Source organism: Triticum urartu, chromosome 2A (assembly GCF_056163025.1).
Source record: "Triticum urartu cultivar PI428250 chromosome 2A, HENAU_Tu73, whole genome shotgun sequence".
NCBI lineage: Eukaryota > Viridiplantae > Streptophyta > Magnoliopsida > Poales > Poaceae > Triticum > Triticum urartu.
Genome location: NC_141874.1, coordinates 36,909,699 through 36,977,561, shown reverse-complemented (window position 1 = coordinate 36,977,561; position 67,863 = coordinate 36,909,699). Strand labels below are relative to the sequence as shown.

At 44.7% G+C, this 67,863-nt stretch overlaps 2 protein-coding genes and 3 pseudogenes across 2 annotated transcripts; 3 read left to right on the top strand and 2 right to left on the bottom strand.

The window, feature by feature from the left end:
- The first annotated feature begins 13,347 nt into the window (after positions 1-13,347).
- Positions 13,348-15,866, top strand: LOC147983355 (scarecrow-like protein 3; annotated as a pseudogene).
- A 464-nt stretch (positions 15,867-16,330) lies between these two features.
- LOC147983354 (GRAS family protein TF80-like) lies at positions 16,331-18,198 on the top strand (annotated as a pseudogene).
- Positions 18,199-28,629: 10,431 nt separating this feature from the next.
- On the top strand, positions 28,630-52,978 carry LOC147983353 (scarecrow-like protein 3; annotated as a pseudogene).
- A 984-nt stretch (positions 52,979-53,962) lies between these two features.
- Positions 53,963-54,820, bottom strand: LOC147983352 (uncharacterized). Its single transcript, XM_087540702.1, has 3 exons — positions 54,721-54,820; positions 54,138-54,601; positions 53,963-54,025 (listed from the first exon to the last, which is right to left on the bottom strand). Exons 1-3 carry the CDS (start codon positions 54,818-54,820, stop codon positions 53,963-53,965), a joined length of 627 nt encoding a protein of 208 aa, XP_087396828.1.
- A 3,011-nt stretch (positions 54,821-57,831) lies between these two features.
- On the bottom strand, positions 57,832-62,975 carry LOC147983351 (F-box/FBD/LRR-repeat protein At1g13570-like). Its single transcript, XM_087540701.1, has 3 exons — positions 62,025-62,975; positions 58,314-58,457; positions 57,832-58,212 (listed from the first exon to the last, which is right to left on the bottom strand). The coding sequence occupies exons 1-3, from the start codon at positions 62,973-62,975 to the stop codon at positions 57,832-57,834; spliced, it is 1,476 nt and encodes a 491-aa protein (XP_087396827.1).
- Positions 62,976-67,863: the final 4,888 nt, after the last annotated feature.

Below are 67,863 nucleotides of genomic sequence, written 5' to 3'. Positions count from 1 at the left end.
TATAGGCTAACACACGGGAAAACCGGATTTTCCTGTAGTTCATGTGTGATTTAGTGCATTTCCTGATAAGGAAAATAATAAAAAATTGGACAATAAACAAGTAGGGTGCAAGAAGGCATATAGTAGCATCGACAGAATTATAAACAATCCATTTGAAATTTGAGAATAAGTACCATGATTAGTTCGTCCCCAATCTGGAGCACATGCAATGTGGGGTTGAGGTAGCCAACAGCCCGAAGCAGCAGAGCATTTCCAATCTTGATCTTGGCAGGGGTAATGTTGTATGCGTCCGCCTCCCAGAGTATGATGCAATCAAGCCTTGACGCTTCCACCATGGCGAGTTGATGTGACGGAACGGCATGCTAGAACAGCATGCATCTCAGGGAGGTGCACCGCATGATCTTTTCAGGAAGACTGATGAAGACGAGGGACCAGCGGTTCACGAAGACGAGTTCCTGCACGCCCTTCCTAACGAACGCCTTGATCCACTCCCTGAGCTTAGACATCTGGTTGTTGAGGTGGACGGATCGGAAAGGGCCCTCGTGGTAGCCGATGACTTGAGACGTGGCTCACCACCTTGTCGGGGTCATCAGGTCCGTTGCCGCTGCCATGGGGGATCAAGTTGTTGGCTTCGAGGTCGAGCGGGCTGGGGCACCAGATGTATCTCCAGCTTGAGGACAGGACGGTGGTGCTACTGGCCTCCTTCATGGGGATCTTGGACACGAACTGGCGTTCGATGTCTTCGGGGAGGGCGTTGATGTTGACGCGCTGTCCGCTGGAGTAGGAGGCTGACTCGATATCTGCAGAGGGAGAGGGTGGACTGTGTGGTGGTGATTGGCCCAGGTGGAGCAGGGAGGCAGTGCAAGATGTGGTCGATGATGATGTCCATGGCGTGGCAGGAGAGGTCACAGAGGCGGCCGACGACGTGAGTGTGAGGAGAGGTCAGAGCGGCGGCCGGGGAAAGTGAGACGGGAATGGAATGGGGATTGGCTGCATGACCTCGATCCAAATTTGGATACCCTGGTAGTACTCCACCAGTGATTTTACACACTCTCTCAGACCTAGGGCTCCGTTCCAACATTTGAGCCGGTTGGTCGGGAGTCGGGACAGGGCGCCGCAGGAGTACGATATTCATGGGCCTTTTGTGACCTTCATATTTTGCTCTGGATTATTAACTCTTCGTCAGCCCTTTTTACGTCCTTCCGTTGACAAGTCTGGGAGATGCAATGTAGTCGGCACTCAATCACATATTATTGTCTACAGATTGGAGGAGTACAATATTCGTGGACACCCTTTTTAACATGTGAACATTTAAAAAATGGCATTAGCACTTTGAGAAATGTATGAAGATTATATTAAGCGTAATGAACATTTATTGAGGATGTGCGAAAAGTTAATAAATTTCATGAACATTTTTCTGAGTGCCTGGACCACTTTTGAAAATTACCTGAACAGTTTGTGAAATATGTGCAAACGTAATATGAGTGTATTTTATCCAAAATACACTCATATAAACAAAGGGAAAAATATTCCTAGAAAGGGTGCTGGAGTACCTACCTCCCGGGGCTCGTCGAGGGCAAGAGTGCCCTTCAAGCCATTTGTTCGGTGGTGGCATGCCATGTAGGCCTCTCTGGGGCTCTCCAAGCCATCTGAACCCAGACGGCCCACACCCAGGTGTCTCAGGTTGGCGGTCCATGATGGGTCATCCGCGCGTTCGGGGACACCGTTATTGGGCGGTGTTGGGAATGCCTGCAAGCAGGCCCCGTGTGCAATGGCATCTCCGAACCCGCCTGTCAGCACCCTCGGCCTCGTGCGGCCTAGTACGCCCACGCCATCCTGGGCCGCGTCGCACCCGCCTTCCACGTTACCCTCGCCCGGTTAGAGAGCTCCCTACGTTATCCTGGTCCGTGCGCGTGGTGTGTTTTGCTTCGTGTGCCAGGCATGTTAGGTACGCCCGCCCGACGACTGCCTCTAGCCCCATGCGCCAACCGAGTAGGGTATTTCCGTCCGGCCAGGCATTGCGGCGGCAAGTGGCTGGCATGCGCACACTCGACGGTGCAGGGTTGCTTCCTTGACACTAGCCGGGCACTGCTCGTGGTTGCCCCTACCGGATTTCTTTACTGTCGTCAGCCGGGCACTGGCGCTCGCAATATCTCTTACTTTGTTCCGGGTTGTTTCACTTGGTCGTCTTCAACTACCTTAAGATGGATGGTCAGTTCCTCGTCCTGATAAGTTTGTCTTTTCCTTAAGGAGGTTCCAATTTCCTATAAGTTTGTTGTTTTGCGCCGCACATCGGGCGCTGTTTATGCTAGGCTGCCTTTCACTTCATTTCACTCCTGCTGGTAGAAGCGAGCATGTCTTTGATGTAGGCATTCTCTATTGTGACGGGCGGCAGACACATGTCCATCAGTGGGTGCCTGAGGACATTGGGAAGTGAAAGGATTTTGGTAGGAAGAGAAGATCGACGGAGATCTAGATATATAGTGAAGGGGAGAGAAGAGAGGAAGAAGAAAAGCTAAGGAGAGAGAGGGAGAATAGACAAAGGAGAGTGAAAGGAGAAAGAAGAGGAAGTGGAGAAAGAATTGAAGGGAGAGAGGAGGAAGAAGGAGGCTGCCCAAAGCTGAATTGTTGGCCCACGGTGTGTCGTCCAACTAACACACCAATTGTATCTAGGTCACTAGTCGCGTTGAAGCAAAGAACACACCACTAATAATTAACCTGTTACTAGTGGCGTGGAAGTTTAGAGCCCTCGCTAGTACTAGTGACGATACTAGTGGTGTGCCCTTAGGGTCCACACCACTGATAGTTTATGCGGGATCACCACTAGATCCCATACACTATTGTCTAGTGTAGTGAGACCTAATAGTTTATGCGGGGTACGTGACATGACCTCTAACTGGAGAAATATATAGGCTTAATTGGATAAATACCACTCGAATTCTGGCGATGCCACTGCAATTTCCAAACTTTGAAAAATGTCATTTCCGTTTTTGAAAGTTTCCATAAATGGAAATGCCATTTTTCAAAGTTTGGAAATTGTAGTGGCATTTCTCGTAATTGCCAGAATTTGAGTGGCAATTATCTAGTTAACCCAAATTTATATGTGCTTGTAGAACCCATGAATTGTCAATTTGTATATTTAAAGTTAGGATTATTCAGTAAAGATCAGTATGTTATGCAATGCATTTCTTTAATTGAGCAAACCAAATTATGTCTTACTTTAACATACGTCTGGCCCTGCATCATACAGTTTGTAAAGGTGTAACAATCAATCACTTAACTCATATATTGCCGATTTTTAACTCGGTGCATATTTCTCTCTTCCTGATGTGTACATTCGAAAGCACTTGAAAAAACTGATATAAAAATATGTAACCAGTCCAATAATATACCTTGCCAGGGGTCAACTATATCTTACGTAAGCCTGCATGAAACAGTTAAAGTATATTATCCACAAATCACGACAGCATGATCAATATTATAATCAAAATAGAACCATTTTTTTCTGAGACGCACAACCAGATTGTTGTTAACTCGCAGGTGATTCTTTCATACATGTAGAACGCTCACACAGTTGTGGCTAGCCACATGAAAATACCTCATAAAATACACAGTTACTATGTCGTTTAGCCACCAACATCCACGGAATTCATGTATCATATGAAGAGTTTATCTTGAAGTGTCACAGATAAAATTGGGCAAAGGCAAATGGGTATGCAGTGTACGCATCATTTAAGGTACAAATATTTATTCAAGAAATCAGCCACATGATGGCTAGTAAATTAAGTAGAAAATAATGGTGATGCAAGGGTACTTGAAATTGGAGAGCTGCCGGCAACCTGACAACTGAAAGTACAATATTGCCTAAAAGAAGCTATATTGCCTTCAGGGACTTGACTATCAGTTTAGTAGCCCTTTGCAGAATAACTAGTAGGAAGAAGTGCCAGGCCTGTTCAAGTTAGGCAATCAAAAGGGTCACTAAGTAAGAGATCAGATGCTGTCTTGTAGTTTATGCACCCTGAAGATTTGCACAGTCTCATTAGCTAATTCAACCGAAGCGGCAGCCCTTTTCCATTTTTCTTCTATATCAGTTTCCAAGCCGGCAGAAAATACATCATCCGAAAAGTCAATGCAAATCTCCTTGAGCATGTTCACACTTTTCAAAATGAACTTAAAAAAATGATAGTTCGCTATCACCCCCACAGAAACCATGCAATACGAGCTTCTCAATGGTTGATTTCACACATTTGATGGGATCTATTTTCTTCTTCCATAATGTGCCATCACTGTCAACAGAGGTTTTGAATAGAGATCCGCCATTCTACAAAGAAAAGTGTTAGCTGGGCCATATATTGCATGTCAATTGTTGTGTGCAAATGATTTAGAATAAGGAAAAGTGGGAGAAATGGACGTCACATATACCTTGATATGCAATATCTGAATTCTTGGAAAGCATGTTAGAAATGATAGCGCCATCCTTTTTTCCTTTGGCGGCTCCAAACTGGAAATCAATGGCCAAGATATTGACACTCGGAACCTCGGCAGTTGGACTGGCATTTGACCCAGCCTACAGTTCATAACTCATTAAAATACACAGACATTCCTTGTTTTCTCAGTATCAAGAAACTACGCAATTGCTTATTCTGTTTGTGAATCAAGAGACAATAAAATATAAAAATAAACAACTGACAGTTAACACTTCACCTCAAGGGCAAGAAATACCGCCTTAAATGGTTTTATTATAATAATATGAATCAAGTAATAAAAAGACCGACACATTTGAAATAAAGAATATTAAACATACATTCTTCTACCATAAATCATGGAAAAAAGAAGGGTTATATTAATCTTTTGTCAAGGGCGCCATATTTTCGCACATTATAAGTATATTAGTATTTTATTATTCATTATAAATCAAGAGAAGAGGAGAATAACATTTGTGCCGCTTACATTTCATTTAGGTCAAGTTTTTGTGATCCACTTGGGTCAACATTCTGTCCAATGTCCCCACACAAAAAAGTGTAGTCAACAGATCGAAACAAATTGATCACACAAAATCATGAAAGAGAGCTTGAAACATATTCTCCCAAAACTGAGAAAGATCATGGCCTTAATTTGATGTGTTTTGGTGCTTAGAACACAGTTCGCGGGCATATATAGATATATTACTTAGCATAATTCTGGATAGGATCCTAGATAATATTATTTAATCCATGTTATATCTTATATTTACTAAATAGAAACACCACTGGAGGCACCAGGTTGATCCCAGAAAAATAATCAAAATTGCCCATTTGATATCTCTGTTAGTTATCTACAATCGTTGGATGAAGTATCTCAGGAAGTCATTGCCCTTTGTCCCACCTCAACACTTGTTCCTAACGGGACTTGTCTATAGGCTGTGATCTCTCAAAACTAAAGGACTAAAAGAAGCAAAAACAACCAGAGCCTTATGGATCTCTCTACAGGCTGCAATCTCTCAAAAAGGAAAAAGAAGTTGCAAAAAGGGATGAAAAAGCCACGCAGAACCTTGCGGATTCATGTATAGGCTGTGCTCTCTCAAAAAGAAAAATAATTTACAAAGAAGAAAAATGAGCAGCGATAATTTCCCACAGCCACCCCTTCATCTATTTCAAGTATCATCCCCTAATATCTCCATGGTGCTTGCGCCTAGAGGTCGTTGTTTTATCTTCCCCAAGCGTCCACTTTTGCCGACCGTCTAATCCAGCGGCAAGTTCTCTGCTTGCTGACACTTCCTTCCACTGATTTTTATTTTGCGAATGGGACCTCTCATTAGTTAAAAGGACTCATTACAATCTGCGGTGCACTGTGCTGATACCATCTGGACCAGTGGATAGCCAGACGGCAGTACGGGGAAGGTATCGCCCCACACTGTTTCTGGCGTACGGAAGATCACACAACACACTTGCGACCCAAGATTTGATCTCCAGTTTTTTTCGCACCATCGCCCGGCGTAAAACATCGAAAAAAACACCACTAGCAACGACCAGACAACTTCCAATAAATCTTTCTATTTTCTAGGTCCAGAACAGAATCTCTAATTCAGGTGATTAATTACAGTATATTTATAAGTTAAAAAATTGCAATCTGTATATTTAAAGCTATCAGGGTTATCTACCTTCTTAATAGTAGTAGGATTGCTGTGTGTGGTTTCCTTGCAGCTTTTAGTGTTTCTTGGTTGCCTGTAGGCACTGTTCACGAGGCGTCTGCTATATGTTGTAGTGGAAAAAGCAACTTCAACGTATGGATAATCTGTGCATGCACCATGAATTCCTTGATGTTGCACTGACGTTGTGAATTTTCAAGGGAGAGAATGATGTTCAATCATTAGTAAAAAGGCATCATCATTAGGTGTCAAGGAGAGCAAGAGTGCTGAATGCCAAAGTAAAATGTGATGATTATGAATGCTACTGCTCTTAATTCATGAGTTAAATGGAGAAAAATAAAACACTTCAGAAGGCCTTAGTTTTTATGTGGATCGACATTCCAGAGACTGATAATAAAAGGGTAACGATTATTGTAGTAATTTTCTTCTTCGCGTGTATAAGTTGGTGCCTTGCTGTTATTTCTGTTCACGTTCCTGGAGTTTTAAATATATACTACTGAGAATGAGTTCTCAAATTTAAAATAGCTATGACTACTCTCGCCATGGTTCTAAATTTACTTTGGCATTTAGATAGTACAACAAGTGCAAAATAAAATTAATATCCACAAAGATGCATGGGAGCTTTACTTAGGTATAAGCTTTCTACGTGTATAAATAATATTTATTTATTTGTGATAAAACAGTAGTATGGCATTACGATTAGTTTGACATGCGTTCATGTATAGGAGTATAGGACCAATATTTACAAATATAAAAAAATTACCTTCTAAAAGAAAAAAAGAATCAATAACTGTGACCACCTCTCTATATATTCCAACAATAGTAATTCTTCTTCATGGCTAAAATAAGTAGAGTAATTAGCCACAATAAAATTCAATTTAAATTCCAATGAGACTATATCAACTGATAACTATTGTGCTTTTATTCGATTTCACTAAAAGGAGAGACTATCAACTGTATATTTTCTAGGTGAATGAATAGAAAAATTAGTTCCTTTTTTATTTGTGAGAAAATAGTAGCTTGCCATTAGGATTACGGTTAAATGTGTTCATTTATAGGCTCAATATTATAATTGTGAAATTTCCCTTCTAAAAGGAAAAAAGAATCTGTAACTGTGAATTTATAGGCTCAATATTTATAGTTTTCTCCGTAGTGCTGCTCTGGAGGACATGTACAATAACCCTGGAATTTTATCCCAGTACATCAGCGAAGTGCTTATGGTAAATTTAATTTCATAAACTGTTTAGTGCGGTGAAATAACTAACCACAGTAAAAATAAGTTTGATCCTGCAGGTCTGACTTGACGCTCAATTTATATAGGCAAGAAAATGATCCCTCTCTCGATGGATCTTAGTTTATATTCCTATACCAGAGAAATATATGAATGTCACTGGGTCTAATATCAGTAAAGTATTTCTAATGCCATATGTGTATGATGTGTGTGTTGGTTCTTTTCAGAAGGTTGTCGGTAGCCTGCCAAGTTATTTACACATTAATTAGCCACATGTAAGTTGTTCCACGTAATGACCCTTTTGCTAAGCGGTTCACGCAATTATTTGCTTCACCTATTAATGGAGAACATTTTATCGACTACTGCACCCATGCTTAAGAAGGTGGGATTATTAAGTATTTTCAGTTGCTCACATTCTGATTACAAGTCCCACATCACTCATTCATGAGTGCAACTATGTTTTTTTTCTAGAATTGACATGCAAGTTGATTTTCCGATGAGCTAAGGTTTCTCAGTCCACCGCATTATTATTGGACTGAGTAACAGTTGTTTGTGATCGAGACATCATGTATATAAAGTATTGTACTTCAAAGGTTGGTATGGTTTTTCCGACATCCGATGTCATTCAACTCATATTCTTCTGTATCTTAGTCGACGTTACCCCCAGTGAATAACTTCTTTGAAAAAATATAGATATCCCTTCGTATGGATAAGTAGTAGAGGCATTCATATGTTTGTACAATAATATGTAGAAAGTGTTTCTTTCCCTATTCTTATTAATAAAAATTGTTAACACCAATGTTATTTACACTTTTTTAGAACATGCCATTTACACTTCAATTAGATGTATATATATGTTCCTTTTTTTTGCTAACCTGTCCGACCCATGGGTTGATGACTAGTATTTTTAAACTGGAGAAATATATGATTATCCTAAATCAGTTTATCGATCATTGCCTAATTTTAAGTAGATTTTTTTTCAAATCAAGAATTTATTACTAGCATCCATTAAACATAAACGGGCGCACTAGTGTATGTGTATCAGTGTGTGATTTTGTGCAAGAGAAAACTGGACAGTAAACAAGCACAGTGCAAGTAGTTAGGCATGGACAGAATTAAACAATCCGGGCGAGTTGAAATTTGAGAATACGTATACGTATACCATGATTAGTTGGTCCCCAATCAGGAGCACATGCAAATGTGGGGTTGAGGTAGCCAATAGCCCGAAGCACAGGAGCAAATCCAATCTTGATCGGGGAGGGGGCAAGGCTGTATGCGTGCTCCTCCCAGAGAATGACGCGCTCAAGGCACGGCGCATCGACCATGGCGAGCTCATGTGAGGGAAAGGCGTGCCAGAACAGCACGCATCTCAGCCTCGGCCTAACGAGGTCGATGCGGGTCAGCGCCACGCGGCCGCAGATGAACGTCAGCTTCTCCAGCTTGGGGATGCCGACGAGCAGCCGGTCGAAGTCTTCTTCGCATAAGCCCACAGAGCACAGGCCGAGCTTCAGCAGCTCGGGAAACTGGACGTCGTGCCTGCCGGTGTACTGTACGGCAGGTTGCACACGGCGACGTAGAGACGCACCAGGGAGGTGCACCGCAGGATCTCTTCCGGAAGGCTGATGAAGATGAGGGAGCAGCGGTTGACGAAGACGAGGTCCTGCACGCCCTTCCTGGCCAAGTCCTGGAACCAGTCCGTGAGCGTAGACGTCCGGTGTACGATGGCCTTGCTGTTGAGGTGGACGGATCGGAAAGGGCCCTCGTGGGAGCCGATGACCTGGGAGACGCGGCTCACCACGGCGTTTGGGTCATCAGATCCGTCGTCGCCGTGGGGGGTCAAGCTGTTGGCGTCGAGGTCCAGCGGGGTGGAGCGCCAGATGTATCTCCAGCTAGAGGACAGCACGGTGGTGCGGCCGGCCTCCTTCATGGGGAGCTCGGAGACGATCTGGCGTTGGATGTCCTCGGCGAGGGCGCTGATGTTGACGCGCCGGCCGCTGGAGTAGGCGGCGGACTCGAAAGCTGCAGGGAGAGGGAGGGCGCCGGTGGTGGTGGTGCTTTGCCCAGGTGGAGCAGGTAGGCAGCGCAAGATGCGGTCCATGAAGAGGTCAGTGGCGTGGATCGAGGGAGAGGTCAAGGGGGGGTCAGAGAGCCGGCCGACGGCGTGAGCGTCAGGAGAGGTCAAAGCGGCGGCCGACATCCCGATGTTCTCTGTCTCGACCTTGCATGCGGTATGACGAGGATCGCCAGATATTGTGACATGTGATATCTGCAGATTTCTCAATTCATTGCAATAATTTCATGCATTTGATGAATGTGCTTTAGTTGATTGCTAGAACTTTTTATGCCAGAAGCAGAAGTTGGAAAATGTTCAAGACATTTTTGTTATTTTTGTAACATTCAAGACGTTTTGGTTATCTTTGAAGCATTCGAGACATTTTGAGTTGTTCTTGTTATCATACTCCCAGTTGTTGTTTCATCTTATGCCACAAGCAGAAGTTGAAAGTACGAGGTACTAGTATGATAGCAAATAAATTACCACAGAACGTTTGACCACTCTCTCTTCCTCTCTCTCTCTCCCTCTCTCTCTCTCTCTACCCCCGTCTCCCTATCTCGCCCTCTCTCCCCTCTCTCTCTACTCCCGTCTCCCTCTCTCGCCCTCTCTCGCCCTCTCTCTCTCTTCTCTCTCTCTCTCGCTCATGCGAGAATAAATGTACACATGCGAGAAGAAATCATAACCTCTTACTATGGGACATTAGCACAACTACTTCCCGACTGTCTTCCAACTTAGTATGATAGAAGAATATAAAATTCCTTTTTGTGGCAGTATCCATCCCTTTGGTTTAGGGGAACAAAATGCAAGTAAATGGATAAAATTTCCTTTATCCCGCCAGTTTAGGACAAACAATGAAAGCTAAACTCCTCTGAGACCTCTTTTAGACCCTTCCTATTGATAAGTAGTAGAGCCAATCATATCTTTGTATAATAATATGTGGTAAGTGTTACTTTCTCTATTCTCTTAAGAAACATTAGTAACATCAATGTTATTTACACTTTTTTTGAACATGTCATTTACACTTTAATTAGATGTATATATTCCTTTTTTATTGCTAACCGGTCTGACCCATGGGTTGATGACTAGTATTTTCAAACCAAAGAAATATATAATTATCCTAAATCACCTTACCCCCCCCCCCCCATTGCCTAACTTTAAGTAAAATTTGTTTTGTCAAATCAAGAATTTAATCCTAGCATCCATTAAACGTCAAACGGGCACACTAGTGTATCCGTGAACACACCTCTATGGAAAGCATGGTCGGTGGATCTCGGAAACGGACTCAACGGGACACTCCTACACTCTGATAATCCCCAAGTGCAAGGAATCATCGTAGCAATTTCCAAGGGTGGAAGTGACAAGTACGGAGTGTCGAACTCACAAGGAGCTAAAGGTAGGATCAATATTCTCTCAAGTCCTATGTGCCACTGATATGACTATACGTACACCAAACGTTTGCTTCCATCTAGAAACGAGAAATAAAACTACGTATGGGTATGAAAGGGATAGCTTTGCATGATATCGGAGAACTAAAATATAAAAATAGGTGTTGTTCACATAAAGTTAGAATATATTACTATATATTATAAATAGCAAATGTGGAAAAATGATGGATCGGTGTGGAGAATTATCCTAGGCAATTGTTAACAAGATCGGTAATCATTATTGCAATTTTATATGAGGGAGAGGCATAAGATAACATACTTTCTCCATAGCATTAAAGTATCAAGTCCCCTTTATCCCATACGCAACAACCCCCTTACTCGGGTTTAAGCTTCTGTCACTCTAGCAATCCACTATAAGTGAATCATGAATGTATTGCAACACCCTACAGCGGGAATCCTTCATGTGTGCACAACACAAAAGGCACCATAGGACAGCACCAAAATAAAACATACAACTCAAGCCAATCTAGATCATCAATCAACCCAAAGACAAAAGAAATCTTCTCAAAACATCATAGGATGGCAACATACCATTGGATCATAATATGTGGCATAAAGCACCATGTTCAAGTAGGAGATTACAGCGGGTGCGGGAGGGTGGACCGCTTAAAAGAGATGAGGAAGGTGATGAAGATGGTGATGTTGATGAAGACGATCTCCGCGGCGATGGTTCCCTCGGCTGCACTCCGGCGCCACCGAGAGAGAGGGGGAGTGGTTCTTGCCCTTGTGCTTCCTCCTCCATGGCCTCACCCCTATATGGGAAAGAGGTTACCCCTCTGGTCCTTGGCCTCCATGGTGATGATGGCCCCTCCGGCTTCCTCCTCCATGGCCTCCGGTGATGATGGCCCCCTCCGGCTTCCTCCTCCATGGCCTCCGGTGATGATGGCCCCCTCCGGCAGGGTGCCAGAGAGGGCCTAGATTGGTTTTTCGTGGCTACAGAGGCTTGCGTCGGCGGAACTTCTTGTCTCGGGTTCTTTTTGGAGGTTTGGGGATTTATAACAATTTTTCGCATCGGTCTCACATCAAGGGGGTGCCCAAGGGGCCCACAAGCCGTAGGAGCGCGCCCTACCCCCGAGGGAGCGCCCTGGCGGCTTCTGGACACCTCGATCACTTCCTGGCCCAGCTCCGGTGCTTCGGGGGTCTCTTTTGGTCCATCAAAAATCACCGTAAATTTTCAGCCCATTCCGAGAACTTTTATTTCTGCACAAAAACCGACACCACGGTAGTTCTGCTAAAAACAGCGTTAGTCCAGGTTAGTTCTAATCAAATCATACCAAAACCATATAACATTGTTTTAAACATGGCACGAATACTTCAGAAATTATAGATACATTGGACACGTATCACACTCCAGCATCAATGGTAGTACGGCATTACTCGTACCGGAGGTGAGGTCAGCAGCGGCGCCTACTACAGCATCCCCGACGGCACCTACAACGCAGAATCAGTACGAGCAACACGTGAGAGACCTTATCACACTTCTATATTCCTGCGCCACCGCGTTTGCCAAAGGGGACAAGGAACTGATAAAGAAGGGGTTGGGGAGGATATACAACAGTCTCGCATCGGACGACGTCGGCGGGCCCCTGCACTGCCTCTTGTCTTTGTTCGCCGACACTCTAGTGCTGCGCGTAGTCCACCCATGCCAGGGCGTGTGTCGCGCCGTCCAGCTGCACAAGACTACCCCCACACCATCGGCCGGCGCGGTGCGCCGCCACTTCGCCGAGATGTGCCCGTTCCTCTGTCTCACCGGGACCACGACGAACTACGCCATCATCGATGCAGCTCGAACGGAGAGGAATGTCGTGCTCCACGTCGTCGATATTGACGGTGCTGACGCCGCCCAGTGACTTCTGCTCCCCCGCCTCTTTGCCAAGCGTCCGCGAGCAGGCGCACATGACCAAATCCTCCGTATGACCATTGTCAACGAGGAGGATGAGTTCTCCTCGCATGGGAAGTCGATAGCCTGCACATCATCTTCCAGTTCCACCTGATGAAACTCCACATCAATCAGCTGCTCGACATTGAGCCCCCGGTGTCAGGAGCGGCGAAGCACTGGTCATCGTCTCCACCCTACAGATCCACCTTCTGCTCGCCGATGAGTTTGTAGAAGTGGCTACTCGTCCTCACGACAGGAAAGGAAAAGCGCAAGCCCATGCTACCATGATGAGGGCCGATGCGCTCCTCCGCGACCTAGCGGAGCTATGACCGAAGCACATGGTCGTGACGGAGCAGGAGGCCGACCACAATGGCGAGTTCATGGGCCGGTTCGACAACACGCTCAACTACTACGGGGCCATGTATGATGCTCTAGAGGAGAGCGTACCTGCACACGGGGTCAGCAATGGAGCGGTCGGACATGGAATGGTGCCTGCTCCTGTATGAGATCAGGGATATCGTTGCATGTGATGGCGCGCAGCGCCGGGAGCGCCACGAGCGGATGGTGAAGTGAGCGGAGCGGATGACGGCTGCCGGATTCGCATCTACGGCGATGAGCGCAGATGCAGTGGCGCAAACGGTGATGCTGGGGCAGATGGTGACCGGCTGCAGCAGGGCATACATGGTTTCTAGTGAGAAGGATGTGTGCTTCTTCATCAACTGGCGCGACATCCTGATGTTCTCTGTCTCGACCTGTCGTGCGGTGTGACGAGGATCGCCATATATTGTGCCATGTGATATCTGCAGATTTCTCAATTCATTGCAACAATTTCATGCATTTGATGAATGTGCTTTAGTTTATTGCCAGAACTTCATGTTATCATTTTGAGTTGTTGTTGTTATCCTACTATGCGATAGGTGTTGTTTTATCTTATTCCAGAAGAAGAAGTTGGAAAATGTTCAAGACATTTGTGTTATTTTTGGAACCTTCAAAACATTTCGGTTATCTTTGAAACATTCAAGATGTGTTGGTTATCTTTGAAACATTAAAAACATACTAGTATGATAGCAAATCAATTACCACAGAACGTTTGACCTCTGTCTCTCCCTCCCTCTTTGTACGTCCCTCCCTCTCCCTCTCTCCCCTCTCTCTCTGCATTCTCGCAAGGACAAACATACACATGCGAGAAGAAATCATAACCTCTTCTAATGGGGCTTAGCACGATGACTACCCGACTGTCTCCCAACTTAGTATGATAGAAGAATATAAATATCCTTTTTGTGGCAGTATTCATCCCTTTAGTTTAGAGGAACAAAGTGCAAGTAAATGGATAAAATTTCCTTTATCCCAACCATTTAGGACAAACAAATGAAAGCTAAACTCCTCTGAGACCTGTTTTAGACCCTTCCCGTGGATAAGTAGTAGAGACAATCATATCTTTGTATAATAATATGTAGCAAGTGTTACTTTCTCTATTCTTATTAAGAAACATTAGTAACATCAATGTTATTTACACTTTTTTTGAACATGTCATTTACACTCTAATTAGATGTATATGTTCCTTTTTTTTATTTCTAACCGGTCCGACCCATGGGTTGATGACTAGTACTTTCAAACAGAAGAAATATTTGATTATCCTAAATCTCCTTATCCCCCATTGTCTAACTTTAAGTAAAATTTGTTTTGTCAAATCAAGAATTTATTCCTATCATCTGTTAAACGTCAAACGGGCACACTAGTGTATCAGTGAACTCACCTCTAAGGACAGCGTGGTCGGTGGATCTCGGAAACGGACTCAACGAGACATTCTTACACTCCAGCATCAATGGTAGTACGACATTACTCGTGCCGGAGGTGAGGTCGGCAGCGGCGCCTACTACAGCATCCCCGACGGCACCTCACCGCAGAATCAACATGAGCAGCACGCGATAGACCTGATCACACTTCTATATTCCTGCGCCACCGCGTTCGCCGAAGGGGACAAGGAGCTGATAAAGAAGGGGCTGGAGAGGATATGCAGAAGTCTCGCATCGGACAACATCGGCATGCCCCTGCACTGCCTCCTGTGTTCGTTAGACGACGCTATAGCACTACGCGTGGTCCACCCATTCCAGGGTGTGTGCCATGCCGTCCAACTGCACAAGATTACCCCCGCACCGTCGGTCGGCGCGGTGCACCGCCACTTTGCCGAGATGTGGTCGTTCCTCCACCTCGCCGGGACCATGACGAACTACACCATCATCGATGCTGCTCGGACGGAGAGGAATGTCGTACTCCACGTCGTCGATCTTGACGGCGCTGACGCAGCCCAATTACTCCTGCTCCTCCGCCTCTTTGCCAAGCGTCGGCGAGCGGGCGCACATGACCAAATCCTCCGTCTGACCATTGTCAACGAGGAGGTCGAGTTCCTGTCCGTTACCGGTGCACTCCTCGCCCGGGAAGCCGGGAGCCTGCACATCAGCTTCCAGTTCCACCCGCTGAAACTCCACATCAATCAGCTGCTCATCATTGAGCCCCTCGGTGTCAGGAGCGGCGAAGCACTGGTCATCGTTTCCACCCTACAGCTCCACTTTCTGCTCACCGACGAGTCTGTAGAAGTGGTTGCTCATCCTCACGACAGGAAAGGGAAAGCGCAGGCCCATGCTACCATGACGAGGGCCGACGCGCTCCTCCGCGACCTAGCGGAGCTATCGCCGAAGCACATGGTCGTGACGGAGCAGGAGGCCGACCATGACGGCGAGTTCATGGGCCGGTTCGACAACGTGCTCAACTACTACGAGGGCCTGTTTAATGCCCTAGAGGAGAGCGTACCTGCACGCGGGTCGGCAATGCAGTGGTCGGACATGGAATGGTGCCTGCTCCTATATGAGATCAGGGATGTCGTTGCATGTGACCGCGTGCAGCACCGAAAGCGCCACGAGCGGATGGCGAAGTGGGCGGAGCGGCTGACGGCCGCCGGGTTCATGTCTGCGGCGATGAGCGCAGACGCAGTGGCGCAAACGGTGATGCCGGGGCAAATGGTGACCGGCTGCAGCAGGGCGTACATGGTTTCCAGTGAGAAGGATAAGTGCTTCTTCATCCACTGGCGTGGCATCCTGATGTTCTCTGTCTTGACCTGTCATGCAGTGTGACAAGGATCACCAGATATGGTGACATGTGATATCTGCAGATTTCTCAATTCATTGCAATAATTTCATGCATTTGATGAATGTGCTTTAGTTGATTGCTAGAACTTCTTGTTATCATTTTGAGTTGTTGTTGTTATCCTACTTTGCGATGGCTGTTGTTTCATCTTATGCCACAAGCAAAAGTTGAAAATGTTCAAGACATTTTTGTTATTTTTGAAAAATTCAAGACGTTTTGGCTATCCTTGAAACATTTTCAAGACGTGTTGGTTATCTTTGAAACATTCAAGAAGTACTAATATGATAGCAAATAAATTACCACAGAACGTTTGACCTCTCACTCTCCCTCTCTCTTTGTACCTCCCTCCCTCTCCCTCTCTCCCCTCTCTCTCTCTCTTCCTGCATTCTCGCAAGGACAAACATACACATGCGAGAAGAAATCATAACCTCTTCTAATGGGACTTAGCACGATGACTTCCCGATTGTCTTCCAACTTAGTATGATAGAAGAATATAAATATCCTTTTTGTGGCAGTATCCATCCCTTTGGTTTAGAGGAGCAAAGTGCAAGTAAATGGATAAAATTTCCTTTATCCCAACCGTTTAGGACAAACAAATGAAAGCTAAACTCCTCTGAGACCTCTTTTAGACCCTTCCTGTGGATAATTAGTAGAGACAATCATATCTTTGTATAATAATATGTAGCAAGTGTTACTTTCTCTATTCTTATTAAGAAACATCAATAACACCAATGTTGTTTACACTTTTTTTGAACATGTCATTTACACTTTAATTAGATGTATATGTTCCTTTTTTATTGCTAACCGGTCCAACCCATGGGTTGATGACTAGTATTTTCAAACCGAAGAAATATACGATTATCCTAAATCACCTTATCCCCATTGTATAACTTTAAGTAAAATTTGTTTTGTCAAATCAAGAATTTATTCCTATCATCCGTTAAACGTCAAATGGGCACACTAGTGTATCACTGAACTCGCCTCTAAGGACAGCGTGGTCGGTGGATCTCGAAAGCGGACTCAACGGGACATTTGTACACTGCAGCATCAATGGTAGTACGACATTACTCGTACCGGAGGTGCGGTCGGCAGCGGCACCTACTACAGCATCCCCGACGGCACCTCACAGCAGAATCAGTATGAGCTGCACGCCATAGACCTTATTACACTTCTATATTCCTGCGCCACCGCGTTCGCCAAAGGGGACAAGGAGCTGATAAAGAAGAGGCTGGAGAGGATATGCAGGAGTCTCGCATCGGACGATGTCGGCAGGCCCCTGCATTGCCTCGCGTCTTCGTTTGCCGATGCTCTAGCACCACGCGTGGTCCACCCTTGTCAGGGCGTGTGCCGTCCCGTCCAGCTACACAAGATTACCCCCGCACCGTCGGCCGGCGCGGTGCACCACCACTTCGCCGAGACATGCCTGTTCCTCCACCTCGCCGGGACAACGCTGAACTACGCCATCTTCGATGCAGCTCGGGCGGAGAGGAATGATGTGCTCCACGTCGTCGGTCTCGACGGCGCTGACATGGCCCAGTGACTTCTGCTCCTTCGCCTCTTTGCCAAGGGTCCGCGAGCGGGCGCACATGACGAAATCCTCCGTCTGACCATTGTTAACGAGGAGGATGAGTTCCTGTGCATCACCGGTGTGCTCCTCGCCCGGGAAGCCTAGTTCCACCCGGTGAAAATCCACATCAATCAGCCACGCAACATCGAGCCCCTCGGTGTCAGGACTGGCGAAGCACTAGTCATGGTCTCCACCCTACAGCTCCACCGTTTGCTGGCCTACAAGTTTGTAGAAGTGGCTGCTCGTCCTCATGACAGGAAAGGAAAAGTGCAGGCCCATGCTACCATGACGAGGGCTGCCGTGCTCCGCCGCGACCTAGCGGAGCTATCGCCGAAGCACATGGTCGTGACGGAGCAGGAGGCCGACCACAACGGTGAGTTCATGGGCCAGTTCGACAACGCGTTCAACTACTACGGGGTCCTGTTTGATGCCCTGGAGGAGAGCGTACATGTACGCAGGTCAGCAATGGAGCGGTCCGACATGGAATGGTGCCTGCTCCTATATGCAATTAGGGATAACGTTGCCTGTGATGGCGCACAGCGTCGGGAGCGCCACGAGCGGATGATGGCCGCCGGGTTCGCGTCTGCGGTGATGAGCGCAGACGTAGTGGCGCAAACGGAGATGCTAGGGCAGATGGTGACCGGCTGCAGCAAGGGGCGTATAGGGTTTCCAGTGAGTAGGATGTGTGCTTCTTCATCCACTGGGGCGGCATACTGATATTCTCTGTCTCGACCTGCAGGCGTGCGGTGTGACGAGGATCGCCAGATATTGTGACATGTGATATCTGCAAATTTCTCAATTCATTGCAATAATTTCATGCATTTGATGAATGTGCTTTAGTTGATTGCCAGAACATCTTGTTATCATTTTGAGTTGTTGTTATCCTACTGTGTGATAGCTGTTGTTTCATCTTATGCCACAAGCAGATGTTGGAAAATGTTCAAGACATTTTTTTATTTTTGAAACATTCAAGACGTTTTGATTATCTTTGCAACATTCAAGACATTTTGGTTATCTTTGAAACATTCAAGACGTACTATTATGATAGCAAATCAATTAGCACAAAACGTTTGACCTCTTTCTCTCTCCCTCACTCTCTCTACCTCCCTCCCTCTCCCTCTCTCCCCCCCTCTCTCTCTCCACATTCTCGCAAGGACAAACATACACATGCGAGGAGAAATCGCAACCTCTTCCTATGGGGCCTTAGCACGACGACTTTCCGTTCTACTGTCTTCCAACTTAGTATGATACAAGAATATAAAATTCCTTTTTTGGCAGTATCCATCCCTTTGGTTTAGAGGAATAAAGTGCAAGTAAATGTATAAAATTTCCTTTATCCCAATTGTTTAAGATAAACAAATGAAAGCTAAACTCCTTTGAGCCCTCTTTTAGACCCTGTAAGGCAAGTGCCAGCTTTGGCCACACGGCTTATAAGCTGTTCCGTGACGGCGCCGGCAGCCGCCTAAGTTGTAGACACGTGGGAGATGTGTTTTTCCGAGTGTGTCCTGTAAGCCGGGTGCATTTTCCGGTTGATACCGTGTTATCCCTATAAGCCGAGACCTTTTTTTTTGCAACACTCGGCTTATAGATGGCCATAAGCCGAGTCCTTTAAATATGCATGGCTTATGGACATCATGGTTTTCTTTTCAAGACTCGGCTTAGAGGAACATAAGCCGAGTACAAGAAAAAAAGCACTCGGCTTATGGGCTAACACACGGGAAAACCGGATTTTCCTATAGTTCATGTGTGATTTAGTGCATTTCCTGATAAGGAAAATAATAAAAAATTGGACAATAAACAAGTAGGGTGCAAGAAGGCATATAGTAGCATCGACAGAATTATAAACAATCCATTTGAAATTTGAGAATAAGTACCATGATTAGTTCGTCCCCAATCTGGAGCACATGCAATGTGGGGTTGAGGTAGCCAACAGCCCGAAGCAGCAGAGCATTTCCAATCTTGATCTTGGCAGGGGTAATGTTGTATGCGTCCGCCTCCCAGAGTATGATGCAATCAAGCCTTGACGCTTCCACCATGGCGAGTTGATGTGACGGAACGGCATGCTAGAACAGCATGCATCTCAGGGAGGTGCACCGCATGATCTTTTCAGGAAGACTGATGAAGACGAGGGACCAGCGGTTCACGAAGACGAGTTCCTGCACGCCCTTCCTAACGAACGCCTTGATCCACTCCCTGAGCTTAGACATCTGGTTGTTGAGGTGGACGGATCGGAAAGGGCCCTCGTGGTAGCCGATGACTTGAGACGTGGCTCACCACCTTGTCGGGGTCATCAGGTCCGTTGCCGCTGCCATGGGGGATCAAGTTGTTGGCTTCGAGGTCGAGCGGGCTGGGGCACCAGATGTATCTCCAGCTTGAGGACAGGACGGTGGTGCTACTGGCCTCCTTCATGGGGATCTTGGACACGAACTGGCGTTCGATGTCTTCGGGGAGGGCGTTGATGTTGACGCGCTGTCCGCTGGAGTAGGAGGCTGACTCGATATCTGCAGAGGGAGAGGGTGGACTGTGTGGTGGTGATTGGCCCAGGTGGAGCAGGGAGGCAGTGCAAGATGTGGTCGATGATGATGTCCATGGCGTGGCAGGAGAGGTCACAGAGGCGGCCGACGATGTGAGTGTGAGGAGAGGTCAGAGCGGCGGCCGGGGAAAGTGAGACGGGAATGGAATGGGGATTGGCTGCGTGACCTCGATCCAAATTTGGATACCCTGGTAGTACTCCACCAGTGATTTTACACACTCTCTCAGACCTAGGGCTCCGTTCCAACATTTGAGCCGGTTGGTCGGGAGTCGGGACAGGGCGCCGCAGGAGTACGATATTCATGGGCCTTTTGTGACCTTCATATTTTGCTCTGGATTATTAACTCTTCGTCAGCCCTTTTTACGTCCTTCCGTTGACAAGTCTGGGAGATGCAATGTAGTCGGCACTCAATCACATATTATTGTCTACAGATTGGAGGAGTACAATATTCGTGGACACCCTTTTTAACATGTGAACATTTAAAAAATGGCATTAGCACTTTGAGAAATGTATGAAGATTATATTAAGCGTAATGAACATTTATTGAGGATGTGCGAAAAGTTAATAAATTTCATGAACATTTTTCTGAGTGCCTGGACCACTTTTGAAAATTACCTGAACAGTTTGTGAAATATGTGCAAACGTAATATGAGTGTATTTTATCCAAAATACACTCATATAAACAAAGAGAAAAATATTCCTAGAAAGGGTGCTGGAGTACCTACCTCCCGGGGCTCGTCGAGGGCAAGAGTGCCCTTCAAGCCATTTGTTCTGTGGTGGCATGCCATGTAGGCCTCTCCGGGGCTCTCCATGCCATCTGAACCCGGACAGCGCGCACCCAGGTGTCTCAGGTTGGCGGTCCATGATGGGTCATCCGCGCGTTCGGGGACACCGTTATTGGGCGGTGTTGGGAATGCCTGCAAGTAGGGCCCCGTGCGCAATGGCATCTCCGAACCCGCCTGTCAGCACCCTCGGCCTCGTGCGGCCTGGTCCGCCCACGCCATCCTGGGCCGCGTCGCACCTGCCTTCCACGTTACGCTCGCCCGGTTAGAGAGCTCCCTACGTTGTCCCGGTTCGTGCGCGTTGTGTGTTTTGCTTCGTGCGCCAGGCATGTTAGGTACGCCCACCCGACGACTGCCTCTAGCCCCATGCACCAACCGAGTAGGGTATTTCCGTCCGGCCAGGCATTGCGGCGGCAAGTGGCTGGCATGCGCACACTCGACGGTGCAGGGTTGCTTCCCTGACACTAGCCGGGCACTGCTCGTGGTTACCCCTACCGGGTTTCTTTACTGTCGTCAGCCGGGCACTGGTGCTCGCAATATCTCTTACTTTGTTCCGGATTGTTTCACTTGGTCGTCCTCAACTACCTTAAGATGGATGGTCAGTTGCTCGGCCTGATAAGTTTGTCTTCTCCTTAAGGAGGTTCCAATTTCCTATAAGTTTGTTGTCTTGCACCGCACGTCGGGCGCTGTTTATGCTAGGCTGCCTTTCACTTCATTTCGCTCCTGCTGGCAGAAGCGAGCACGTCTTCGATGTAGGCATTCTCTATTGTGACGGGCGGCAGACACATGTCCATCAGTGGGTTCCTGAGGACATTGGAAAGTGAAAGGGTTTTGGTAGGAAGAGAAGATCGACAGAGATCTAGATATATAGTGAAGGGGAGAGAAGAGAGGAAGAAGAAAAGCTAAGGAGAGAGAGGGAGAATAGACAAAGGAGAGTGCAAGGAGAAAGAAGAGAAAGTGGAGAAAGAATTGAAGGGAGAGAGGAGGAAGAAGGAGCAGGCTGCCCAAAGCTGAATTGTTGGCCCATGGCGTGTCGTCCAACTAACACACCAATTGTATCTAGGTCACTAGTCGCGTTGAAGCAAAGAACACACCACTAATAATTAACCTGTTACTAGTGGCGTGGAAGTTTAGAGCCCTCGCTAGTACTAGTGACGATACCAGTGGTGTGCCCTTAGGGTCCACACCACTAATAGTTTATGCGGGATCACCACTAGATCCCATACACTGTTGTCTAGTCTACTGAGACCTAATAGTTTATGCGGGGTACGTGACATGACCTCTAACTGGAGAAATATATAGGCTTAATTGGATCAATACCACTCGAATTCTGGCGATTCCGAGAAATGCCACTGCAATTTCCAAACTATGAAAAATGTCATTTCCGTTTTTGAAAGTTTCCAAAAATGGAAATGCCATTTTTCAAAGTTTGGAAATTGTAGTGGCATTTCTCGTAATCGCCAGAATTTGAGTGGCAATTATCTAGTTAACCCAAATTTATATGTGCTTGTAGAACCCATGAATTGTCAATTTGTATATTTAAAGTTAGGATTATTCAGTAAAGATCAGTATGTTATGCAATGAATTTCTTTAAATGAGCAAACCAAATTATGTCTTACTTTAACATATGTCTGGCCCTGCATCATACAGTTTGTAAAGGTGTAACAATCAATCACTTAACTCATTTATTGCCGATTTTAACTCGGTGCATATTTCTCTCTTCCTGATGTGTACATTCGAAAGCACTTGAAAAAACTGATATAAAAATATGTAACCAGTCCAATAATATACCTTGCCAGGGGTCAACTATATCTTACGTAAGCCTGCATGAAACAGTTAAAGTATATTATCCACGAATCACGACAGCATGATCAATATTATAATCAAAATAGAACCATTTTTTTCTGAGACGCACAACCAGATTGTTGTTAACTCGCAGGTGATTCTTTCATACATGTAGAACGCTCACACAGTTGTGGCTAGCCACATGAAAATACCTCATAAAATACACAGTTACTATGTCGTTTAGCCACCAACATCCACGGAATTCATGTATCATATGAAGAGTTTATCTTGAAGTGTCGCAGATAAAATTGGGCAAAGGCAAATGGGTATGCAGTGTAGGCATCATTTAAGGTACAAATATTTATTCAAGAAATCAGCCACATGATGGCTAGTAAATTAAGTAGAGAATAATGGTGATGCAAGGGTACTTGAAATTGGAGAGCTGCCGGCAACCTGACAACTGAAAGTATAATATTGCCTAAAAGAAGCTATATTGCCTTCAGGGACTTGACTATCAGTTTAGTAGCCCTTTGCAGAATAACTAGTAGGAAGAAGTGCCAGGCCTGTTCAAGTTAGGCAATCAAAAGGGTCACTAAGTAAGAGATCAGATGCTTTCTTGTAGTTCCACGTGTTGTGTTTATGCACCCTGAAGATTTGCACAGTCTCACTAGCTAATTCAACCGAAGCGGCAGCCCTTTTCCATTTTTCTTCTATATCAGTTTCCAAGCCGGCAGAAAATACATCATCTGAAAAGACAATGCAAATCTCCTTGAGCATGTTCGCACTTTTCAAAATGGACTTAAAAAAATGATAGTTCGCTACCACCCCCACAGAAACCATGCAATACGAGCTTCTCAATGGTTGATTTCACACATTTGATGGGATCTATTTTCTTCTTCCATAATGTGCCATCACTGTCAACAGAGGTTTTGAATAGAGATCCGCCATTCTACAAAGAAAAGTGTTAGCTGGGCCATATATTTCATGTCAATTGTTGTGTGCAAATGATTTAGAATAAGGAAAAGTGGGAGAAATGGACGTCACATATTCCTTGATATGCAATATCTGAATTCTTGGTAAGCATGTTAGAAATGATAGCGCCATCCTTTCTTCCTTTGGCAGCTCCAAACTGGAAATCAATGGCCAAGATATTGACACTCGGAACCTCAGCAGTTGGACTAGCATTTGTCCCGGCCTACAGTACATAACTCATTAAAATACACAGACATTCCTTGTTTTCTCGGTATCAAGAGACTATGCAATCGCTTATTCTGTTTGTGAATCAAGAGACAACAAAATATAAAAATAAACAACTGACAGTTAACACTTCACCTCAAGGGCAAGAAATACCGCATTAAACGGTTTTATTATAATAATATGAATCAAGTAATGAAAAGACCGACACATTTGAAACAAAGAATATTAAACATACATTCTTCTACCATTAATCATGGAAAAAAGAAGGGTTATATTAATCTTTTGTCAAGGGCGCCATATTTTCGCACATTACAAGTGTATTAGTATTTTATTATTCATTATAAATCAAGAGAAGAGGAGAATAACATTTGTGCCGCTTACATTTCATTTAGGTCAAGTTTTTGTGATCCACTTGAGTCAACATTGTGTCCAATGTCCCCACACAAAAAAGTGTAGTCAACAGATCGAAACAAATTGATCACACAAAATCATGAAAGAGAGCTTGAAACATATTCTCCCAAAACTGAGAAAGATCATGGCCTTAATTTGATGTGTTTTGGTGCTTAGAACACAGTTCGCGGGCATATATAGATATATTACTTAGCATAATTCTGGATAGGATCCTAGATAATATTATTTAATCCATGTTATATCTTATATTTACTAAATAGAAACACCACTGGAGGCACCAGGTTGATCCCAGAAAAATAATCAAAATTGCCCATTTGATTTCTCTGTTAGTTATCTACAATCGTTGGATGAAGTATCTCAGGAAGTCATTGCCCTTTGTCCCACCTCAACACTTGTTCCTAACGGGACTTGTCTATAGGCTGTGATCTCTCAAAACTAAAGGACTAAAAGAAGCAAAAACAACCAGAGCCTTATGGATTTCTCTACAGGCTGCAATCTCTCAAAAAGGAAAAAGAAGTTGCAAAAAGGGATGAAAAAGCCACGCAGAGCCTTGCGGATTCATGTATAGGCTGTGCTCTCTCAAAAAGAAAAATAATTTACAAAGAAGAAAAATGAGCAGCGATAATTTCCCACAGCCACCCCTTCATCTATTTCAAGTATCATCCCCTAATATCTCCATGGTGCTTGCGCCTAGAGGTCGTTGTTTTATCTTCCCCAAGCGTCCACTTTTGCCGACCGTCTAATCCAGCGGCAAGTTCTCTGCTTGCTGACACTTCCTTCCACTGATTTTTATTTTGCAAATGGGACCTCTCATTAATTAAAAGGACTCATTACAATCTGCGGTGCACTGTGCTGATACCATCTGGACCAGTGGATAGCCAGACGGCAGTACGGGGAAGGTATCGCCCCACACTGTTTCTGGCGTACGGAAGATCACACAACACACTTGCGACCCAAGATTTGATCTCCAGTTTTTTTCGCACCATCGCCCGGCGTAAAACATCGAAAAAAACACCACTAGCAACGACCAGACAACTTCCAATAAATCTTTCTATTTTCTAGGTCCAGAACAGAATCTCTAATTCAGGTGATTAATTACAATATATTTATAAGTTAAAAAATTGCAATCTATATTATTTAAAGCTATCAGGGTTATCTACCTTCTTAATAGTAGTAGGATTGCTGTGTGTGGTTTCCTTGCAGCTTTTAGTGTTTCTTGGTTGCCTGTAGGCACTGTTCACGAGGCGTCTGCTATATGTTGTAGTGGAAAAAGCAACTTCAACGTATGGATAATCTGTGCATGCACCATGAATTCCTTGATGTTGCACTGACGTTGTGAATTTTCAAGGGAGAGAATGATGTTCAATCATTAGTAAAAAGGCATCATCATTAGGTGTCAAGGAGAGCAAGAGTGCTGAATGCCAAAGTAAAATGTGATGATTATGAATGCTACTGCTCTTAATTCATGAGTTAAATGGAGAAAAATAAAACACTTCAGAAGGCCTTAGTTTTTATGTGGATCGACATTCCAGAGACTGATAATAAAAGGGTAACGATTATTGTAGTAATTTTCTTCTTCGTGTGTATAAGTTGGTGTCTTGCTGTTATTTCTGTTCACGTTCCTGGAGTTTTAAATATATACTACTGAGAATGAGTTCTCAAATTTAAAAAAGCTATGACTACTCTCGCCATGGTTCTAAATTTACTTTGGCATTTAGATAGTACAACAAGTGCAAAATAAAATTAATATCCACAAAGATGCATAGGAGCTTTGCTTAGGTATAAGCTTTCTACGTGTATAAATAATATTTATTTATTTGTGATAAAACAGTAGTATGGCATTACGATTAGTTTGACATGCGTTCATGTATAGGAGTATAGGACCAATATTTACAAATATAAAAAAATTACCTTCTAAAAGAAAAAAAGAATCAATAACTGTGACCACCTCTCTATATATTCCAACAATAGTAATTCTTCTTCATGGCTAAAATAAGTAGAGTAATTAGCCACAATAAAATTCAATTTAAATTCCAATGAGACTATATCAACTGATAACTATTGTGCTTTTATTTGATTTCACTAAAAGGAGAGACTATCAACTGTATATTTTCTAGGTGAATGAATAGAAAAATTAGTTCCTTTTTTATTTGTGAGAAAATAGTAGCTTGCCATTAGGATTACGGTTAAATGTGTTCATTTATAGGCTCAATATTATAATTGTGAAATTTCCCTTCTAAAAGGAAAAAAGAATCTGTAACTGTGAATTTATAGGCTCAATATTTATAGTTTTCTCCCTAGTGCTGCTCTGGAGGACATGTACAATAACCCTGGAATTTTATCCCAGTACATCAGCGAAGTGCTTATGGTAAATTTAATTTCATAAACTGTTTAGTGCGGTGAAATAACTAACCACAGTAAAAATAAGTTTGATCCTGCAGGTCTGACTTGACGCTCAATTTATATAGGCAAGAAAATGATCCCTCTCTCGATGGATCTTAGTTTATATTCCTATACCAGAGAAATATATGAATGTCACTGGGTCTAATATCAGTAAAGTATTTCTAATGCCATATGTGTATGATGTGTGTGTTGGTTCTTTTCAGAAGGTTGTCGGTAGCCTGCCAAGTTATTTACACATTAATTAGCCACATGTAAGTTGTTCCACGTAATGACCCTTTTGCTAAGCGGTTCACGCAATTATTTGCTTCACCTATTAATGGAGAACATTTTATCGACTACTGCACCCATGCTTAAGAAGGTGGGATTATTAAGTATTTTCAGTTGCTCACATTCTGATTACAAGTCCCACATCACTCATTCATGAGTGCAACTATGTTTTTTTTCTAGAATTGACATGCAAGTTGATTTTCCGATGAGCTAAGGTTTCTCAGTCCACCGCATTATTATTGGACTGAGTAACAGTTGTTTGTGATCGAGACATCATGTATATAAAGTATTGTACTTCAAAGGTTGGTATGGTTTTTCCGACATCCGATGTCATTCAACTCATATTCTTCTGTATCTTAGTCGACGTTACCCCCAGTGAATAACTTCTTTGAAAAAATATAGATATCCCTTCGTATGGATAAGTAGTAGAGGCATTCATATGTTTGTACAATAATATGTAGAAAGTGTTTCTTTCCCTATTCTTATTAATAAAAATTGGTAACACCAATGTTATTTACACTTTTTTAGAACATGCCATTTACACTTCAATTAGATGTATATATATGTTCCTTTTTTTTGCTAACCTGTCCGACCCATGGGTTGATGACTAGTATTTTTAAACTGGAGAAATATATGATTATCCTAAATCAGTTTATCGATCATTGCCTAATTTTAAGTAGATTTTTTTTCAAATCAAGAATTTATTACTAGCATCCATTAAACATAAACGGGCGCACTAGTGTATGTGTATCAGTGTGTGATTTTGTGCAAGAGAAAACTGGACAGTAAACAAGCACAGTGCAAGTAGTTAGGCATGGACAGAATTAAACAATCCGGGCGAGTTGAAATTTGAGAATACGTATACGTATACCATGATTAGTTGGTCCCCAATCAGGAGCACATGCAAATGTGGGGTTGAGGTAGCCAATAGCCCGAAGCACAGGAGCAAATCCAATCTTGATCGGGGAGGGGGCAAGGCTGTATGCGTGCTCCTCCCAGAGAATGACGCGCTCAAGGCACGGCGCATCGACCATGGCGAGCTCATGTGAGGGAAAGGCGTGCCAGAACAGCACGCATCTCAGCCTCGGCCTAACGAGGTCGATGCGGGTCAGCGCCACGCGGCCGCAGATGAACGTCAGCTTCTCCAGCTTGGGGATGCCGACGAGCAGCCAGTCGAAGTCTTCTTCGCATAAGCCCACGGAGCACAGGCCGAGCTTCAGCAGCTCGGGAAACTGGACGTCGTGCCTGCCGGTGTACTGTACGGCAGGTTGCACACGGCGACGTAGAGACGCACCAGGGAGGTGCACCGCAGGATCTCTTCCGGAAGGCTGATGAAGATGAGGGAGCAGCGGTTGACGAAGACGAGGTCCTGCACGCCCTTCCTGGCCAAGTCCTGGAACCAGTCCGTGAGCGTAGACGTCCGGTGTACGATGGCCTTGCTGTTGAGGTGGACGGATCGGAAAGGGCCCTCGTGGGAGCCGATGACCTGGGAGACGCGGCTCACCACGGCGTTTGGGTCATCAGATCCGTCGTCGCCGTGGGGGGTCAAGCTGTTGGCGTCGAGGTCCAGCGGGGTGGAGCGCCAGATGTATCTCCAGCTAGAGGACAGCACGGTGGTGCGGCCGGCCTCCTTCATGGGGAGCTCGGAGACGATCTGGCGTTGGATGTCCTCGGCGAGGGCGCTGATGTTGACGCGCCGGCCGCTGGAGTAGGCGGCGGACTCGAAAGCTGCAGGGAGAGGGAGGGCGCCGGTGGTGGTGGTGCTTTGCCCAGGTGGAGCAGGTAGGCAGCGCAAGATGCGGTCCATGAAGAGGTCAGTGGCGTGGATCGAGGGAGAGGTCAAGGGGGGGTCAGAGAGCCGGCCGACGGCGTGAGCGTCAGGAGAGGTCAAAGCGGCGGCCGGGGAAAGAGAGACGGGAATGGATTGGTAGTTGGCAGCGATCCAAATTTGGATACCCTAGTAGTCTTGCACCAGTAAATTTACACTCTCTGTCAGACCTAGGGCTCCATTCCGACATTTGGGCCGGTTTGGTCGGGAGCCGCATGAGTACAAGATACCTGGGCTTTTGACTTTTTATATTTTTTTCTTTAAATTCATAATGCTTTGTCGTTTTAGGCCTTTTTTACCTCCCGTTGACATGTCTTGGAGTTGCGACACTCGCTAGAGACATTGTCTACAGATTTTTTTTTTGGAATTCAAGAGCTTTATGATTTAAGCAGCGGGGTTACATTCCTTCATTACACAAGCCGTAAGAAAGGATGGAATATAGTTTATCCAAAGGCATGGTCTCCTAAAGGAACTACAGCGTCTACAGATTTGGGAGACTCAAATATGCAAATACAGATATTGTCTTATATTTTTTTAAAGGAGGATAGTGCGTGCAGCCTTTGCGTCCCTTGATGCACAAAATCACATGTGTTACGCACACAATCACATACTGTTAATGATTATTCTACTATACTAAACAAAGACAAGCTAGCGTTGATGTCAAGCGAACCGGCTTAAATAATAAATACTCTCGAAATAGACTTTTGTCCCGCTTTATCTATAAAGCAACGACCGAATAGAGTACACAGCTGAAAAATAAAAGGTAATGAGGTTGCTCCCTTACAAAGCCGATCCTAGGCTAAGCAACAACCGAATGGACTACGCTACCAAAAGATAACACAGGAAGATATGAGTACAAAGCCACGCAATGCCCTATTACACCTAAGCTCCACGATTTCGCTTGGTCGCTCCCCCGAGCCACCTCGAGGTCCCAAGAACAAGTGTGACGAGAACATATCTCCAGATCTGGGTCGAGGCATCGCCACTTACTGAAACAGAGAGCATGCCAGGGCCACCCTCCGCCCCAACTTCCGTCGTCCACATGACTAAGAGGGAAAGCCATCACCGCCACCATGGTGCCCGCCGGAGAGCCCACCACTCGGACCGCCACTCAGGACCGCCGCCCTAACATCCATGCCCGAGACACCACTAACCACCCACATCACGGTGCAACCACCATGGTAGTAGAAGTAAAAGGGATCTTCTTTCACTCATGGCCCAACATCATCCAAAGAGTCTGGGTCGACACCTACATCGTAGGAGGCGTCCACGCCCTCCTATAGACAAAGCCTTCAAGAGAAGGGATCATGGCACGTGCACAAATATTGACAAGTTCAAGAAAAGGTCAAACATGAGAGTTTCATTCCTGAAGCGAGCTTCGAGCCAACACCTTTAGCAAGGTCACAAAACGTGTGTGTCAACAATTCTTGATCTAGCCATAGAGGCAAGATCATCGGTTTTCACTGTCATCAACGTCTCTAATTGTTGATGATTGTCACTAAGCCAGTTTTTGGATGTTGAGAGCCCAAGGCCCACTGTCGGTGTCAAAACCGGCGGATCTCGGGTAGGGGGTCCCGAACTGTGCGTCTAAGGCGGATGGTAATAGGAGGCAGGGAACACGATGTTTTACCCAGGTTCGGGCCCTCTTGATGGAGGTAAAACCCTACGTCCTTCTTGATTTATTCTTGATGATATGGGTATTACAAGAGTTGATCTACCACGAGATCGGAGAGGCTAAACCTTAAAAGCTAGCCTATGGTATGATTGTATGTTGTCCTACGGACTAAAACCCTCCGGTTTATATAGACACCGGAGAGGGTTAGGGTTACACAAGGTCGGTTACAAAGGAGGAGATATACATATCCGTATTGCCTAGCTTGCCTTCCACGCCAAGTAGAGTCCCATCCGGACACGAGACGAAGTCTTCAATCTTATATCTTCATAGTCTAACAGTCCGGCCAAAGGATATAGTCCGGCTGTCCAGAGACCCCCTAATCCAGGACTCCCTCAGTAGCCCCTGAACCAGGCTTCAATGACGATGAGTCCGGCGCGCAGTGTTGTCTTCGGCATTGCAAGGCGGGTTCCTCCTCCGAATACATCACGGAAGAATTTGGATACAAGGATAGTGTCCGACCCTGCAAAATAATTTCCACATACCACTGTAGAGAGAATAATATTTCCACAAATCTAATCTGCCAACACGTTTTGGCAATATAACATTATGCCATAGTCTGGTGATTATTCGAACCGTTTCCTTTGACTAGCCCCGCTCATAACGCGAGGCAGTTTCTTGACACGTCTTGTCAAAGCAGAGATCGTGTTCCCCTAATTATGGGATTCTCATCAATACGGTCATGGGTAACCCAATCATGCCTAGGACTCCTAGATTTTAGGCAAGTCCCAAATGGCCACTAGGAGGACGCTTGATATTCACCCTCTTTATAAAGGGACAAGGCTTTTACTTTTTTTCCCTCCCGTGCTCAATCGAATCCTTCCCCCGCCTCGAGTTCTAACACCCAAAGCCCAGGTCAGGTGCTTCGGACCTTCAATCATGTCCGAATATAGCCTTCAAGGCCGGTGGATGCCCTCCTCCGTTACGGAAGAGGATATCAAGAAGTTGAGGGAGGCCAGATACCTGACCGCCGAGGTTTCGCATCGGCTGCCTGCCCGAGGGCAGGTCGTCCCTACTCCCGAACCCAACGAGAACGTTGTGTTCATCTCCCACTTCCTCCGAGGTCTAGGCCTCACTCTGGATCCCTTCGTTAGGGGTTTGATGTTCTATTACGGGCTAGATTTCCACGATCTAGCCCCGGACTCCTTTCTCCACATCTCGGCATTTATTGTCGTATGTGAGGCCTTCCTCCGCATTACCCCTCACTTCGGCATGTGGCTCAAGACCTTTGACGTGAAGTCGAAGATGGTCGAGGGGCAGCATGTAGCGTGCGGAGGCGCATTAATAAGCAAGATCGCTGGAGCTCCATGGCCAAAGGGTTCCTTTCCAGAGGTGTCCGGATTATGGCAACGGGAGTGGTTTTACATCACAGCTCCCAGAAGTGCCAAGTGGGTGGCTGCCCCTGCTTTCCGCTCGGGCCCTCCACCACAACTGATGTCATGGATTAGCAGAGGGCTGAGCTGGTGTCCAGCCAAGGACGTGCCTATACTGCAGAGCCGCATTCAAGATCTCTTCGAAGGATATTTCAGTCTGGTTACGGTGGTGCAAGTCATGCTGGTTCGTCGAGTCCAGCCTTGCAAACGCCGGCCCCTCCGCATGTGGGAGTTCAAACCAGAAGGACCGCGCACTATTCAGAATTTCCTTGGCCTGATGCACGAGGAGATGTATAAATCATTCTTCGGACCCCAAATAGAGTGTCCGGATACTACCGAGGACGTGGGCCTGAGCAGCAACCGCACCGTCGACCAAGTAAGTAATCCTCTAGCCGAACACACCGTCTTTCATTTATCGTGACGTCATTCTAAGAAATCGCTCTTTGACCAGGACTGGCTAACAAAGGCGAAGATGATTCGGTGTTCGGCCCCCCTTCCTGAGGGTTTGGACCATCCGGTACTGGAAAAGATGCTCGAGCTAGCACCTTGCCCGGAGACCTCAAAGGAAGATAAAGGGGGGATAATGAGGGCGAAAGCGGCCCCCCACCGCTACCAATTCCAACCGAGGGAATAAGCGCTTCCGTGAAGGAGGATAACCAAGGGGAAGATTCTAACATTCTCTCGCTCCGGGGAAGGAAGAGGACTGCCTCTGAAGATCCGGAAACCAAGGCTTCCAAACGGGAGAAGAAGTCTCCACCAGAGGGTCCTGCCTCGGAGGGTGCTCTTGCCACACAAAGTCCGCGCGGGGATCAGCCCTCTAACGAGCGGTAAGTGATAAAAAATGCTTAATAGTAAAGATATTATACCTTACTTCCGAGGAAAATAACCGAAGCGTTTATCTTGCAGTTCGGATCTTAGCCCTTCTCAACAGAGCTCGTCTTCAGGGGATCTTCTTCCGGAGATGATGGAGAGCGAAACGCCTCCCCCGGACTCCCCCGCTCAAGAAGCGGGCGACCTTGAGGTGTCGTCACGGAGGGCCTCCCCGGGTCCGGTGAGGCCAGAAGATAATCCTATGGTCACCCGAAGTCCCCAATATCCGGCCCTTGAAGAGGGCAAACAAAAGATTCCGGCGCCGTCTGGTATGCGGTCGGACGCACTGAGGGATCTGCTGAAGCGAGCGACCATCTCAGAAGAACACCATATGTTGATGGGCACGGTGATGGAAAGGATTTCGTCTGCCGAAAGCGGGTTGCATGACGCCTTTATGAGTCTCCTAATGGGCTTTGAGGTACGTAAAATGATATACATTTGTGATAGTACCGCACATTTTTAGGTGTGCCCTGTGTAGGTAGTAGCCCCTAAGACTCTGGTTGTCGCCGAGAACGGCGGCAAACAGAGGATCATAGTCCCAGGTAATAACCATACCGCTTTTATGTGCAGGTGGTGGAAGCTCCGGTGGCTAGCCGGGCTAATGAGTTTGCCGAACTAAAGCGGCAACTGGATGCGGCAGATGCCGACATCGAGCTTGTTTAACAAGCGGCTTGACGAGGCACAGGGTAAGTGATGTTTTCTGGTGAATGTCACATAGGAAGAGCAGCGTGATGCCAATATATTTAATATGTTGTGACTGCAGATGGAGCTGCCACCGTGGAAACCCTTCGGGCAGAACTTGCCCGAGCCAAAGAACAAGCAAGGAGTAGTAATGCGGCTGCTTTGAAGGCGGCCGAAGAGTTGAAAGCCGAGAAGGCCGCGCATTGCGAGAGCAAAGAGAAAATGGCCAAGATGGCTGCAAAGTTAAAAGACACTGCCGACCATTGCCAGTTCCTTAAAGAAGAAAATCGAGCCAAGGCGACGGACCTTGAAAAGGCCATGATGGCGACCAAAGACACCCGTTCTGCCATGAGAGCGAAGAAGGAGGAACTGCGTGAAGCCTGTGATATTGTGGCTAGGAAGCCCTTTTTGCTGCGGAGGAAGCTCGGAGATCCGCGGTATGCCCCTCTGGATCGGCTGTGGAGTTCGGCGGACGCATATCTGGACTTGGCGGCGAGCGCTGTCGATGCGGCTGAATACTTCCGAGATCAAATAGATCGGGAAGTGGACAAGCTGTTCTGGTCGCAGTTCAACGTGCCAGAGCGTCCGCTTCCATTGACCGATCGGCTAGCTGAATGGGCCGAACTCAATAGGTTGTCCGGACTTGCCATGAGGTCCGTCGTAGATCATCTGTGGCCTGAAAAGCCGAAGCCGAATAGCTATTTCAGCTTAGTGCAGCAGTTCCTTGGTGCGGTGCCGCGCATCAATGCGATGAAGAGGTCGGCGTGCATAGAAGGCTCGCGGATGGCCCTTGCCCGTGTCAAAGCATACTGGGCGGAGATGGATGCTGCTACTCTCGCGGTGCAGGGTTCGGCCATAGGCCGAGTGGCTGCCGAGCACTATTTTGAAGAAGTTCTTGAGGGTGCTCGTTTGATAGAGGCCCAGTGCTCGAAGAATATTATGCTTGAATAACATGTATTCCCATTGTAAAAACAATGTTTTTTATTGAATTTATCAAGGTTGTATTTATACGTGTGCCCGAAAGTATTGTGATGCCTTCTGTGCGGCCGTTTATGTATGCATGTGTATAACCTGAAAGATTGCAGTCGTCGGCTTCAGCCCCCACGCATATAATGCGGGGGTGTTCGCAGAAGATGCGTATTCACACTTAATCCAATGTCTTGGTCCTAATAAGGAGGTGATGGCGCAGCGAACTAGGCAACCGGACTATAATGCTTTAACACTTTCACTTAGCCATAGGAGTTTGACAGTGGGGCTACTATATAGCCCCTGGTGGCTCCGCACTCATCCGAATTCGGGGTGCGTACTTTCCCGGCCGGGAAACGACCCTTCGTTAAGGCGGAGGAATTCTAACATTCTGATAGGTCATCGAGTGGTTGACCAGTCTCACGCTATATCATGACAGTCAATTTTCGGCTTTCTCTACTGAGGTGCTTGTCCGGATGAACCGGGGCACAATCGCAGTAGTTCTCCTGGTGCCGCCTTAGCCGATAGAGCGGAACGTAAGGCAACAAAACACAGGAGCCGGGCAAACCCAACATTTGACTAAAGACATGATTCGGAGCTGATGCATATAAGGCCAAACTCGCGACGCCGAACACTCCCTAAGGTATTCGGTCTTTATGGTGTAAACCGGGCCTAAACAATGCCCTCTGTAAGAAGCCCCTGGTGTCCAGGTACGTGCATTGTTCTGACATGGCCACATGCCAAGACGTCAGCATCCTTCTCAATGGTACTGAGAATCCGAGGGATGTGTATCAACAAGAGATAGTAAAAAAGGTTGACGCGGGGTCTTAATCTAAAAAGAATCCTTAGAACGGTTCCCTGCTGCACGTCTGCGCCTGTGTCTCCATTGTGCCGTATCCTGGACGGGTGTAGCACGATGGTCATTTGTAAAAGAGAGGAACTTAGGTGAAAAGTTGTCGTGCAAAAAGGTAGGTTTAAAGGAACCATGTACAATTCAAGATGAGTAAGAATTGCCACTTGTCTGCGCGCGTTGAGCCCCTTGTATTTGTAATAGGGGTCTGGCCATCAAACCTGTATGAAGTACATATAGCTGCGTCGGACTCGTCTAACTGTGTCCGTAGTCTTGACGACCTATCGAGTGCTTTAGTTGGTGAGGCCGTTTTAGTGTGCGGCTGCCAAGGCAGCCGCACTCTCTTCGACGCACAGGGATCGCTCAATATTTCCATTTACTGTGATGATGCCATGTGGACCGGACATCTTAAGCGTGAGGGAAGCGTAATGCGGTATTGCATTAAAGCGAGCGAAAGCTTCGCGTCCAAATAGTGCTTGATAGCCACTTTGGAACGGAGCAATGTGGAAGGTTAAATTTTCGCTACGGAAGTTATCGGGGAAGCCGAATATAACCTCTAGTAGCGGGGAGCCCGTGCAATGAGCCCCTGGGCCTGGCGTTACTCCTTTAAAGGTAGTATTGTTGTGGCAAATTTTCGTTGGGTATATCCCCATTTTGCGGATTGTGTCCTGATATATCAGGTTTAGACTGCTACCACTGTCCATCAGGACTCGTGTGAAGTGGTATCCGTCAATTATTGGATCTAATACCAAGGCAGCCCATCCTGCGCGCCGGATACTTGCCGAGTAATCCTGATGATCGAAGGTGATCGGTTGAGACGGCCAGTGGCAGAACTCCGCGGTGGTAGGCCCTTGGGCATATTTATCTAGGAGTGCCGCTTTGTTTCTCCCCTTTATCACGTGTAACACGTTTACTGTTTTGACTTCTGGTGGAAATTTCTTCTGTTCCCCAGTGCTTTGCTTGCGAGGCTCATCCTCGTCTTCGCTTGGTGTATCCTGCCCCTTGTGTTCGGCGTTGAGCTTGCCGGACTGCTTGAAGACACAACATTCTCTGTGGGTATGATTTGCAGGTTTATCGGGGGTGCTATGGATCTGACATATTTGGTCCAGAATTTTGTTTAGGCTGGACAGTTCATCTCTGGCGCCTTTAGAGGGTGGCTTTTTCTGACCTGGTTGAGAGCTTCTGAATCCGGCGTTTACCGCCGTGCTCTTCGGGTTGTCTTCTTTATTCCGGCGCTTATTATTTTTGCTGCGTCGTGATTTCCCGTTTCCATCTCTAACTTCGGATGTACTTAGGTCGCTGGTGCTGCATCGGGCTAGCCAGCTGTCCTCGCCCGCGCAAAAGAGGGTCATGAGGCTTGTTAATGCTGCCATTGTTCTCGGCTTTTCTTGGCCGAGGTGTCTGGCAAGCCATTCATCTCGGACGCTGTGTTTAAAGGCTGCCAAGGCTTCGGCGTCCGGACAGTCGACTATTTGGTTCTTTTTAGTAAGAAACATGTTCCAAAGCTTTCGGTCTGACTCTCCGGACTGTTGAGTTATATGACTTAAATCATCCGCATCCGTCCCTTGAAAATTTGCCCGAAAAGCGTCTTCGAGCTCTTCCCAGCTTCCAATGGAGCCTTCAGGGAGGCTTTTAAGCCAGTGCCGAGCTGGCCCTTTGAGTTTGAGGGGTAAATACTTAATGGCGTGGAGATCATCTCCTCGAGCCATATGGATATGGAGGATATAGTCCTCAATCCAGACCCCAGGGTCTGTTGTTCCGTCGTATGCCTCTATGTTTACGGGTTTGAATCCCTCTGGAAATTCATGGTCTAGCACCTCGTCGGTGAAACATAGGGGGTGTGCGGCACCCCTGTATCTAGGTGTACCGCGTTGTTCGGATGTTTGTTGTGTTGCATCGTATGCTGTAGCGCGCTTGCGTGGTCCATAGATGGATCTGGGTGCGCCGTCCTTTTGATGCGAGCCCTCGCGTGGATCGCGTATTGGCTTATGTGCGGCGTGGTTTGCCGCTCTATGTTGGCCGTGAGGTCGTCTATCCGGCCAGATGGCCGTTTTAATTTTTGGTTGCGGGGGATCTAAGGTCTCCTCATCAAATTCGGGTAGCAACTTCCGCTTCGGGTAGCTCTTGGTGGGGCGATTACCGCCGTACTTCGCTGCTGTGTTGAGTACATTACTCCATCTGATTCTGAGTGTGTCTTGCGCAGCCTTGAGCCTTTGCTTCTGCTTTTTTAGACTCCTCGCGGTGGCAACAAGCCTTTGATGGGCATTCTGTTGCTCCGGGTGTCTGTCCGGTGTGATGTCGTCTGAACTATTATCTTTGACAGAGTCGGGTTGTTCGGTTTGATTCTCCGTGGTGCCCTTGTCCGGCGATGGTTCACCCTGCTCTAACGCTGGGTCTATATGATCGTTGTTTCTGCCGAGGCGGGATTTGGAGCGGCGCTTACGCCGCCGCTTTGACTGCTTCTCGAGGGGACAACCCTTCGATGCGTCCTTCCGTTCCTCGTTGTCGTTTTCTTTTGGTTTGTCCACCATGTATACGTCATGTGATGAAGAGGGCGTCCAGTGCCCTGTGGGCAGTGGTTCCTGTTCGTCTCCTGCATCGTCGTCCATACCGTCGATATCTTCGGAGTTGAAGTCGAGCATGTCGGTTAGGTCATCGACAGTGGCTACTAAGTGGGTGGTGGGTGGGCGGTGAATTTCTTCGTCATCCGCATCCCAATCCTGCCGGACATAGTTTGGCCAGGACTCTCCTGACAAGGAGAGAGACTTTAATGAATTCAGTATGTCGCCGAAGGACGAGTGCTGAAAGATATCTGTGGAGGTGAACTCCATGATTAGCGCCCAGTCGGATTTGATAGTCACGGGCGCAGGCAGTTTGGAGTCCGTGGCCAGGAAAGGATCCGGCAGTTTGGCAACACGGCTCTCGTGAAGGGTAAGGTCGATATTCGGCTCGATCGCCGCTGAGGATACGGCCTCCGTGATGGGGTATATCCACCCGTCCATAGATGGCGCAACTGGCTCCGAGTTGAGGCTCGGAGCGGCTGCCGGTGCGATCTCCTGAATACGGTCCGATGGTAGAGCTAAATCATACTCATCGTGGCCGCATGGCGCACAAGGCAGGGGCTCGAATCCGTCAAAGATCAAGTCTCCGCGGATATCGGCTGTGTAATGTAAGCTTCCAAACCTGACCCGATGGCCAGGGGCGTAGCTTTCGATCTGCTCCAGATGGCCAAGCGAGTTGGCCCGCAGTGCGAAGCCGCTGAACACAAAGATCTGTCCGGGGTGAAAAGTCTCACCCTAGACCGCATCGCTATCGATGATAGAAGGAGCCATCAAGCCTAACGGCGACGACACAGAGGAACTCTCAATGAAAGCACCAATGTCGGTGTCAAAACCGGCGGATCTCGGGTAGGGGGTCCCGAACTGTGCGTCTAAGACGGATGGTAACAGGAGGCAGGGAACACGATGTTTTACCCAGGTTCGGGCCCTCTTGATGGAGGTAAAACCCTACGTCCTGCTTGATTTATTCTTGATGATATGGGTATTACAAGAGTTGATCTACCACGAGATCGGAGAGGCTAAACCCTAAAAGCTAGCCTATGGTATGATTGTATGTTGTCCTACGGACTAAAACCCTCCGATTTATATAGACACTGGAGAGGGTTAGGGTTACACAAGGTCGGTTACAAAGGAGGAGATATACATATCCGTATTGCCTAGCTTGCCTTCCACGCCAAGTAGAGTCCCATCCGGACACGAGACGAAGTCTTCAATCTTGTATCTTCATAGTCTAACAATCCGGCCAAAGAATATAGTCCGGCTGTCCGGAGACCCCCTAATCTAGGACTCCCTCACCCACCCATGTTCCACTACAAAACTTCGGAAGTTGAAGAGGGCCCGATGAATCTCCAGCTAGAGGACAGGACAGTGATGCGACTGGCCTCCTTCATGGGGAGCTTGGAGACAATCTGGCGTTGGATGACTTTGGGGAGGGCGCTGATGTTGACGCGCCGGCCGCTGGAGTAGGTGGCGGACTTGACATCTCCTGGGATATATAGGGAGGACGCCGGTGGTGGTGATTGCCCCAGGTGGAACAAGGAGGCAGCATAGAATACGGTCAATGAGGACATCCATGGTGTCAACAAAGGAGAGGTCAGAGTGATGGCGTGAGTGGGCAAAGAGAGGCCAGAGAGTTGCGTCCGAGCACTGGATTGGGGTTGGTTGCGTGACCTCCAACAGTGAGTTTACACTCTCTCTCCCGATGATTGTCAAAGCTAGGGTTTGGTTCCAAAATTAGGGCCGCTGGTCATGGCAGGACGCCGCTGGAGTGCAATATACATGGGCCTTTTCACCTTTATATATTTTTTTCTCTAAGTTCTTAACTCTTTGTTGGCCTTTTTACCTCCTTCCTGACAAGTCGGCATTCAATCATTGCTCGGCCCCTATCATTGCTAAAAAATTCAGCAATCAAAATCACATATTATTGTCTAAAGATTTCGGAGATTCGAATATGCAAAACCTTCTTGGTGATGTTTGAATTTATTCCACGCCTCACTTAGCTCGTCATCCTGGTGATAGATACTAAAGAGATCGACTTTTTCTTGTTTAACTTGCTCAATAGGTTTACCTTTTTGTTTGGTTACCTTTTGGAATTTCTCCATATCTTCGACATGAAAATTTCATGTGAATTTAGTAGGATTATTAGTATTCTATTGCTTCTTAGTAGTCATGATCTTTTCGATCAAAGCTTTTCCTGCTTCCAAGGTGAAGACATAAATTTTCCTCCTACACTCATATCAAGAATGGATTTAGATTCATCGTCTATTCCATGATAAAACAAGTGGAGTATGACATATTCTGCAAAATCATGGTTATATAGGATAGAGATTCAAAAGTTTAGAGTATCTCTTGCAAGCTTAGTCTAAGCTCTCTATTAGTTTTTGAGAAGAAAAGGTTAGCTCTTTTCAGAGTTTTGCTATCTTGGAGAAAGAGAAATTTTTAATCATGAATTTTTGTGCACAAGCTTTCCAACTAGTTATGTTACTATAAGGTAGTCTCCTTTATCATTATTCAACCTTGTCCTTCTCAAAGTATTAGAGGGGTCATATCAAGATAAGTTCTCTACGCACATCTTTAATTTTATAAGTACCGCACAAAGCGTCAAACAACATCAGATGTGCTTCAGGCTCCTATTCTTTATCTCCTATAAAGGCACGCCTTTTCACTTAATTGATTTGTTCACAGTAACTCGAATACTCGGAGGAGATCTTGAGCCCATATACAGAGCACAATACTCCCTTAGAGTCTTCTCTTTATTTGGAGTAATCGACATCTATGCAAACAAAGTGTTCAGCTTAGTAGTTTTATTTTGTTTGTTTGTTCTGTTAATGAAGCTTGTAGCACCCGCGGAAAATGCACAATGTAAGATTGTAGACAACTTCTACTATAACAAGCAGCGCCTCTCTCAGAGAAATGAAACATCTACAATAACAACACCTGTGAATCACTTATTAAACATATACTATGCGCTTAGCTCCCTGGCAATTAACGGTGCCAGAAAATGCTTGATGGCCTGCAAGACACATGAGGTATTGTAGCACAATCGTGTAAGTATCCCAATAGTTATCGTCCCAACGAAGGGCAAATGAGAGTATGAGCGGCGTTTCGGTCACACACAAGTTGTCACAGCTCTTGTGTAAATTAACAATTTGAGAATCTGCAGATGGTATTATTGTGACATGAAAAAATATACCAGAGTGGTACAAGGTATTGCTTGTGGCAGCGAGAATAATAACTTAAAAATAAAGAACATAAATTAGAATACTTAAAATAAAAATGGTTTCCTAGAGTAGAGAGATTAGGAGCGGGGAGACTGGATCATGTTGTACATCAAGTGTGCCAGTGTGACAGTAATGCCAGTTACCTCGTATCGTGAGTCTAATATATTTTGTTTGTTCAATAAGAGGATCACCCTTGAGTTCTAGAACTCCACATGGATTCCATTCTCTTCTATGGTCCTGCTTTGGTGATGCCACAAGATGGTCATCTCCACGATTAAGGTTGTTAAACCGGAATCATGCATTAAGCTCTCTGGATCACATTTATCTCATGGTGTCTTCGTTCCTTGTAGATATGACCACCAATCACCAAGAGGTTATGGATTCACTAAACAATATGTCATGTTGTCTTGGCCCATAAATTGTACAACGCGCATTATGTTCACCATAGAATAGTAACTTACTAAACTATCATATGTAATTTGTGGGATCTCATTAGGAAGATAGATAAAGACGAACTCAAGTGATGCTTGCTGGCCCAGGTGGAGCAGAGAAGACATAGAGGATGTGCTCAATGATGATGTCCATCGATCTGGTCTTTGTACCCAAAATTAACTCATGAACATTGTTAGAAATTTCATGGATACTTCTTTTAACATGTGAACATTTTCTAAATGTCATGAACACTTTGAGAAATGTATGAATGTTATATTAAATGTAATGAACATGTATTGAGGATGTGCGGAAAGTTATTAACTTTCATGAACATTTTTCTAAACGCGTGAACCATTTTGCAAATTACATGAATAATTATAGAAATACATGCAAACTTCTTATTAAAACAGAGCTAAAAATGTATCTAAGATTACTAAAAAATATGTGCATATATATTACCCAAAATACACTGATATAAACCTATGGAAAATAAATTTTAAAACCACACAGCTGCCCTATCTTTTAGGGTCCACATCCAGCGAATTCACTTACCGTATGAACAAGGTATCATGAAGAGTCCTAGATAACATCTGGCAAAGAAAAATTTGTATGCAGTGTAGGCAGCATCTTAGGTACAAAAGTTTATTACACAAATCAATCATATGTCTAATAAGTTAACTAGAAAACAATGGCAACGCCTAGGTACTTGATATTCTCGATAGCTACTGATCACTGTCATCCAAGGTTTTGGATTCTTGATGAAAAATATATCCTAGACAGTAAACAAGCACGATTCAAGCAGACATATAGAAGCTTGGACAAAATTAAAAATCCAGCTGAAATATGATAATACTTAAAATGATTAGTTCGTCCCCAATCTGGAGCACATGCAATTTTGGGTTGAGGCAGCCAATATCCTGAAGCATCGGAGCACAACCAATTTGATCTTGGGGGATGGGAGGGGGGCAATGTTGTATATGTTCCTCCCACAGTATGACACGCTCAAGACGATAGGCTGTTTGAGCCCATCCTTTCACTAAATGGACTCCTTTTTATCCTCTCCTCCTTTTTATGATTTATTTCTTCTGATATCTTTCTTCCGCAGAAACAAAGTTCAACATGGAGAGTTTCTACAAAGATCAAAACTCAATTTTTTATTTAGATGATGGGTTGCCTCCCATTAAGCACAGGTTTTTAGGTTGCTAAGCTCGACCTCATACCTTCATACCAAACACAGAACCGAGGTGGCCTATGTTCCTTCTCACTAACCGCACAAATTATGTTCTGAGGTGGAACGCACTTTTCCACTATCCCTTCATTGTAAATTCTGAAAGTCACCTTACCCTCGGCACAATCCAAAGTTGCACCTACGGTATTTAAAAATGGTATCCCAAGAATAATAGATAATTTTTCATCTTCAGACATATCAAGAATAGTAACATCTATAGGAATAATGTGTCTATCCAATCTCAAGAGCACGTCTTCGGCTACTCCTATTGACATCTTAGTAGACGTTTTATTCAGCTGCAATGTTATAGCTGTCGGGACACATTCTCCTCAATTCAACCTTTTATAAAGTGTCAAAGGCATAATGCTTACCCATGTTCTGATGTCACAAAGAGCATTATGAATATCAATGTTACCCATAGAATAAGATATTGTCGGTATACCTGGATCTCCTAGCTCTGCCGATATTTTCCCATCAAAGGGATAACTCGTTATCATTGCCACCCGTTCTTCTAAATTCATGATCTGTTATTGTTAATAATATCTCTCATAAACTTTGCAAATGTAGGAATTTTCAATATGTTAGTGACATGGAAAGAAACATAAGAATTCTAATAATATCTTTTAAGAAAGAAGCAAATAGTTCATTATTTAAAGGTGGTCTAACTGGCTTCGGATAAGGAAGAGTTTTTACCTTTTTATTTTTCTTTCTCCTTACCTCTATCTTTAATCTTGTCTTGTGTGACTTGTCTATCTTTAGTACTTCTTGGAAATGGAGGCTTGCTCTTGTTTTCTACTGCTATTTCTTTAGCTTTATCAGGTCCTAGGGCAACCTCCTTTTCATTATTCCATCGATGGTTTCTGCGAATGAATCAAACTTCTTTATTATTCTCCCCATCCTCTTCATTATTTTGTGCATTTTATGAATAGGTTCTTCTCGATCATCATCAGTTGTAATGATGTCTTCATCCTTCTGGGTTTGGCGTTGACTATCTCTTTTCTTTACTCTTGTTCTTTCTCGTACCATTGAGGTCCTTTCGGGTCCTGCATTGTTTTACCAATTTGCGTGCCAACTCCATTCAAACAAAAGAGATTATTTTTATCAAGTTGGCAAGAATGAAAGATTGTACTTTAGGAGTTTGTGAGCATTGGTTTCTATCATGCTAGAATGTGTGTCTAGATTTTTCATCTAATTCTCTAGAGAGGTAAGACATAACCTTTTCATTCTGATAAATACACTGCCTCGGGTCTCTATTAAAACCTTCTTGGTGATGTTTGAATTTATTCATTGCCTCACTGAGCTCGTCCTCTTGCTGGTTGATACTAAAGATATCTACTTTTTCTTGTTTAACTTGCTCAACAGGTTCACCTTTTTCTTGGGATACCTTTCAAAATTCCTCCATATCTTCAACATGGGAACGTTTGCTATGAACTTAGTAGGATCATCGGTATTCCGTTGCTCCTTAGCAATCATGATTTTTGTTGGTAATATGCCCTAGAGGCAATAATAAATTTGTTATTATCATATTTCCCAGTTCATGATAATTGTTTATAATTCATGCTAGAGTTGTATTGACTAGAAACTTAATACATGTGTGAATACATAAACTACACCGTGTCTGTTGTACGCCTCAACTAGACTAGCTCGTTGATCAAAGATGGTTAAGGTTTCCTAACAATAGACATGAGTTGTCATTTGATAACGAGATCACATCATTAGGAGAATGCTGTGATGGACAGACCCAACCGTAAGCTTAGCATCAGATCATTTAGTTATTTACTCCAACTTTCATCATGTCAAGTATCTGTTCCTTAGACTATGAGATCGTGAATCTCCCTGACACCGGAGGAATATTTAGTGTGTATCCAAACATCACTTCTTAACTGGGTGATCATAAAGGTGCTCTAAAGGTATCTCTAAAGGTGTTTGTTTGGTTGGCATGGATCGAGACTGTGATTTGTCGCTCCGTGTGACGGAGATATATCTCGGGCCCTCTCGGTAATACTACATCACAAGAATCTTGCAAGCATGTGAATAATGAGTTTAGTCACGGGATCTTGTATTACTGAACGAGTAAAGAGACTTGCCAGTAACGAGATTGAACTAGGTATGGAGATACCGACGATCGAATCTCGGGCAAGTAACATATCGCCGGACAAAGGGAATTGTATACGGGATTAACTGAATCCTTGACATCATGGTTCAACTGATAAAGATCTTCGTGGAATATGTGGGAACCAATATTGTCATCTAGGTCCCGCTATTGGTTATTGACTAGAGAGGAGTCTCGGTCATGTCTAAATGATTCTCGAACCCGTAGGGTCGCACGCTTAACGTTTGGTAGAGCTAGGTAGTATTGAGATATTAATAGTGGAAAATCCGAAGGTTGTTCCGAGCCTTGGATGGGATCTGGTCATCGCGAGGAGCTCCGGAATGGTCCGGAGGTAAATATTTATATATGGAAAGTTGTGGTCAGGGTTCCGGGAAAAACTCCGGTTTTTTCAGTATTGCACCGGGAAGTCACCGGAAGGTTCCAGAAAGTTCTGGAGGGGTCTAGAAGTCCTTGTAGGGTTCCACCACGTCCCATACAGTAGCATGGGATGTAGTGGGGGCGCACCAGCCTTAATGGGCCAAGGGAACCAGCCCCTACAAGGCCCATGTGGCTGGGAAGGAGAAACCCTAAGTGGAAGGGAGTCCACTTGCCTTGGGTGGCAAGTTTCCTCCCTTGGACGCCTCCCCTTCTTGGGGGAGGGGCTAGGGCTGCGCCCCCAGCCCTCCCACACCCCTATATATAGTGGGGAGGGGGTGCAAGGCCTCGACACACCAAACCGAAGCCTCGTCTCTCTCCTGATAAGCCTCGACCTCGATCCGTCAACGCTTGGCGAAGTCCTATCGGTGTTCCGCTGACATTACCACCACCAAGCCACCGTGTTGGTTCATATCTCATCTACCTCCTCTCCCTTGCTTGCTGGATAAAGAAAGAGAGGACACCGCTGAGCCGTACGTGTGCTAAACTCGGAGGTGTCGTCCATTCAGCACTAGATCAGATTGGATCGTGAAGAGTACGATTACATCAACCGCATTATGACGCTAACGCTTTCTATCTACAAGGGTATGTAGACACACTCCCCTATCGTAGTTATACATCTCCTAGATTAGATCTTCTGTGATTCATAGGAATTTTTTTTCATTTTCATGCAACTTTCCCCAACAATCTTTTCTATCAAAGCTTTTTGTGTTTCAAGCTCAAAGAGAGAAATGTTCCTTCTACACTCATATGAAGAATGGATTTAGATTCATTGTCTATTCCATCATCAAACAAGTGGGGTATAACATATTCAGCAAAACCGTGATTAGGATAGGGATTCAAAAGTTTAGAGTATCTCCCCCAAGCTTAGTCTAAACTCTCTCTTTGTTTTTGAGAAAAAGATGTTAGCTCTTTTCAGAGTTTTGCTATCTTGGATAAAGTGAAAAATTTAATCATGAATTTATGTGCACAAGCCTTCCATCTAGTTATATTAGAATAAGGTAGTATATTATATCTTTGTTCAACCTTGTCCTTCGAAGAAAATATCAGAGAGTGGCAACGATGACAATAACTACTTAAATGTAAAGAACATAAATTAGAATACCGAAAATATAAGTGGTTTCCTGGAGTAGAAACATTAGGAGTGGAGAAACTTTGGATCATGGTGTACATCAAGTGTGCCAGTGTGACGGTAATACCAATTACCTTTTATCGTGAGCCTTATGTATTTTATTTGTTCAGTAGGACGATCACCCTTGAGTTGTAGAACTCCATGTAGGATTTCATTTTCTATTATAGTCATGCTTTGACGAATCTATAATGTGGTTGTCTCCACGATTAATGTTGTTAAACCGGAATCATGCATTAAGTTCTCTGGATCACCATTATCTCACGGTGTCTTTGTTCCTTGTAGATATCTCCACCTATCACCTGGAGGTTACAGATTCACTAAACACTATGTGTTACCTACGTAGGTGTTTAGATAATGTTGTCTGGGCTCTTAAATTGGACAACACGCATTATGTTAACCATGGAATAATAACTTACTAAACAGTCCTTGGTACATTGTGGGATCTCATCAGGAAGGCGGGTGGAGACGAACTCTAGTGATGCTTGTTGGCCCAGGTGGAGCAGAGAAGAGATAGAGGATGTGGTCAATGATGAAGTCCATCAATCTAGTCTTTGTACCCAAAATTAATCAATGAACATTTGTAGAAATGTCATGCATACTCTATTTAACATGTGAACATTTTTTAAATGTCATGAACACTTTGACAAATGCATGAATATTATATTAAATGTAATGAACATTTCTTGAGGGTGTGGGAAAAGTTATTAACTTTCATGAATATTTTTCTAAATGCGTGGACCATTTTTGCAAATTACATGAATAATTTTAAAAAATACGTGCAAACATCTCATTAAAACTGAGCTAATAATGCAAACGTTTCTAAAATTACATCAACAATATGAGTGTATATTACCCAAAATATACTGATATAAACCGAGGGAAAGTTAAATTTAAAACCAAGGCATCCACATCCAGGGAATTCACTTATCATATGAAGAAGTTACCATGAAGAGTCATAGATAACATCTGGCAAAGGCAATTGGTATGAAGTATAGGTATCATTTTAGGCACAAAAAGTTATTAAAGAAATCAGGCATAGGTCTAATAAGCGAACTAGAAAATAATGGCAATGCCTGGGTACTTGATATTCGACAGGTGCTATGCGCTTAGCTCCCCGGCAATGGCGCCAGAAAATGTTTGAGGGCCTGCAAGACACATAAGGTATTGTAGCACATTTCTGTAAGTATCCCAATAGTTATCGTCCCAACGAAGGGCGGATGAGAGTATGAGCAGCTTCTCAGTCACACACAAAATGGCTTGTGTGAACTAACTGTTTGAGAATCTGCAGATGATATTATTGTCCCGTGAAGTAATATACCAGAGTGGTAAAATGTATTTGTTGTGGCAGCGGGAATAATAACTAATTAAAAATAAAGAACATCAATTAGAATACTTAAAATATAAGTGGTTTCCTAGAGTAGAGAGATTAGGAGCGGAGAAACTTTGGATCATAGTGTACATAAAGTGTGTCAGTGCGACAGTAATACCAGTTACCTTGTATCGTGAGTCTAATATATTTTCTTTCTTCAGTAGGAGGATCACCCTTGAGTTGTAGAACTCCTCCACGGAGGAATCCATTCTCTTCTATAGTCCTGCTTTGACGAACCACAACATAGATAAAGACGAACTCCAGTGATGCTTGTTGTCCCAAGTGGAGCAGAGAAGAGGTAGAGGATGCGATCAATGATGAAGTCCGGCGATCTAGTCTTTGTACCCAAAATTAACTCATGAACATTGTTAGAAATTTCATGGATACTTTTTTTAACATGTGAACATTTTCCAAATGTCATGAACACTTTGAGAAATGTATCAAGATTACATTAAATGTTATGAACATTTATTGAGGATGCGCGGAAAGTTAAACATTTTCCTAAATGTGTGAACCGTTTTTGGAAATTACATGAATAGTTTTAGAAATACATGCAAACGTCTTATGAAAACTGAGCTAATAATGTTTCTAAGATTACATAAAAAATATGAGCATATATTACCTAAAATACACTGATATAATCCAAGGGAAAATAAATTTTAAAACCAAACAGTTTCCCTGCCTTTTAGGCATCCACATCCAGGGAATTCATGTATCATATGAAGAAGGTATCATGAAGAGTCGTTGATAACATCTCTCCATGTTATATTTAGTCCATGTTATATCTTATATTTACGAAATTGAAGCACCATTGGAGGTTCACGCTAATCCTAGAAAAACAATCAAAATTATCCATTCGATATCTCTACTAGTTATCTACAATCATTGGATGAAGTATCTCAGGAAGGCATTGCCCTTTGTCCCACCTCAACACTTGTTCCTAATGGGGCTCATCTATAGACTGTGATCTCACAGAACCAAAGGACTCAAAGAAAAAAAGAAAAAAAACACGCACAGCCTTATGAGTCTCTACAGGCTGCGATCTCCCAGATAAGAAAAAGAAGTCGCAAAAGGGAAGAAAAAGCCAAGCAGAGCCTTACAGATTCATGTATAGTCTGTTATCTCTCAAAAAGAAAAATAATTTGCAAAGAAGAGAAAATGAGCAGCGAAGATCTTTCCCACAGCCACCCCTTCATCTATTTCAATTATCATGCCCTAATCTCTCCATGATGGTTTCACCTAGAGGTTGTTGTTTCATCTTCCCCATGCATGCGTCCACTTTTTTGTACCGACCATCTCATCTAGCGGCACGTTCTCTGCTCACTGACACTTCCTTCGACTGATTTTTTTGTTTGGTTTCGCGAATGGGACCTTTCATTAATTAAAAGGAGTCATTACAATCTGTGGTGCACAGTGAGCTAATACCATCTGGACCAGTGTGTAGCCACACAGCAGTACTGGGTAGGGATTGCCCCATCAGAACTAGCTGGTGGCATACCTGGGTTAGCCCGTGTTTCACATGTGATACGGAATGCAACCTACCAAGACCTAGCAGCCAATGTTTCTACAGTAAGGAAGATCACATAACACACGTGCTACCCAAGATTTGGTCTCCAGTTTTCCCCACCATTGCCCGGCATACAACATCGAAAAAAACATCACTACCAACAACCAGACCACTTCAAAGAAATCTTTCTTTTTTCCAGGTCCAGAACTTAATCTCTACTTCAGATGATTAATTACAATATATATTATTTGAGCGTGTCAGGGTTATCTCCCTCTTAATAGTTGTTGGATTGCTATGTGTGGTTTCCTTGTAGCTTTTAGTGTTTCTTGGTTCCCTGTAGGGATTGTTCAAGAGCCATCTGCTATATGTTGTAGTGGCAAAAGCAACTTCAACGTGGGGATAATCTGTGCATGCACCATAATTTCCTTGATGTTGCACCGGCGTTGTGAATTTTCACGGGAGAGATTGGTGTTCAATCATTAGTAAAAAAAAGCATCACCATTAGGTGTTAACGTCAGCAAGCGTGCTGAATGCCCAAGTAAATGTGTTGATTATGAACGCTGCTGCTCTTAATTCATGAGTTACATGCAGAAAAACAAAAGACTTCAGAAGGCTTTAATTTGTATGCGCATCGATATTCCAGAGGCAAATGTTCAAACAATAACACCGTCGGTTCCATCGTTGTTCTATATAGAAGTTCATGCCAAATACACATAAGAACAATAGGAGGGTAACGATTATTGTAGGTGATTTTCCTTCTTCGAGTAGAAGTTGGTCTGCTTGTCGTAGAATATTTGGTTAAGTATTAGTCCTGCTGTTATTTCCGTTAACTTGCCTGGAGTTTTAAATATATTCTACCGAGAATGAGTTCTCAAATTTCCCAAGTTATTATTACTCGCCATGGTTCTGATTTTTTTTTGGCATTTTGATATTGTGAGGAGTGCAGAATAAAATTAATATCCACAAAGATGCATAGTATCTTTGCTTACGTATAAGCTTTCTAGGTGTATAAACAGAAAAATTAGTTCCTTTTCTATTTTTTTTGAAAGCAGTAGTATGGCATTACTATTAGGTTGACGTGCGTTCATGTATAGGACCAACATACACAATTATCAAAAAAATCCCTTCTAAAAGCAAAAAAAGAATCAATAACTATGACCACCTCAGTAAAATTTCAATAATAGTAATTCTTGAATAAAATAATTAGAGTAATTAGCGATAATCATGTTCAATTTAAATTGCCGATGAGACTATCAACTGATAACTATTGTGCTTTTATTCGATTTCACTAAAACGAGAGACTATCAACTGTATATATTCCATGTGTATATATAGAAAAAATATCTCCTTTTTTATTTGTGAGAAAACAGTAGTATGGCATTAGGATTACTGTTAAATGTGTTCATTTATAGGCTCAATATTTATAATTACGAAATTTCCCTTCTAAAAGGAAAAAAGAATCAATAACTGTGAATTTATAGGCTCAATAATTATAGTTTTCTCCCTAATGTTGCTCTAGAGGTCATGTACAATAACCCTGGAATTTTATGGCAGTACATCAACGAAGTGTGTATGGTAAATTTAATTTCATAAACAGTTTAGTGTGGTGAAATAACTAACCACAGTAAAAATAAGTTTGATCTTGCAGATCTGACTTGAGGCTCAATTTCTATAGGCATGAAAATGATTCCTCTATCGATGGATCTCAATTTGTATTCCTGTTGCCAGAGAAATATATGAATGTCAGTGGGTCTAAAATCAGTAAACTATTCTTATGTCAAATGTGTAAGATGTATGTGTTGGTTCTTTTCAGAAGGTTGTTAGCCAGCCATGTTATTTACACATTAATTAGCCACATGTAAGTTATTCCACATAATGACCCTTTTGTTAAGTGGTTCATGCAATTATTTGCTTCACCTGTTAATGGAAAACATTTTATCGACTACTTCAGCCATGTTTAAGAAGGTGGGGTTCTTAAGTTTTTTCAGTTGCTCCCATTCTGATTAGATGTCCCACATCGTTCATTCATGATCGCAACTATGTTTTTTTTCTTGAATTAACATGCAAGTTGATTTTCACATGGCCTAAGGTTTCTCAGTCCACCACATTATTCTTTGACTGACTAACAGTTGTTTGTGATCGAGTCATCATGTATACAGTATTGTACTTCAGAGGTTGGTAAGGTTTTTTCGACATCCGATGTCATTCAACTCATTTTCTTCTGTATCTTAGTCGACGTTACCCCCAGTAAAGAACTTGGTGAAAAAATATAGCTATCCCTTCCTATGGATAAGTAGTAGAGACATTCATATGTTTGTATAATAATATGTAGAAAGTGTTTCTTTTTGTATTCTTGTTAAGAAACATTAGTAACACCAATGTTATTTACACTTTTTTTGAACATGTCATTTACACTTTAGTTAGATGTATATTTTCCTTTTTTTTATTGCTAACCCGTCCGACCCATGGGTTGATGACTAGTACTTTTAAACCGAAGAAATATATGATTATCCTAAATCACCTTATCCCCCATTGCCTAACTTTAAGTATAAAAAAATTGTCAAATCAAGAATTTATTCCTAGCGTTCGTTAAACATCAAACTGGCACACCAGTGTATCAGTGAACCCACCTCTAAGGACATCGTTGTCGGTGGATCTTGGAAACGGACTCAACTAGACATTCGTACTCCAGCATCAACGGCAATACAAGATTCCTCGTGCCGGAGGTGAGGTTGGCAGCGGCGCCTACTACCGCATCCCTGATGAAACCTGCACAGCGCACGATAGACCTTATCACACTTCTATATTCCTGTACCGCCACGTTCGGCAAAGGGGACAAGGAGCTGATAAAGAAGGGGCTGGAGAGGATATGTAGCAATCTGGCATCGTTCGCTGACGCTCTAGCGCTGCGCGTGGTCCAGCCATGGCAGGGCGTGTGCCGCGCCCTCCAGGCGCACAAGAATACCCATGCACCGGTGGCCGCCGCAGTGCGCCGCTACTTCGCCAAGATGTGCCCGTTTCTCCACCTCATCGGGACCACGGCGAACTACGCCACCATCGATGCAGCTCGGATGGAGAGGAATGACCTGCTCGATGTTGTCGATCTCAGCGGCGCTGACACTGCCCAGTGGCTTCTGCTCCTCCACCTCTTTGCCAAGCATCCGAGAGCGGGCACACATAACCAAATCCTTTGTCTGACCATTGTCAACGAGGAGGACAAGTTCCTGTTCGTCACCGGTGCGCTCGTCGCCCGGGAAGCCAAGAGCCTGCACATCGGCTTCCAGTTCCACTTGGTGAAACTCCACATCAATCAACTGCTCAGCATCGAGCCCCTCAGTTTCAGGATCAGTGAAGCACTGGTCATCGCCTCCACACTACAGCTCCACCATCTGCTCGCCGATGAGTTTGCAGAAGTGGTTGCTCGTCCTCATGACAGGAAAGGAAAAGCGCAGGCCCATGCTACCATGATGAAGGCCGACGTGCTCCTCCGAGACCTAGCGGAGCTATCGCCGAAGCTCATGGTGGTGACAGAGCAGGAGGCCGACCACAACGGCAAGTTCATGGGCCGGTTCGACAATGCGCTCAACTACTACAGGGCCCTATCTGATGCCTTGGAGGAGAGCGTACCTGCACGCGTGTCGGCAATGGAGCGGTCGGACGTGGAATGGTGCCTGCTCCTGCAAGAGATCAGGAATATTGTTGTCTGTGATGGCGTGCAACGCCGGGAGCGCCACGATCGGATGGTAAAGTGGGTGGAGCGGATGAAGGCCGCCGGATTCGCGTGATGAGCGCCGACGCAATGGTACAAACAGTCATGCTGGGTTAGATGGTGACCGGCTGCAGCAGGGAGTACAGGGTTTCCAGTGAGAAGGATATGTGCTCCTTCATCCACTGGCGCGACATCCTGTTGTTCTCTGTCCCGACCTGGCGTGGGGTGTGACGAGGATCACTAGATATTGTGACATGTGATATTTGCATATTTATCATTTCATTGCAATAATTTCATGCATTTGATGAAAATGATTTTAGTTGATTGCCCGAACTTCTTGTTATCATTTTGGAGTTGTTGTTGTTATCCTACTGTGCGATAGCTGTTGTTTCATCTTGTGCCACAAATAGAAGTTGCAAAACGTTCAAGACATTTTTTTATTTTTGAAACATTCAAGATGTTTTGGTTATCTTTGAAACTTTCAAGACATTTTGAGTTGTTCTTGTTATTGTACTCCTAGTTGTTGTTTCATCTTATGCCACAATTAAAAGTTGAAAGTACGAGGTACTAGTATGATAGCAAATCAATAACCACAGAATGTTCGACTCTCTCTCTATCTTCCTCCATCTCCCTCTCTCTCCCTCTCTCCCCTCTAGCTCTCTCTCTCTGTGTGTGCATTCTCGCAAGGACAAACGTACACATGCGAGAAGAAATCATAACCTCTTCCTATGGGACCTTAGCACGACGACTTCTCTACTGTCTTCCAACTTAGTATGATAGAAGAATATAAAATTCCTTTTTGTGGCAGTATACATCCCTTTGGTTTAGAGGAACAAAGTGCAAGTAAATGGATAAAATTTCCTTTATCCCAACTGTTTAGGACAAATAAATGAAAGCTAAACTCCTCGGAGACCTCTTTTAGACCCTGTAAGCCGAGTGCCAACATTGGCCACAGAGCTTATAGGCTGTTCCGTGAAGGCACCGGCAGCCGCCTCCATTGTAGACACACGGCTGATATCTTTTGCCGAGTGCACGCTATAAGCCAGGTGCTTTTTCCAATAGATACCGTGCTATCCCTATAAGCCGAGAGTTTTTTTTGCAACACTCGGCTTATAGATGGCCATAAGCCAAGTCCATTGAATTTGCCGGGTGTTTTTTTTTTCTAGACTCGGCTTAGAGGAACATAAGCCGAGTACCCGAAAAAAAGCCCTCGGCTTATGGGCAAACATAGGGGAAAACAGGATTTTCCTGTAGTGCATGTGTGATTTTGTGCATTTTCTGATCAGGAAAATAAATAAAAAATTGGACAGTAAACAAGCAGGGCGCAAGAAGGCATATAGCATCATGGACAGAATTATAAACAATCCATTTGAAATTTGAGAATACGTACCATGATTAGTTCGTCCCCAATCTGAAGCACATGCAATGTGGGGTTGATGTAGTCAATAGCCCGAAGCAGCGGAGCACTTCCAATCTTGATCTTGGTGGGGGTATTGTTGTATGCGTCCTCCTCCGAAAGTATGACGTGCTCAAGGCTTGGCGCGTCCAGCACGACGAGCTGATGTGAGGAACGGCGCCAGAACAACACGCATCTCAGTCTGGGACTAACGAGGACGAAAGCGAGCTTCTCCAGCTTGGGGCTACCGGCGAGCACACGGTCCAAGTCTACCTCGCATAAACCGACGGAGCACAGGCCGAGATCCAGCAGCTCGGGAAACGGGACGTCGGCGGCAGGGCGCAGGCCGGTGTACGGGAAGTTGCACACGGTGACATAGAGACGCATGAGGGTGGTGCACTGCAGCCTGCAGGATCTCTTCAGTAAGAGTGATGAAGCCAAGGGACCAGTACCAGATCCTGCACGCGTTTGCTAGCAAGCGCCCTGATCCACTCCCTGAGCTTTGACGTCTTTTGTCAGATGACCCTTGCTGTTGAGGTAGACGGATCGGAAAGGGCAAGCCGATGACCGAGGAGACCGGGGATCAGGCTGTTGGCGTCGAGGTCGAGCGGGGTGGAGGATGGCCAGATGTATCTCCAGCTATATGACATGACGGTGGTGCGACCGGCCTCCTTCATGGTGAGCTTGGAGACGATCTGGCGTTGGATGACTTTGGGGAGGGTGCTGATGTTGACGCGCCGGCACTGGAGGAGGTGGCGGACTCGAAATCTCCAGGGAGAGGGAGGACGCCGGTGGAGCAGGGAGGCAGTGGATGCCGGAGGATGTGGTCGATGAGGATGTGCATGGCGTGGAAGGAGAGGTCAGACCGTCAGAGAGCCGGCCGACGGCGTGATGTGAGGAGAGGTCAGAGCGGTGGCAGGGGAAAGCGCGACGGGAATGGAATGGGGATTGGCTGCATGACCTCGATCCAAATTTGAATACCCTAGTAGTACTACACCAGTGATTTTACAATCTCGGTCGGACCTAGGGCTCCGTTCCAATATTTGGGCCAGTTGGTCGGGATAGGGCGCCACAGGAGTACAACATTCATGGGCCTTTGTGACCATATTTTTCTCTGAATTATTAACTCTTCGTCGGCCCTTTTTACCTCCTTCCGTTGACAGGTCTGGGAGTTGCAACGTAGTCAGCACTCAATCACATATTATTGTCGATTGAAGGAGTACAATATTCATGGACACTCTTTTTAACATGTGAACATTTTTTAAAATGGCATGAGCATTTTGAGAAATGTATGAAGATTATATTAAATGCAATGAACATTTATTGAGGATGTGCGAAAAGTTACTAAAATTTCATGAACGTTTTTCTGAGTGCCTGGACCAGTTTTGAAAATTACTTGAACAGTTTGTGAAATATGTGCAAACATCTTATTAAATCTAAGCTAATAATTTTTTGAAAATTACATATACAATATGAGTGTATTTTACCCAAAATACACTCATATAAACAAAGGGAAAATACTCCTAAAAAGGATGCTAGAGTACCCACCTCCTGGGGCTCGTCGAGGTCAAGAGTGCCCTCCGAGCCATTTGTTCTTTGGTGGCATGCCGCGTAGGCCTCCCGGGGGCTCTCCACGCCATTTGAGCCCGGATGGCGTGCACCCGGGCGTCCCCGGATGGTGGTCCATGATGGTCAACCGTGCGTTCGGGGACACCATCATTGGGCGTTGTTGGGCACCCCCGCGAGTAGGCCCCGCGCACGATGGTATCTCCGGACCCCACTGTCAGCGCCCTCGGCCTCATGCGGCTTAGTATGGTCGCGCCACCCTGGCCTCAATGCAGCCGCCTTGCACGTTGCGCTCGCCCAGTTAGAGAGCTCCCTGTGTTGTCCCGGTTCGGGCACGTAGCCCGCTTCGCCACACGTGATGAACATCTTAGGTCCGCCCGATGGCTGCTTCTAGCCCCGTGCGCAAGTATCCGGCATGCACACACTCGACACTGCATGGTTGCTTCCTTGGTGCTAGCTGGGCACTGCTCGTGCTTGCCCCTGCCAAATTACTTCACTGTCATCAGCTGGGCACTGGCTCTCGCAATATCTCTCACTTTGTTCCAGGTTGTTTCACTTGGCCGTCTTGAGCTACCTTGAGATGGAGCGTTAGTCGCACGGGCTTATAAGTCGGTTTTTTTTGTGGTTCTTTTCGTGTTTTCCTTAAAGCGGTTCCAATTTCCAATAAGTTTGTTGTTTTGTGCCGCACATCAGACGATATTTACTCTAGGCTGCATTTCACTTCATTTCGCTCCTGATGGCAGCAGCGAGCATGTCTTTGATGTGGGCATTCTATGTTGTGACGGACAGAAGACATAGGTCCATCGGTAGGTGCCTGAGGACATTGGATAGTGAAGGAGTTTTGGGTAGGAAGAGAAGATCGAGGGAGATCTAGATATATAGTGAAGGGGAGAGAGGAGAGGAAGAAGAAAAGCTAAGGAGAGAGAGGGAGAATAGATAGAGGAGAGTGAAAGGAGAAAGAAGAGAAAGAGGAGAAAGTAGTGAAGGGCGAGAGGATGAAGAAGGAAGCTGCCCAAAGCTGAATTATTGGTGCGTGACGTGTCATCCAACTAACACACCAATTGTATCTAGCTCACTAGTGGCGTTGAGGCGAAGAGCACACCACTAATAATTGACTTGTTACTAGTGGCGTGGAAGTTTAGAGAGTCCACACCACTGATAGTTTAGGAGGGATCAGGCGACTAGATCCCACACACTGGTGTCTAGTGTACTGGGACTTAACAGTTTATGCGGGGTACATGACATGATCTCCAACTAGAGGAATTTATATGTGCTTAGATGTAAAACCCATGAAATGTCAAGTTGTATATTTAAAGTTATGATTATTCAGTAAAGATCAGTATGTTTTGCAATGCATTTGTTTAATGAGCATTCCAAATTATGTCTTACTTTAACATATGCCTGACCCTGCATCATACAATTTGTAAAGGTGTAACATTCAATCACTTAACTCATATATTGTTGATATTAACTCGGTGCATATTTCTCTCTACTTGATGTGTAGAACTGTAGATTGGAAAGCACTTGAAAAAACTGATATAAATATATATACCTTGTCAGACGTCAACTATATCTGACGTAAGCCTGTATAAAGCAGTTAAAGTATATTATCCAGGAATCACGTCACCATGATCAATATTATAATCAAACTAGAACCAATTTTTTTTCTGAGACGCACAACCAGATTGTTGTTAACTCGCTCGCAGGTGATTCTTTCATAGATGTAGAATGCTCACACAGTTGACGCTAGCCACATGAAAACACCTCATAAAATAAACAGTAACTATGTCGTTTAGACACCAACATCCACGGCATTCACGTATAGTATCAACTAAAGAATTTACCATGAAGTGTCGCAGATAAAATTCGGCAAAGGCAAATGGGTATGCAGTGTAGGCATCATTTATGGTACAAATGTTTATTCAAGTAGCAGCCACATGGCTAGTAAATTAAATAGAAAATAATGGCGATGCCAGGGTACTTGAACATGGAGAGCTGCGAGCGCCAACCTAACAACTCAAAGTACTATATTGCCTAAAGAAGCTATATTGCCTTCAGGGACTTGACTATCAGTTCAGTAGCCCTTTGCAGAGTAACTAGTAGTAAGAAGTGCCAGGCGTGTTCAAGTTAGGCAATCAAAAGGGTCATTAAGTAAGAGATCAGATGCTGTCTTGTAGTTCCACGTGTAGTGTTTATGCACCCTGAAGATTTGCACAGTCGCATTAGCTAATTCAACTGAGGCGGCAGCGCTTTTCCATTTTTCATCCATATCAGCTTCCATGCCGGTAGAAAATACATCATCCGAGAAGACAATGCAAATCTCCTTGAGCATGTTTGCGCTTTTCAAAATGGACTTAAAGAATGATAGTTCGCTATCACCCCCACAGAAATCATACAATACGATCTTCTCAATGGTTGATTTCACAGATTTGATGGGATCTATTTTCTTCTTCCATAATGTGCCATCACTGTCAACAAGGCTTTTGAATAGAGATCCGCCATTCTACAAAGAAAAGTGTTAGCAGGGCATATATTGCATGTCAATTGTTGTGTGCAAATGATTCAGAATAAGGAAAAGTGGGAGAACACGGATGTCACATATACCTTGACATGCAATATCTGAATTCTCGGAAAGCATGATAGAAATGATAGCACCATCCTTTCTTCCTCGGCGGCTCCAAACTGGAAATCAATGGCCAAGATATTGACACTCAGAACCTCGACAGTTGGACTGGCATTTGTCCCAGCCTACAGTAAGAAAAACTTACTAAAATACACAGAAGGTAGATATACATACATTCCTTGTTTTCTCAGCATCAAGTGACTATGCAATCGCTTATTCTTTTTGTGAATCAAGAGATAACAGAATATAAAAATATATAACTGACTGTTAACACTTTACTTCAAGGGCAGGAAATACCGCCTTAAATGGTTTTATTATAATAATATAATTCAAGATATATTTAAAATAAAAGATCGACACATTTGATGATAAAGCATATTAAATATACATTCTTCAACCATAAATCACAGGAAAAAGAATGGTTATATTTTTTCTTTTGTCAATGGTGCCATTTTATCGTGCATTACACGTGTATTAGTATTGTACTATCCTTTATAAATCAAGAGAAGAGGAGAATAACATTCACGCCTCTTACATTTCATTTGGGTCAAGTTTTTGTGATCCACTTGAGGCAACATTGTGTCCAATGGCCCCACACAAAATAGTGCGGTCAACAGATCGAATCAAATTGATCACACAAAATCATGAAAGATAAATTGAAACATATTCTCTCAAAGCTGAAAAAGGTATCATGGCTTTAATTTGATGTGTTTTGCTGCCTAGAACACAGTTGGCGGGCATATGTAGATATATTACTTGGCATAATGTTGGATAGGAGCCTAGTTAATTTTATTTAATCCATGTTATATCTTATATTTAATAAATGGAATCCCAGAAAAAGAATGAAAATTGCCCATTCGATATCTCTGTTAGTTATCTACAATCATTGGTTGAAGTATCCCAGGAAGCCATTGCCCTTTGTGCCACCTCAACACTTGTTCCTAACGGGACTCATCTAGAGGCTGTGATCTTCCAAAAATGAAGGACTCGAAGAGCAAAAACACGCAGAACCTTATGGATCTCTCTACAGGATGCAAGCTCTCAAAAAGGAAAAGGAAGTCGCAAGAAGGGAAGAAAAAGCCAAGCAGAGCCTTACAGATTCATGTATAGGTTGTGACCTCCAAAAAGAAAAAGAATTTGCAAAGAAGAAAAAATGAGCAGCTATAATATTTCCCACAGCCACCCTCTATTTCAAGTATCATGCCCTAATCTCTCCATGGTGCTTGTGCCTAGAGGTCGTTGTTTCATCTTCCCCAATCGTCCATTTTTTGTTCAAGAGGCATCTGCTATATGTTGTAGTGGGGATAATCTGTGCATGCACCATGAATTCCTTGATGCTGCACTGTCGATGTGAATATTCAAGGGAGAGAATGGTGTTCAATCATTAGTAAAAAAGGCATCATCATTAGGTGTCAAGGACAGCAAGCGTGCTGAATGCCCAAGTAAAATGTGTTGATTATGAATGCTGCTGCTTTTAATTCATAAGTTAAATGGAGGAAAATAAAACACTTCAGAAGGCTTTAATTAATTTGTATGCGCATCGACATTCCAGAGAGAAATGTTCACACAATAACAAGGTCAGTTACATTGTAGTTCTATATAGCAGTTTTTTTTTGCGGGTAATTCTATATAGCAGTTCATGCCAAATACACAAGAACGATAAGAGGATAATGATTATTGTAGGTAATCTCCCTCTTCGCGTATAAGTTGGTGTCCTCGTGTAATATTTGGTTAAATATTTGTATTTTTGTTCACTTCCCTGGAGTTTTAAATTTATACTACTGAGAATGAGTTCTCAAATTTCACAAGTTATTACTACTCTCGCCATGCATGGTTCTGAATTTACTTTTGCATATAGATATTGCTTGGAGTCTAAAATAAAATTAATATGTACAAAGATGCATGGTAGTTTTTCTACATATAATCTTTCTAGGTGCATAAACAGTAATATTAGTTCTTTTTTTATTTGTGAGAAGACAGTAGTATGGTATTACGATTAGGTTCACAACCGTTCATGTATAGGACCAATATTTACAGTTCTCAAAAAATTCCCTTCTAAAAGGAGAAAAGAATCAGTAACTCTGACCACCTCCGTATATATTCCAATAATATTACTTCCTCTTCATCACTAAAATAATTATAGTAATTAGCCACAATCATGTTCAATTTAAATTGCCGATGAGACTATCAACTGATAACTATGGTGCTTTTATTCAATTTCACTAAAAGGAGAGACTATAAACTGTATATATTCTAGGTGTATAAATAGAAAAATTAGTTCCTCTTTATTTGGGAGAAAACAGTAGTATGGCTTTAGGATTGAGGTTAAATGTGTACATTTATAGGCTCAATATTTATAATTAACAGATTTCCCTTCTAAAAGGAAAAAAAGAATCAATAACTGTGAAGTTATAGGCTCAATATTTATAGTTTTCTCCAGAATGTTGCTCTGAAGGTCATGTACAATAACCATGGAATTTTATCGCAGTGAATAATATCAGTGAAGTGCTTATGGTAAATTTAATTTCATAAACAGTTTAGTGTGGTAGAATAACTAACTACAGTAAAAAAAGTTTGATCTTGCAGGTCTGACTTGAGGCTCAATTTCTATAGGCATGAAAACGATTCCTCTCTCACTGGATCTCAGTTTATATTCATATTGCCAGAGAAATATATGAATGCCGGTGGGGTCTAAAATCAGTGAAGTATTTCTAATACCATACGTGTATGATGTATGTGTTGGTTCTTTTCAGAAGGTTATTAGCTTGCCATGTTATTTACATATTAATTAGCCACATGTAAGTTATTCCACATAATGACCCTTTTGTTAAGCGGTTCATGCAATTATTTCCCTCGCCTTTTAATGGAGAACATTTTATCGACTACTTCACCAATGTTTAAGAAGGTAGGCTTCTTAAGTTTTATCAGTTGCTCCCATTCTGATTACAAGTCCCACATCACTCATTCGTGAGTGCAACTATGTTTTTTTTCTTGAATTAACATGCAATTTGATTTTCGCATGTGATAAGGTTTCTCAGTCCAGCGCATTATTCTCTGACAGACTAACAGTTGTTTGTGATCGAGACATCATCTATATAGTATTGTACTTCAAACTTTCAAAGGTTGGTAAGGTTATTCCGACATCCAATGTCATTCAAGTCATTTTCTTCTGTATCTTAATTAGTCGTTGTTACCCCCACTGACGAACTTAGTGAAAAAAATATAGCTATCCCTTCCTATGGATAAGCAGTAGAGAAATTCATATGTTTGTATAATAATATGTAGAAAGTACCTTTTTTCTCTAATTTTATTAAGAAAACATTAGTAGCACAAAAGTTATTAACAATTTGATTAGGTATCATATATGTCCCTTTTTTTATTGCCACGCTGTCCGTCGACCCATGTATTTGTAAACTGAAGAAATATATGATTATCCTAAATCACTTTATCGCCCATTGCCTAACTTTAAGTAGAATTAACTTTTTGTCAAATCAAGAATTTATTCCTAGCATCCGTTAAACGTTAACCCAGCACACTGCTAGTGTATCAGTGAACGTACACTACACATGTGTGCATTTTCTGATCAGGAAAATAAAAAATTTGGACAGTAAACAAGCACGGTGCAAGTAGGCATATAGCAGCATGGACAGAATTATAAACAATCCATTTGAAATTTGAGAACACATACGTACCATGATTAGTTCGTCCCCAATCTGGAGCACATGCAATGTGGGGTTGAGGTAGCCAATAGCCCGAAGCAGTGGAGCACTTCCAATCTTGATCTTGGCGGGGGTCTTGCTGTATGCGTCGTCCTCCCAGAGTATGATGCGCTCAAGGCGCGGTGTATCCACCACGGCAAGCTGATGTGACGGAACGGCGTGCCAGAACAGCACGCATCTCAGTTTGGGATTAATGAGGTCGATGCGGGTCAGCGCGACGCGGCCGCAGACGAAAGCCAGCTTCTCCAGCTTGGGACTACCGGCGAGGAAGCGGTCCAAGTCTACCTCGCATAAGCCGACGGGGCACAGGCCGAGCTCCAGCAGCTCGGGGAACCGGACGTCGGCGGCAGGGCGCAGGCCGGTGTACGGGAAGTTGCACACGGCGACGTAGAGACGCACCAGGGAGGTGCACTCCAGGATCTCTTCAGGAAGACTGATGAAGAGGAGGGACAAGCGGTTGACGAAGACGAGATCCTGCACGCCCTTCCTAGCCAAGGCCTTGAACCACTCCTTGAGCTTGGACGTCCGGTGACGGATGGCCTTGCTGTTGAGGTGGACGGATCGGAAAGGGCCCTCGTGGGAGCCGATGACCTGGGAGACGCGGCTCACCACGGCGTCGGGGTCATCAGATCCGTCGTCGCCGCGGGGGATCAGGATGTTGGCGTCGAGGTCGAGCGGGGTGGTGCGCCAGATGTATCTCCAACTAGACGACAGCACGGTGGTGCGACCGGCCTCCTTCATGGGGAGCTTGGAGACGATCTGGCGCTGGATGTCCTCGGCGAGGGCGCTGATGTTGACGCGGCGGCCGCTGGAGTTGGCAGCGCACTCGAAAGCTGCAGGGAGAGGGAGGGCGCCGGTGGTGGTGGTGATTGGCTCAGGTGGAGCAGGGAGGCAGCGGAGGATGCGGTCCATGAGGAGGTCCATGGCGTGGAAGGAGAGGTCAGAGAGACGGCCGACGGCGTGAGTTTCAGGAGAGGACAGAGCGGCGGCCGGGGAAAGAGAGACGGGAATGGAATGGGGGCTGGCGGCGTGAGACCTCGATCGAAATTTGGATGCCCTATATATGTACTCCACCAGTGAATATACACTCTCTGTGTCAGACCTAGGGCACCGTTCCGATATTTGGGCCGGTTGGTCGGGACAGGACGCCGCAGGAGTACTGTACAATATACGTGGGCCTTTTCACTTTTTATACTACGTATATTTTTTCTTCGATTCTTAATGCTTTGTCGTCTTAGGCCTTTTTTGGACATTCACTAGTCACCTGAGACTTGCCTCAAAGGAAAAAAAACTAGTCACTGCAGACATTGTCTAAAGATTTGGGTGATTATATTCGAATATGGAAATACAGATATTGTCTTATACATTTTTTAAAAGGATGATAGCACTTCCAGCATTTACTCGAAACGGGCTTTCGCCCGCTTTATATATAAAGCGCCGACCGATCATTGTACGCGGGCCAACGATACGTCGAGGTGAGGTGGCCCTCAAACACTGCCGATCCCAAGATAATCGGAGCACTCAAGACGCACGTGACTATAAGATAACATAGAAAGATCGGAGTACAATGCCACGCAAAGCCCTAAACACCTAGGTTCCACGACAACACCCTCGCAAGGGAGAAAGTATCATCGCTGCCGAGTCCAGCATGAACTAAGGTCTTCAACCGAAACCCTGACACGGAGAGAAGCACAATGACGACTTCTTCAAGAAGATAATGGCGTCCACGAGCGTTGCCGACATAGGGGCAACAAGGCGCGAAGCTTTCGCTCTACAACTCCCTAGTGTCACCACGAGGACTCTAAGACAAGCTTGGTGATACCATATCACTAGATCCGGATTGGGGCGCCACCAATGCAAATGACAAAGAGCGCGATCAAGCCACCCTTCGCTATACATCTCGCCGCTCACACGGCCAAGAGGGGAAGTCACCACCTCGCCATGGTGCCTGCTGGAAAGCCAAATATGTGGACCGCCATCCGGGGCTGCCGCCCCAGCATCCACGTCCGAGACACTACCACTCTCCCACATCAAATGCACCAACCACGATAGGAGGAGTAAAAGACGGCTCCTTTCACTCCTTGCCCTGCATCAGCCATGGGATCGGGGTTGACACCTCCACTGTAGGAGGCGTCCGCACCTGCGTCCCTAGGCGGTCCCGGTGGACCGGTGGAGACACAACACTGTGACTATCGACTGCTGCCGTCAAGCAAGCTTGACCGATGCCAAGTTTGTGGCCTTTGGCACCTATCTTCTCAACAGAAAGCGGTGTCTAGACCACCGCCATTGACTACCACACCCGTGGGAGAGGGACCTTCCCAGCCACAGGCACCACCCGGACGGAGCCCAATCTCGTCTACCTAGAGCGATAGTTCCAACTCGCCTTGGGCCCAGATCTGGTTTGCCCTTGCGTGGGCCCTAGGTCAACCGCCACCGTCAGCATGGACCCAGGAGAAGGGAGATCACCGCCACCACCCTATGCCGCCTACTGGAACATGGTCGCCAAAAGCACAAACCAGCACCAGGACAGAACCACACTACCTTAGGCCACCAGCCACGGGACACGCACAACAGTCATTCATGTAGCAACGACCGGTCGCCGGCCACATGCGGTAGCCAGCAACGCTATAACCTCCGGCTACCAGCCTCGTGCATACAAGCAGCCAAGCCGCCCGGATTAATCCACCTCCACCACCCGCAGACTCCATGCGCCAGATGTCGGCAGAGCCCAGCCCTAACCACCGCTGCCGCCCCAGGTGGGAGCCAACACCGCGAGGCCCTCTACATCCCGGCAAGATCCCCGCGACCCCGTCGCGCCCTCTGGAGGTGCCATGTCGCCGCGTGCTACAGGTCCGCACCAACGCTATGAGTGGGGGGATAGGAGGTCATGCCGCCGCTGTCAACGATCGGGCTTTGCCCGACGGCGCGAGGTTGGCAGCAGAGAGGAGATGCGAGGGAGAGGAGGTGGCATTTGCCGGCGGCTAGGGATCCCCCAGATTCCTCTTTTTTCTTGCAATTGCAAAGTGGTGGAAAAAATTGTATTTCACCCCCCCCCCCCCCCCCCGCCGTCGCTCACGGGAGTGACGCGGCTGGGGTAAGGGGTGGGTTTATTCGTGTGTTTTCCCCAAATTTGTCCAGCCTTTGCGTCTGCACACAATCACATGTTACGCACACAGTCACATAGTACTATTATTGATTATTCCACTATGGTAAGCAAAGACAAGTGTTGATATCAAGCGAGTCGGCTTACATAAATACTCCTCTAGACAAAGGTTTCAAGAGAAGGGATCATGGCACATGCGCCAATATTAACGAGTTCAAGCAAAGGTCGAACATAAGATTTTCATTCCCAGAGAGCTTCGAGCCAACACCTTTAACAAGGTCACAACACGCGTGTGTCGAAAATTCTTGATCTAGCTATAGAGGCAATATCGCGGGTTTTGACTGACATCAATCTCTTGTTGATCATCGTCGCTAGGCTAGTTTAGATGTTGAGAGCCCAAGGCCCACCCATGTTCCACTAGAAAACTTTGAAGCTGGACAGGGCCTTGTTTTCCTTCCTCTGGTCTCTTTCACACCTCCATCAGATGTCCGTCAATGGGAGAGGGAGGACCCATATCCGATTGGGGGACACCGCATAGGTGACCTCCACCACAGACCCCCTATCGGCGGGATTTGTCAGCGCTAACGTGGCTGCCGTTGCCCCCGATCGCAATGCACGGCCTGAGGCCAAAAGGTATTGATATTCTAAGCAGCTTGTACCATGAAACCACTTTGGGGTTTTAAATTTTAAAAATCATGTGCGAAGAAATTTTCTTGATAAATAAATTCATTTGATCGGTGCATCAAGGTGATGCAAAAGCATTGGGTGTACACTCGGCCTTTCCATAACTAGATCCACATAGCCCAACACACTCAAACAAAAAAAAGGTAAAAAGAACATGGTGATGTGGTTTAAAATAGTGAACAATAGTAGCTAGGGTGATGGAGGGCCCATCTGCGGACTAACCAACATCCTTAATGAGTAAAAACAGCCCTAGTTGTATACTCCAGCCGAAAAATACTCATGTAATGAACTCAGTGTCCTCCAGTCTCTTTAGAACAGATCATGTATGAATCCAACGCGTACATACATGTATGACATGCAAATGAGACCAAATTTTCTTTGTGTAAAATACCACATCGTACGTACCTAGATAGCCAAATAGCTCCACATAAGACCACCACCCCCACGAGGATAAACTACTAGAATCGCCAAGTTTGCCCGATGCCCAATTGATTGATAAGTTCCTTTTATCCAGAACTCGGCAAAGCAACCAAAAGCCAAGTATATGGTAAAAAAATTAACTCATCAGCGATGCAAAACTCGGCAAACGAGCATCTTTGCCGAGTGCGGGGAAAATTTACTCGGTGAAGCGCTGGAACTTTGCTAAGGTGTCAATCTGCCGAGTGCATGGGCGATGAGGGCGCCGTGGACTGACGGACCGATAGTCGAAAGGCGAGAAAATTCAATTCCGACTAAGTGTGTCACACGAAGGACCTATTCCAAATTCATGAACCTAAAATGGAACATGGGCTTGTGGCTGGTTTACACAGAGAATATCGCCTAGCTCTAAAACGGCAGCACCTAAGTGCAACTTCGAGTAAGAATGAACGACCTTTTGCAACCTTTTTACCGGGGCATCACTACAAGAAATATGTCAACTTGTGACCTTCTGTTAGTGACCCTGGAAGAATTGGTCATAGATCTATGACCATTTCAGACCAATTGGTCAAAAGTTGTTCGGGGGGCTCCAAAACCTAAACTATAATGACCATTTTGGTCAGAAAGGTCGTAATTTCCTTACACGGAATAGTCATAAAGCAGATAGCACTGGTCTGCTGCCTTATTTCTAGCTGATCATGACCAATATAGATGGTCATAACCTTGTAAATTGTGATGGGTTGCTATGACTAGGCGCCACCTCATCAGTTTTGCCTATGTGTCATGTCCACGTGGCAGTTTTTGCCCTAGGTTGTGAAGCAACCTATATTTCTGTCATTCCCAAAATTCCCAAAAAAATCTCATAAATTCTTTAGGTCATATCTTCATCAAATATGTAAAAATCCTTCCTTGCCTAGTTCAAAACTAATTCAACAATATTCATTTTTTCACGACAGCACTTTATGAAGGAAGTGCTATTTATATATTCTTGATTGCCCTCGGAATTTTTGGGCACTCTTTCTTATCCAAATCATTACCGCATGACAAAATTCAGCTCCACTTGCCTAGCAAATCTTCCTCGGCAAATTTCCAAAGTTTTTGTCCACCTAGAAGCATTGTGAAGGAAGTAACTTTTTTATATATCCAAATGACATGAAATTTATACAGTTTCTTCATATGCCCAAATTATCACCCTCCTCCAAATTGCAGCTCAGGCAAATTATCTATGTGAGCCCAGGTTCAATTTATATTTTATGGCCAAATTGGCACGTTGCAAAGCAAGTGTTATCTAGACCCCTCCTATTAACCTCAAACTCTTTGGGCACTCTTCCATACCCAAATCATTGCCACATGATAATATTCAGCTCCATTTTCCTAGTCAATCTTTCTCAGGAAATTTTCAAAGTTTCTACCTCGAGAGAAGCTTTGTGAAGTAAGTACTAGCTAGGCTTACCCAAATGATCTGAAAATCTACCAAGGCATAACCATACCTATGTAACTTACCTACACCAAATTTGAGCTCATTTCATTCATCCAATTTCTCTCACTAGTTTTCCCAAGTTTCTGTCCATAGAAGAGCATTGTGAAGGAACTACCACTTTGGCATGT

Bases quoted from the DNA above. Each gene is read 5' to 3' on its own strand.
- LOC147983351 (XM_087540701.1), bottom strand. From the start codon at position 62,975: ATGGACCTCCTCATGGACCGCATCCTCCGCTGCCTCCCTGCTCCACCT. The intron at 58,458-62,024 runs GTACGTATGTGT...TTCTTACTGTAG, and splicing joins TTGGGGACGAACTAATCATG to GCTGGGACAAATGCCAGTCC. The intron at 58,213-58,313 runs GTATATGTGACA...TTTTCTTTGTAG, and splicing joins TTCAGATATTGCATGTCAAG to AATGGCGGATCTCTATTCAA.
- LOC147983352 (XM_087540702.1), bottom strand. From the start codon at position 54,820: ATGAAGGAGGCCGGTCGCACCACCGTCATGTCATATAGCTGGAGATAC. The intron at 54,602-54,720 runs GTCTCCTCGGTC...AAACGCGTGCAG, and splicing joins CGCCAACAGCCTGATCCCCG to GATCTGGTACTGGTCCCTTG. The intron at 54,026-54,137 runs GTACGTATTCTC...TTTCCTGATCAG, and splicing joins TTGGGGACGAACTAATCATG to AAAATGCACAAAATCACACA.